Source organism: Marmota flaviventris, chromosome 1 (genome assembly GCF_047511675.1).
Source record: "Marmota flaviventris isolate mMarFla1 chromosome 1, mMarFla1.hap1, whole genome shotgun sequence".
In the NCBI taxonomy this organism is placed as follows: domain Eukaryota; kingdom Metazoa; phylum Chordata; class Mammalia; order Rodentia; family Sciuridae; genus Marmota; species Marmota flaviventris.
The window spans coordinates 195,333,852-195,405,940 of record NC_092498.1 but is presented as its reverse complement, the minus strand read 5'-3'; the positions used below and the strand labels follow the sequence as shown (position 1 = coordinate 195,405,940).

At 42.0% G+C, this 72,089-nt stretch overlaps 1 protein-coding gene across 1 annotated transcript; it reads left to right on the top strand.

Moving 5' to 3' along the window:
• Positions 1 to 27,410: 27,410 nt before the first annotated feature.
• Positions 27,411 to 69,086, top strand: Dclk3 (doublecortin like kinase 3). Its single transcript, XM_027932598.2, has 5 exons — positions 27,411 to 27,767; positions 48,545 to 50,412; positions 62,604 to 62,736; positions 65,689 to 65,856; positions 68,226 to 69,086. Exons 1-5 carry the CDS (start codon positions 27,686 to 27,688, stop codon positions 68,417 to 68,419), a joined length of 2,445 nt encoding a protein of 814 aa, XP_027788399.2. The 5' UTR covers positions 27,411 to 27,685; the 3' UTR covers positions 68,420 to 69,086.
• Positions 69,087 to 72,089: the final 3,003 nt, after the last annotated feature.

The window sequence follows — 72,089 nt, the reverse complement described above, 5'->3', positions numbered from 1 at the left end:
TCCATTCAAACATCTGCCTTATACCATTACTCCAATTCATCTCAAAAGCAACCTTGCAATGAAGATCTTGTCATCTCCATTTGATGAGGAGACGGAGACCTGACAATAATGCCCCCACCTGACTCAGTTTGATGTGGGCTGCTCCAAGGTGTGACCTCAGTGAAGGAGCTTCACGCAGTGAAGTCTGCCCCATAGGAGCTGACAGCCGGAACCTCCTGATGGTGGGCTCCGGGTGTCGTAGACAAGAAGATCCATGACTCCTCCTTGATGTTTCTTTGTTCCTTTCCTAGTGAGAAACAGCACCAGTTCTAGGATAGGGCAGTAAGCAGAGGGTGGAGATATGATGGGAACTACTTCTCTTCTGTAAAGGTTATCACCTGGAAGAGGGGCCCTGGTGGACTTCGTGGAACATGCTGGAGGGGGAGTAGAAGTAGCATTCAAAGATGGAGCAGGGACAGGACCAAGCGATGCTCAGTTTGGAAGTGGGGCAGAGGGAGGAGGCTTTAGCAGTTGGCTTGCTAAACACACAAAGGTAGGGACCAATTTTATAGAGCAATGTTTAAGGTGACATGTGAAGACTAAGTCAAGGGTGGCTAGGTAAGGAATTGGAAAAGCACATCCAAGGTAGAGGGTATGGCTTAGGCAAAGACCCTGAGGTGTATACCAGTTGAACTAGTTCTTAGAATGAGTCCCGAGTGATTCGATCAGAGTAAACAAGTGTGGGAAAGAAGGCCAGAGAAGTACACAGTAGGTATGTAGGGGTTTTGGATCATGAGGAATTTTGTGTTTTGCACTAGGAACAAGGGAATCCATTTGAGAACGGAAGCAGGAAGGAGCTTGAGAGAAAGGTCCAGGAGTAAAGGACTCATGAACCTAGACTTCCCACAAAGGACCAAAAAGGTTTTGTTGATTTTTTTTCCCCTCTGAATTCTGAAAAGTGAGTAGGAGTTAGACAGATGGAGCTAGAGGAGGCATGTAAAAATGTTCTAGGCCAGGGGTTGGCAAAGTTTTTCTATAAAGGGCCAGTTAGTAAATATTTTCAAATTTGTGGGCCATACAGTCTCTGTTGCTGTTATCGCACAAAAGCAACCACTGGCAATGTTTAAATGAGCAGGCTTGTCTGTATTCCAATAAAACTTTATTTACAAAAACAGGCAGCAGGCAGGATTGGCATGTGAGTCTTTTATGTCACTGTGACCAAAATACCTGACAAGAACATGTTAGAAGAGGAAAAGTTTATTTGGGGCTCATGGTTTTAGAGATCTCAGTCCATAGACAGCCAACTCCTTTGCTCTGGGTTCAAGGTGAGGCAGCACATCATGGGGGAAGACCCTGAAAGAAGAATACTGCTCAGCTCATGGAGGGATCAGGAAGGAGAGAGAGAAAGAAAGAGATGAGAGAAGGAGGGAAGGAGAGAGGGAGGAATGGGTTGCAGGGCAAGTGCACCCTTCCAGGGAATACCCCAGCTACCCCACAGTTAGCATCCAGTCACGAGTCCATTCAAACCAGAGTAGACTGATTAGGTTACTGCTCTCATAATCCATTCATTTACCTCTGAATGTTACTGCACTAATGGGACCTTGGAGGGACACATCCTATTTAAACCATAACCAAGCCATCGTTTGTCAACCAGTATTCTAGGCTAAGGGAGCATCAGGAGCACCGGAGCTGGAGTTAGTAAGTAAGCAAAGGGGCTGGAGGCCCAAAGAAGGATGGAATTATGGGCAGGTCCTCATATGACATATGGTCTCATAGCCCATGTTAGGTGTTTAGGATTTTACCTTCAGCAGAAGATATTGAGTAGGTGCAACAATTTTTAGATTAAACTTAAAACATTCACAAGAAAGTGCACACAAGGTAACTGCACAGCCTGCTGAATTTTTACAAACAATATTCATCTAATTCACACCCAGATCAAGAAAACAGACCATTATCAGAAACCAAGGACTCCTCTTGCACTCCCTGCAGTCCACACTTCTCCTTCTGAGAAGAAGCACTTTTTTGGCTTCTGGGACACATGTATGTGTGCCTGTTTTTGTATGCTGTCTAAATGCAATTGTACAATAGATGCTCTGATATCTGACATCTTTCACTGTAATGTCCTTGAGGTCCATCTATGTTATTGTGATTGTAGGTTGTTCATTCTCACTGCATAAATATATATTCTCCCTCCATTCTAATGTGGGTGAGCATCTGGGAAGTTTCTAGTTTGAACTGTTACAAATTGTGCTGCTGTGAATAGTGGATCTATATTTCATAGTCGAATTACAGAATCACAGGATGGTTGTGTGTCCAGCTTTAATAGATTGTGTAAACTCAGTTTCCAAAGTGATCATACTATTTTACATTCTCACCAGCAAGGTGTGAGAGTTCTTATACTCACCTAGACTTGATGTTTTGTGTTTTTTTAAAAAATGTTAGCTATTCTGGATATTTTGTCAAGGCACCTCACTGTGGCTGGAGTTTTGTTTTCCTAATGGATTAACAGGGGACCATCTTTTGAAATCTTTATTTGCCATTGAAGACTTTTACGAAAGAGTGGCGTGGTCATGTTTGCATTCTAAGACAGGCTCTCTGGCTTCCAGTGTAGAATAGATGGGTGGAGGGCCAGAATCCAAGCAAGGATTTGAATGAGGAGATTATGGCAGTGGTTGGTGATGGTGGCTTAGACTAGCAGTAATGGTACTTGAGGTGAAAAGATGCAGAAGGATTTGGAAGCCATTTTGGAGGTAAAATTGGCAGGACTTGGGGATGGTAGATGCAGGGGCTAAGGGAGGGGGAGCTACAAAGATGGTGGCTATAGGATTTCCAGTTAACCCATCACTTCTTTCTATTCTATTTTAGGTTTGCTATCATGACATATATTTTCTGTAAGAATCCAAGATTTTTTTTTTCTGATCTTTAAAAAGGTTGCATAAGAAAATTAAATTGGGAAAAAAAGAGAAATGTACCTAATATGTTAAATTGATATGAAATTTTATCTTTTGTCTTTTCTTGAGTACTGGGTATTGAACAGGGACACATCACTGAGCTATATCCCCTGCCCTTTTAAAAATTTTAAAATTTTCATTTTATATCAGAGAATCATAATTATACATAGTATTTGGGTTCATTTTGATAAAATCATACATGTAAAGAATTTGATTGAAATCTCCATTCCCGCCTCCTCCTTTTCTCCCCTCCTTCATCTCCCTATTTTCCCTTCTCTATTCTACTTATCTTCTTTCCTTTATTTGTTTATTTTTGATTGGTACTTTCTACATATACATAAAGGTAAAATTCCCTCTGGTACCTTTATATAGGTTTCTAAAATGATTTGGTTAAATTCATTCCACATTTCTTCCCCTTTCCTTCCTCTCTCCCTCTCATTCTCCTTCTTCTACTCCACTGATCTTCCCTCTGTCTTTATGATATCTGATCCTCTCTTCCACCACCATCTTTCCCTATTCTTCTCCATCTTCCATGTATGAGAGAAAACATTCAGCCCTCAATTTTCTGAGCCTGACTTATTTCAGTTAGCATGATTTTTTTCATTTCCATCCATTTTATGGTATATGTCATTGTTTAATTCAATTACACATTAACATGTAATTATTTCATTCTTCTTTATGGCTGAGTAGAACTCCATTGTGTATCTATACCACATTTTCTTCATCCATTTATTGACGGTTGTCTGGGTTGACTCTTTAATTTGGCTATTGTGAATTATGCTGCTATAAACATTGAAATGATTGTATCACTATGATATGCTGATTTTAGATCTTTTAGATAAGAATCAAGGAGTGGGATAGCTAGGTCGTATGGTGGTTCCATTCCTAGCTTTTTGAGGAATCTCCACACTGCTTTCAAGAGTGATTGTACTAATCCACTGTTCCCCCAATAATATATTAGTGTACCTTCCCCCCCACATCCTTGCCTGAATTTATTATTATTCATGTTCTTGATAATTGCCATTTTGACTGGAGTGAGATTAAGTCTTAGTGCAATTTTGATTTGTATTTCCCTAATTGCTAGAGATGCTCAAGATTTTTTTCCCATATATTTTTTGATCATTTCTGCTACTGTTTTTGAGAAATTTCTTTTTAGTTCTTTTGCTCAATTATTGAGCGGGTTATTTTTTATTTTTATTTTTTTTGGCATTGAGTTTTTTGAGTTCTTTATATATTCTGATATTAATCCCCTGTTGGAGGAGTAGCTAGTGAAGATTTTCTTCCACTCCATAAACTCTCTCTTTACTTTATCATTTCCTTTACAGTGCAAAAGCTTTTAAATTTGATGGCATCCCACTTATTGATTCTTAGTTTTATTTCTTGAGCTTTAGAGGTCTTGTTGAGGAATTTGGTGTCTGCACTTATATGATAAGAGTGTTAACCCTATATTTTCTTCTAGCAGTTGCATAGTTCTGGTCTAATTCTTAAGTCTTTGATCCATTTGATTTGACTTTTGTATGAGGTGAAATATGGGGATCTAATTTCATTCTTCTACATATGGATAGCCAGTTTCCCCAGAACCATTTGTTAAAAAGGCTATCTTTTCTCTAACATGTAATTTTGGCTGCTTTGTCAAGTATCAGATGCCCAGCCCTTTTTATTTTGAGATAGAGGCTTGCCAAATTAGCTTTGAACTTGCAACTCTCCAGTCTGAGCCTCCAAATGGATGGGATTACAGGCATGTGCCACCACCCTTGGCTTTGTCATTCATTTTTTATGTGATATTTCTTTTTTATTCTGTGAGTTTTTTAAGTTCTGAAGTTTCAGGTGACTCAGAAATGAAGCAGTTGCAAGGGTCTAGATAAATATTATATGGATGATGGGAGAATTCTCTGAAGTACAGGGCCCTTTAGAGACTGCTGATCTGGCTGGTGGCTTAAAGAGTTGCAAGATAGTTTTTATGACCTGCTCTTTTGTAGCTTCTGTCTATGTAGAATGAAAATCGTGGGAATCCAAAAAAATCATTGAGGATCTTAACTACACCCACACTCAGAAAGCCCCACTTCAAGCTGGCTGGGATGGCTCCTCTGAATGTGCTTCTGAGGCCAGAGGAGAAGCAAGGACCCATGTGGTAAGTAAGCCAGGGGGAGGAGGACAACAGCCTGCTTTCTGGCCAGAGCTCAGAGGTCATGGCCATGAGTGGAAATTACTTTTGTTCACATTTTCTAACCTTTTAGATGATCCAAAAATTATTTTTTCTTTCAAAGGCATAAAGCCTGATCTTACCCAGGGCTACCTGTCCCTGGTTTCCAACAGGAAAAGTATGTATCTGTGTCTGACTTATTTCACTTAGCATACTTTTTTTCCCATTTCTATCCATTTACTGGTAAATGTCATTGTTTAATTCAATTACACATTAACAGGGCAGACCTCAACTCCCTCATGATACTCTTGCCAGAATCCATAAGGAATGGAGAATGAGGCAGAGCAGCCCCATTTATAAGTTCTTTACCTGTGTCCTTTTTTGGAATGAGGTCACTATTTCCCTGTCTTCACTACCCAGAGCAAGCCACCCTGGTGGGCCTCATCAGGCTCATGCTGGCTGAGCAGAAAGCAGCTGCCTTGGGAGTCTTCTTAGCTGTTCCTTGGAATGTCCCTGGGTCATCTTGAATGTTCCATGATGTAGTTCTCATAGGAATTGTTGGAGTCTATTAACAGAACTGCATCAATTTTATGTCTCTGGGACACATTGTTTTCCATCAAACTGATTTCTTGTGGGCAATTCCCATGAGGCACTGACATCTGTCTCCAATGTCCTTAATGTTGGAATTTTTCATTGAGAACTGGAAAGTTTCTAATGAGCTCCCAGAGTTGCACTCTTGGGTTTTTTCTCAGAATTTCCTGTCTGATCCAGATGTTTTCCTCTAGCAATATCCCACATGTAAGGAGAGCCAAATTCCATCTGATGACATTTGCTTGGAATATAATCAGTATCCTCCTGCTGAGGGCTGAAGATGTGTCTCTTAGAGCCTCAAATTCCCACTCAACCTTTCATAGCCATGATTGTAGACAGGAGGGAAGGAATGATAAAGACAGGACACCAAGAAGCATGAGGAATGATGGTCCTTCCGAGTACAAGTTCTTGACAATCTGGAAATTATGGATGTGGAATATAGGCTTTAGAATTAGATAAAGCAGGGCCAGAATATCTAGCCATATGATATTAGGTAATTTACTTAGACACTGTGTAAAATGAAATTAATAGTATCTATTTCATATCTAATGTATGGTTTTTCAAGGTCAGAAGTGCCTTATGTAATATCTAATGGTAAACACTCAGTAAACGTTAATTTCTTTCCTCCTTCTATATCTAAGAATATTTCCCTGGGACAGAGTCTTGAAAGAAAATTATTGAGGAAAAAGCATGGAAATATTTTACAGAATCTTAGAGCTAATTACTTTTTAAAACTTGTGCCTCATCAAGCAATGCTTAAGAGAGTCTATATCATCACGTTGGCCAGTACTGAGTACTACAGGCAAAAGAGGTTCTCATCACTATTATTTTTTTTTTCATTTTCTATTCCTCTGACAGCAACCACAGTTGAAAATTTTCCTATATTTTTTAAGCACCTGATAGAGTTCTGAGTTCTCTTGCCTTCTGAATTCTGTGGCTTACCCAATACTTTACCTGCCATAAACTCTTATGTGAAAAATTTGTGTTATCCAAAGTCACATTGTATGCATTTGTTTTTAACATTCATATGTTGTAAAAGGATTATTTACCAAGAAAAAGTCTGCTATTGTTGGTCTTGTACATAAAGTTTTCACATAAAATTTTGGTTCAAAAAACATGTCACTGCTTCAAAAAACAAAAACAAAACCCCCAAAACTAGTTTAGAGATCTCTATCATATGAAGAGGCTCCTGTCCTACCTCTTTCTCCTGACCTGCCCCGGAGTCTCCCCTTTGACAGCTGTAGGAAGGTCTGTTGCTGCTCACTGGTCCAGGCAGGGCCTCTGGAGCTATAGCTTGCACAGATGCTTTGCCTTTTTTGCCTGATGATTTAAACAGGGCAGTGGGAGGCCTTGTTCCCCAGGTGAGGTCTGCAGAACTTCAGCTGGGCATCACCTAGGGGTTAGAAATGCCAGAATGTTCAGACCCATCTCTAATCCCATGAATCAGAACCCACATGTTAAAGAGTTTGGGAATCACTGGAGTAGGGGCAGAAACAGTCTTTGTAGCCAAAAAATCTCCACCACTGATCTAGCTGAATAATCATGGGTAAGATCTTATCCTCTTGGAGGGTTTGATTTTTTTTTTTGACATGTAAAATTAGAATGATAACATCTCTCCTTTACAGACTGGTTTTGAGGATGAAATGAGCTAAGACCTGGGAGTATGTCCTGTGAAGTACTCCTCAAATGAGAATCATGACTGAAGCTGGCCTTTCCTTCAGGTCATTACCAATTGAACTTTTCTTTTTTTTTTTTTAGTTCTTGTTGGACACAATAATTTTATTTTATTTATTTATTTTTACGTGGTGCTGAGGATAGAACCTAGCACCTCGCACATGCTAGGTGAGAGCTCTACTGCTGAGCCACACCCCCAGCCCCCACTGGATTTAGTTATTTCGTGAATTAACTGAAAACTTTTCAGCCTCAAATGAAATTTCTTCTTTTCTTTGTGTGTGTGTGTGTATGTGTGTGTGGTTTTTTAAAATGCTTTTATTAGTGCATTATAGTTATACATAATACTGGAATTCATTTTGACATAATCATTCAAGCAAATATAATTTGCTCTTGCTCCCATAGTTTTCATTCCAATACTAGTTCTATTTACCTGAATCATTTTTTAAGGTTCTGGGCATTGCATTTAGACATTTATTTGTCAACAGATCCCTTTAAATCAGCAAGCTGATTATAAACTTTAACTCAATTCAATTATTTTTTTCTGCATTTAGGTTGGAAACTCTTCGGTTGCTTGATAAGAAATAGGTTCACAAGTGGAGAGCATGTGGTTTCCTGGGAACAGTTTCCTCAAGTGTATGTTCACAGTGAGAAAGAAACAGGTTAGTAATATCTACAACAGGAAAATGGGAAATATACTCTGGTTAAAAAATGAGCATTACATACTCATAGGCTTAAAGTTGATTTATATATATATACACACACACAAATATTTATTTAAAATGTATATTATACAAATATTTTTGTATTTTTAAAATTTTGTGTCTGTATGTCTGTCTATCTATCTATCTATCTATCTATCTATCTATCCATCTATCTTTCTATCTATATGAAGTAGGACCCAAAGATGTATTTCCATATCCATGTAAATCTACTATTGAGAGAGAGCAAGTATATATGCAGTTTATAACATTTTCATTCTCTTAGGCAGTTATTGTTTAAAATCTACGTGTCAGATGGCTATTTAGCTTTGGCTTTGTATATGAAGGGTTTAGGTGTTCTCATTACAACTCTTTTTTCTTTTCTTGTTTCTGAATCTATCACCATGTAGCTTCTCCAAGAAAGACTACATTCCTTGAGATCTTACATGTTTAAAAATGTTCATTGCCTAATACTTGAATTGCATTTAGATTGAACATGTGTTCTTTCCCCAAAGAGTTTGGAAGTTTTGCTTCACTTTCTCCAGCTTTAAGCATTGCAGTGGTAAAGTCCTAGACCTGTCTGATTTGTCGCCTTTATTATAAGCTAATCAATGTCTGCCCCCCACATTTAACCATTATTTCTTTACATTTGAAGTCTGGTAGTTTTATTCAGATATGGCTCAGTGTAGGTCATTCTGAGCTTTTGAACCCAAATATAAATTTTAAATAGAAAAGTTATTTTCTATTATATCTCTAGGTATTGTTTACTTGCTTCATTTGCTCAGTTTACTTCAGATATGTGATTTTATGATATATATCCTATGCATGACTTTTATTATTAATAGTTTTTCTAATATGCTTTGAACTTATTTTGTTCAGCTTTCTCCAAGTCTATCAGAATTCCACATGCTTAACTATGTTTCCATTAATGTCTGTTCTTATATTTGCCTTTCTAATATGGCTCTTAGTTTTATAAAACATTTAATTACACTTATTTTCTGAGATCACACATTCTGTTTCCACCTTTTCTATTACATCATCAGGCCTTCTCTGAGTCTTTGCTTTAAAAATATCATAGATTCGTCAATTTGGTTGATAAGATGAACAAACATCTATTCAAAATTTCCCTCTAATTCATGGTGAACTTCTGATGTGTATTCTTCATGTGCCCTTTCTTCTTTCCTTCCTATATTACCTAGGATAGAAGCTAAATTAGTTAGTTTTTCATTATGGCTCACCTATGAATATAGACTCTATTAGGCAGGTTTCTGTTGCTATGAAAAAAAATAACTGGGAGAATTTATTTGAAGGACGAAAGATTTATTTTTGGATCATTGTTTCAGAGATTTCAGTCCCTGGTCATTTTTCTCCCTTGTTTCTAGGTCTATGGTCAGACTGAACATCATGGTGGGGAGGGTGTGGTGGAGCAGATCTGGTTACCTCATGGCAGTTAGGACAGGGAGGGAGGAAGGAAGAGAGAGAGGAGGAGGAGGAGGAGGAGTGGGGAAGGAGATGAAAGAGAGAGGAAAGGAAGGAGAAGAAGAAGAAGGAGAAGATAAGGAGGAGGAAGAAGAGGAGGAGAAGAAAGAGGGAGAAAGAAAGGAGAGAGAGAGAAGGAGGGGGGATATGCTAGGGACATATACTCTTCAGAGGCATGCCCCCAGTGATAAATTTTCTCTAGCTAGGTCCCACCTCCTAAGGTCCCCCCTGCCCTGCAATAGTCCACTAAGCTATAAATTCATGAATGGATTAATCCACCGAGGAGGCCAAAGCTCTCGTAATCCAATCACTTCGTAAAGGCCCCACCTCTGAACACTTTTCTATTGGGGGACCAAGCCTTTAACACAAGAGCTTTTGGGGAACATTTCTGATCTAAACTCTGACACCATTCTTTTCTGCCATCCTCCCTGCTGAAGAAGAGCAAGGTGAAAAGATTGGGGAAGTGAACCAAAGCTGCAGGCACCTTAGATTGAGGATGTTGACTTACAACATTTTCTCACAAACTCCCCCAAGCCCTAAGAAAATAATTATGCCAGGACTGAGCAGTGCTCCTGCTTGGCTCATGTAGAAACTCACACACTGTGATTTAGCATTTGCCTTTCATTTTAGCTGGTGAATATCGGTACCCTGCAGAGCTGATTTTTACCTTGTCATACTGACTCCAAACATTCTGTAAAGATGATGATCTAGGCAGTTTCTTGCTCAGCTCCTCTCCTCCCCAAACATTCCATGAAGAGCTGAGCTCAGGGATGCTCCCAGCCCCCTGTTCAAAGCAAGGATAGAAGGGTTTAGTCCCTGAGGTCATATCATTTTCCATGGTCTCTGCCTTGGGTCTGCAAAGATGCAAGTCCTCTTCCAGTATCCCTCTCCTACTTGGTTCAAATTTCACTGTACTTTGCAGCTGATTTTTCTAGATTGGGGATTTGGGTATTTGTTGTTTCCTAGTATACCCAGAGTGACTTGCTTTCTTTTTATTTGGAGGACAGGGTGGTATAGAAAACCCTTTGTTTTGCAAAATTTAACTGAAAGTAATGTGTGTGTGTACACACACACACACACACACACTTTTTTTCTTTTATTCTTCTAAAGAGACCCAGTGTTACACACCAATTCTCTGTGACAAGAGAATAGTAAAGTGACATCCTTCTACTCACAGGGCTGCTATGGACCCTGTGAGTACCGATAAATGCTTCTGGCTTACTTCAGCAATGTGAAACTCTAGTGTGATTCCACAAAGATGCCCCTTCTGGAAATATGAATTAAAAAAGGCACAAGGGAGGTACAGCTCAAGTGCTCATGATAGGCCGATCTTACTCTACTTATGTATGAGGGATATGGCTCTGCCTCAGGGCTTATGGCTTGGCAAGGGGTGTGTTAGCTGGATGTTGGTTTTCTTTCATTTCTTTAGGAATCCCAAGGAATATCAAGAAGGATAATTAAAAGGAAATTCTCATCTAGACACATCATAGTAAAGCTATGCAATCACCCTAAACTACAGTTAAAAAGATCTTTGGACCTGATAAAAATCTAAAAATTCATATCTCATATATTTATAATAAATTCACTTAAAACATAATGAGATAGAAAGATTGAAAGTCAAGGATAGGAAAAAAATATTGACCAAAAGAAAGGTGCAACAATTACATTAATGTCAGCTAAAAACATACTTTAAAAGCACTATTACAGATAAAGGGAATCACTATATGATGATAAAAGGTTTAATTCACTAGGAAGACATAATTGTTTAAAACTTGTATGCAGCTAATAACATGACCCTGGGATGTGCAAAGTAAAAATTGACAGATCAGTAAGAAGAACTAGGCAAATCTATGATCAAGGCAAGACATTTAAAAAAAAATACAGCTCAGCTCAATAATTAATAGATCAAACAGTAAAAAGTTCATTAAGGAATAGAATTTTTAATATCTTTATATTTATTTATTTATTTTTAAGTGGTGCTGAGGATCAAACCCAGGGCCTCACGTATTCGAGGCAAGTGCTCTACCACTGAGCTACAACCCAACTCTAGGGAATAGAAATTTTGAAAGCACAATTAGGATAAATCTGAGGACATGTGTAGATCATTGCAATTCAGGATCCAATTCTTTTCAAAGACATACAAAATATGGAATAAAAATAACTATATGCTAGGCTATAAAATAGCATCAACAATTTTCAAAAGAGTTATGTCTATGTATAATTAAGTCATAAGTTAATAACAAAAATAATACTAGAAAAACATTTTTTTAAAATATTTTTCTTTAGTTATAGATGCACACAATGGCTTTATTTTGTTTATTTATTTTTATGTGGTGTTGAGGATTGAACCCAGTGTCTCACACGTACTAGGTGTGCACTCTACCACTGAGCCACAACCCCAACCCAACATCATATATTTTGAAAAATTCTTACTCACGTTCTAAAATGACCCCTGGGTTAAAAGCTGAAATCATCATGGAAATAAGAAAATATTTAAAATGGAACAGAACTTGTGAATATTACTTAGAAGAAAACGTATGACCTTAAAATACTAATCTTAGAAAGGAAGCCTCCAAATTAATGAACTAAATATCTAACTTTAAAAGACAGGCAAGTAAAAACAGAATAATTCCAAGGAAAATAGAAGGAGTAAAGAAAAAAAAGTAAGAACATAACAAAAAGTAAAACAAGCATACAATAGATATTAGTCAAACCAAAAGTTATCTTTTTTAAAAAAAATTTATTTATTTATTGGTATGTGGTGCTGAGGATCGGACCCAGTGTCTCCCACGTGCCAGGTGAGTGCTCTGCCACTGAGCCATGACCTCAGCCCAAAGTTATCTTTTTAATTAAAAAGTTATGCATAAAAAGAGAGAAGGTCTACATATATCATATTCAATGAAAAGAAGAATATAATGCATTTCAGAGATTAAACAGAAACTAAGAAGATATTATGAATTACTTTATATCATAAATTTCAAAATTTAGATTTATGGGGAAATTTTTAGAGAAGCACAAGTTATAAAAACCAACTATAGAGAAAACAAAGAATCTGAATGACTTATAGTCATATAATAAATTGAATTAAATGTTCAAAGTCTTTCTACAAATAGAATGCTAGACCTAAATGGCCTTACAGGCAGGTTTTATGAAACATAAAAACAACAGCAAACTTCAATTCCAAATTTACTACTCCAGGCAATATTTAAAAAATGGAATATTCTATTCATTTTAGACATGTTAGCTTAGCTTAACCTTGATATAAAGATCTTACAGAGGGAGGATGAATAAGATAAATTATAGGCCACTGTTACTCAAAAGAGGAGCAGGTACCCTAAAGGAAATATAACCAATCCAAAATTAACAAGGTATTAAAAATGCAATACATAATGGTCCAGTTAGGCTATCCAAGAATATAAGATTGTCTTAATTTAAGGAAACCAATTATATAAATTAACACTTGGTAAATTATTAATATCACAAAGGATGAAAACCATATGATTGTTCCAGTAGATACAGAAAAAAATTTACTAAAATTCAGCATACATTTCTTATGCAAAGCTCTTAGCAAACTAAGCACAAATAGAAATTTCTTCAGCCTGAATAAATTTTGTTAACGTAATGCCATCGACTACAGCTATAGTGAACATCATGCTTTGTAAAGTAAATTTTTTATTTGGAGGAGGGGGTGGGATAGAAAGCCCTTTGTTTTGCAAAATTTAACTGAAAGTAGTGTGTGTGTGTGTGTGTGTGTGTGTGTCTCTAAAGAGACCCAGTGTTACACACCAATTCTCTGTGGCAAGAGAATGGTAAAGTGACATTCTTCTACTCACAGGGCTGCTATGGACCCTGTAAGTACCAATGAATGCTGCTGGCTTACTTTTAAAGCATTCTTTTTAAAGTCAAGAATAAGTCAGGTAACTTTATAACCTATCCAAATCAGGATACCTAACTTAAATAAAACTACAAACTTTAGATTAAACTGGTCTCTCTTCCAATGTCCTTCTGTTTCACGATTCAATTCAGAACCCTATGTTGAGCCAGGCATGGATCCTCCCAATCCCAGTGACTTGGGAGGCTGAGGCAGGCAGACTGCAGCTGAGGCCAGCCTCAGCAAATTAGGCAGGTCCTAAATGATTTAGTGAGATGCCTTTACAAATTAAAAATTAAAAAGGGCTGGGGATGCAGCTCAGTGGTAAAGCACCCCTGGGTTCAATTCCTAGTATCAAACCAAACCAAACTAGAAAACAAAAACCCTATGAATTTGGTTGTCATGTCTCCTTTTTTTCCCCTTCAATCTTCAATCGTTCTTCATTCTCCACCTTTCATGATGTTGAAAAGAATCTCAGTTTGGTTTTCCTGGAGATGGCTAGAGAGAGGCCATGGGCTTGGGAAACGAAGTCCTAAGGGTGATGTGCAATATGGTTTGCAGCTCTTTTCTTCTTGAGCATAAGTCTGTATCTTCCCCTTTGGATCTGGGCTGGACTTGAGACCTGCTGTGGGCAACAGAATGTGATGGAAAGGGTGTTATGTTAATTTGGAGCCTACATCTCACAAGGTTTTACACCCAACCACTTGTTCTCTTGGGACACTGCCCAAATACCATGAGTACAAGCATGCACTAACCTGTTAAATGATTAGAGACTACTTGGTCCAGGGACAAGCCTGTCTGACAAAACCATCCTAGACCAGACAGCACCTAGCCAATCTATCAGATTACTGCAGGTACCTAAAGGAGCCCAGCCAAGACAGAAGGAAATGCCCTGAGTCCAGCCTAAATCATGAACTCACCAAATCATTAGCTAAATAAGAGGTTATGATTCTTAAGCCAGTACGTTTTGGAATTGTTTGTTACACAGCAAAAACTAACCAATAAACCTGCCTCCCAGCTGGCAAGAGTGTGGTATAGTAAACACAGACTTTGATGTCAGACAGACCTAGATTCAAGTACTACCCTGGTTGCTTATTACTGTGTGGTCTTCATCCGATTATTTCCTCTGATACATTTTTAAAATGGCCATAACAATTATGTTGGAGTAAATAAGAAACACATACATTGGAGTAAATAAACAATTCATTTAAAGGTAGCAACACAGACTAGCACATAATAGATACTCTATAATTGAGTTTCTGTCTAACAACCAAGGTTCACCTTCTTAAAGTTCAAGGTGTAGGAGGTGCCATTATTCTGGGAACCAAGTCTTCTTCACTGATTGTGTGTCATTTGCTTTAATTTGTCAGATAAAACATTCTTTAAACCATATCTTGACTATTTTTATTACCAACAATTTCCATTTGCACTCTTCAACTTCTATTTTCCTAAAGACTAAATAGTGCCTATCCCTGCAGGACATTGATTGATGATAACCTTGTTGTTTTGCACTAGAATTCTCTAGAGATCTGAGGCACAAAGTTCTGTAGACACAAAGGCACAAAACGAATCCCACCCATTCCTTTAAACAAAAGTTATTGCGCTGCCAAATGCTGCGGAATTATATAATTATCAGTTTTGCTTGTTAGATAATTGTGCTTTTTTAAATGCTTTCCTGAAAATAGCCCCTTTTATAAAAAAATCTGTATTTGCTACCTTTTCTGACTTACAGATAATTTAAGTGGATTTTTGTCTGATTTTTCTTGTTGCTAAAATGCTGCAAGAAGAGAAAAAATTCACTTTTAAATTATTAAAAGTGAACCAGAACAAAGTTTGACATTTTTTTTCCATCTTTATTCTCTTCTCTAACACAGAAGAGACTGTTTCATTTCCCTGGGTCTCATGTTCTCCACCCACACTGAGTATAAGTGGGATGGTCTAAAGATTCATGGAACAGTTGCAAAATTCTTGAAATTCCAAGCCAATAAGTTCTATGCACATATAAACCACAAGACAAGGACTCGTACAAGGCAATGGATATCAAGACCCAGCCATGACTTCACTGCCCTACGTGGCAAAAAGAACTGGGCCGACTTTTTTGGTCTATAATCTGTTTATTCAGGAATTCATTTTGTTTTTTAAATCAGGTCATTTATGAAGGTTGGGGATTTGAATTGTTAAAGATGAAAGAAAAAAAAAAAAACTAGGAGTCATTGTTACTGTCTAAGGGTCTTGGGTTTGTTGTTTCCGGTTTAGCAAAGAATTGAAAAACAGGACACAGAGATGGAAAGCAAGCAGCAGGTTTATTGCAAAAGTGACAATAACAGACTTCTCCAAAGAGAAGGGAGGCCCCAGAGCCGGGAGTTTGGTGGGGAAGTTTGGCTTGTTCTTTTATGGTTCCTGGAATTTCCTCCTTTTTTTTTTTTTTAATCTCCTCCTCTCTCCACTTTCTCCTCACCATTGATCACTGATGTCCCCGCATCTATTATAGTTTTTCTATTGGATCCTCTGCTTAGGAACATGATTATAGAATTGTCTATCTAATTGGGTCCCCAGCTTGTGTTCACGAGCACTTCTAACAGCAAAGTTGACCTCACTGGAAGACCCTCTCTGTGCTTCTTTGGTCTTGGCCTGCCCCTGACTCCCTCATTCTTGTCCTGGCTGCCTAACCCTAACCCTTCTATATCTCCCTTGACATGACAACTAAACATAGGGTTTTTTTTGTTTATTTTTGTTTTTGTTTTCTTGGTATTGGGGCACTTTACCACTGAGGTACATTCCCAGCCCTTTTTTATTTTTATTTTTGAGAGAGGGTCTTACTAACTTTCTCAGGGCCCCACTAATTTGTAATTTGCTGACTTTAGGTTTTTAAAATATCATGGTTTAAAAATAGTACAATGCTTGGGCTGGGGCTGTAGCTCAGTGTCAGAGTGATTGCCAAGCATGCGTGAGGCACTGGGTTCGATCCTCAGCACCACATAAAGATAAACGAATAAAATAAAGGCATTCTGTCCATCTACTACTACAAAAAAAATTTTAAAAAATAAAAATATTACAATGCTTGATATTAAAAAATCAGAACGAATAGCAGCCATAGTTTCAGATCAGGGAGTAGAAGAGTAGTTCTGTTTTTGTGGTTCAGGGTCTGTATCTGGCATCTGGAGCAGCAGGCCAGTCTCTCTCTTTGGCTGTGTTCTTTTCTTACTCCTTACTTCTGCAACATCACAATTTCTGACACTCAGTTTGCCAGCAGGTGTTTGATAGCTCTGTTAGTTGGTTTGGATACTGGATCTGCATTACCAAATAGAAACTGGGGAGCAATTTCTCACTCAGACTCTGTTAGGTGAACAGTCACATGGCACTCAGCCCAGAAGGTGGATGACTGAGCTGGGAAGGAAATGCCACTTGCATTCCTATTCTGCCCTTGGTTGATTTCGTCCTGGCAAAGAATTTCTTCACGGTCCAATGCAGTGTTTGAATGTGGTTTTTAAACATGCTTGGAAATATGTTCACTTCCCTCTGTAATGGATCAACAACATGAAGGGCTGGGAAAGACTCAGAGATGGAGTCATTTGTACCACAGTCCGATCAACTTATGAAATTTTGATATCTTTGATATTTTCAGTTGTGATATTTGAGCCTTGATGTTAGAAGCTTAACTCCTTCAAGACCCTGAGTATATCATGGATACTTGCCACTTGGAATCATAAAAGAGATCTTTTGTTGTTGTTGTTGTTATGTTGTCTGTGACACACATAAAACATTTTACAACCTCATCTTTATGTCCATAATTTGTGTGAGCACACTTCTTGACTGTGATCACACTTGAGTGTGGGAAAAATCAGAGTTGTTCTTGTTGGCCATTTCCCTTGCAGCTTGCTGAGAAGGCTGATATTGAGTTACTGTCTTTGACCGTGTTCAAGACTTTCACTAGCTCTTTTGACATGGTGTGATGACCACAGCATATGCTGTTGACTGCTGACTGTTCTCTGTCAATCATGCTGTGGATGGATTAGCTGCCAGGCAGGAGGAGGCCCTTAACCATATGGAAATTTTCCTTTTTGGTACCCGTGTGGCTGATGTTCCATTTGCCCTGTCCCCCACATGTCTTTCCAGTTTACAATACTGCTCCCCAAAGCAATCTCTTCTCCTGGAGCATGAAAGTCATTGAGTGCTTCTCCCTCATGCTTGGGTGGACAGCTGGATTATATTTTCTGGTGCTTTGTCATAATCTAAGCTGGAGTTAATTTCTGTCACACATGCACAGTACAGATTGCTCTTTCCTTTTGTATCCACTGATTTCATGTGACTTTCCAAACTGCTGTTTGATAAGTGTTATGGTTTGGATGTGAGGTGTCACCCAAAAGCTCACTTGTGAGCCAGTGCAAGAAGGTTTGGAGGAGAAATGATTGGGGTATAGCCTTAACCTATTCAGCAAATCAATCCCTGATGGGATTAACTGAGTGGTGACTAGTGGTAGGTGGGCGTGGCTAGAGGAGGTGGGCACTGCGGTCATGACTTTGGGGTATATATTTTGTATCTGGAGAGTGGACTCTCTTTCTCTCTCTGCTTCCTGATCATCATGTGAGTTGTTTCCCTCTGCCACACTCTTTCGCCATGATGTTTTGCCTCACCTTGAGCCCTGAGAAATGGAGCCAGCCTTCTATGGACTGAGACTTCTGAAACCATGAGCCCTCTAATAAACTTTTCCTCCTCTATAATTGTTCTGGTTAGGTCTTTTAGTCACAGCAATGAAAAAGCTGACTCAAACAATAAGACTCTTTTTTTTTTTTTGTACTGGGGATTGAACTCTGGGCAATTAACACTGAGCCACATCCCCATAACTGTTTTGTATTTTATTAGAGACAGGGTCTCACCGAGTTGTTTAATGCCTTCCTAAATTGCTGAGGTTGGCTTTGAACTCAAAATCCTTCTGCCTCAGCCTCCTGAGCCACTAGGATTATAGGCATGCACCACCTTGCCTGGTGATAAGACTATTTCATTAGTAGACTTTTCTACTCTCTGGCCAGGCATGACTTTGTCATGATTTTGTGACTGTGTTTTCAAGATACTTAATTTTTTTTAATGTGTTTAGAGTACAACTTGGATTTATGTATCTTCAGTTTTAGTCATTTGTTTTGGCTATAAATTTTTCTGAACATCCAATATATTTTATTCTTTTTAATTTTCATTCAATACATTTCAGTGATCAATTGCACTATTTTCCTATCACTTCATGGATTGACTCCCACCTTTCCATCGTGGTTTTTTTTTTTTTTAATTATTTATGTTGCCCAAGCTGGTCTTGAACTTCTGGGTTCCAGTGATGCTCTTGCCTCAGCTTCCCAAGCTTTTATAGCTGGGACTATAGGAGTGGCCATGGTGCCCATCAGCCATTAATAATGAATTTATCAGTTTCATATTGGAAGGCCTGATTTATTCTAGGGCAGCGAGACAATTAGTTTACCTGTAACAGTGGCTCTGTCACTGTACTTAATTTGAAAATGATGAAAAGTATAGATGAATTCTGCCATTTTGGGACAGAGTTTTAAGACAGTTCTTGAGGTTAGGATTTAGTAGATTGATGATCCAGTGATGGTCAGATTTTATATCTTCTCTATTGAACCATCTGTTTACTTAAAAAAATAAGAACATAGGCAAATAAAGAAAGCTTTTATGACTGTGTAAAACCATATGGTAGTTTTGAGCCTCATGCATTTGTCTTGGCATAGATAGATCTATATTTGTGAATTATATCGGAGTTTTTTTCATGATTTACACTTGAAATGTTAGAATGACCAAAGCAATCCATTTTCTTCATCCTTTTTAGGTTTTTTTAATGAAAGCATTCAGATTACTTTAAAAATTAAGTGGAGTGAAATAATAAAATCATCCCTTAAATTATCAGAGCTGCTGTTGAAATTTTTAGATGCTCTTTCAAGATCTGAGACTGAACTTCCAATTTTTAAAATGTTGAACAAAAACATCTGCCCAAGATTATACTAAAAAAGAATGACCCCCAAGTTAGACTGTGGCATGGTCATTGAGCATGACCAGTCACAGTCTAGAGTGGGCTCCATGTCAACATTTGGCAGCATAGTTAATAGAAATTCAATCATAATCTAGGTAAAAACAAAAACAAAAACAAACTGAATTGGTTTGAGAAATTACCTCATATTTTCCCAGACACTCAACTTTTATGACATTATATCAACATTCACACATCACACATATACTTTAGGGTTACAGTCTAATTAATTCATGCTATGTCTTAAAAAAAACCAGAATCGTGGTACTTCCTTTCATAAGGATATGATTACTTTAAATTTTTTGTTAGACTGTGGATTTAGGGATTTCTGAGGTTAGGGGGTCACATTTATCTTGTTTAAAATATATGTTGCCCTGATATCATTTGTTCTTCATTGTTTGAGGATCTTTATGTCTTAGGTGCCTGGCATAGTGTCTGGAACATAGAAGACATCCCCAAAGGGCTAAACAAATATTTATCCAGTGAATAAATTGACCAGGCAGCAAGGTTTGGTGGCAGGAGCATTGCTTTACAACAGACATACCTGGATTCTAGTTTTGCTTCTGCGACCGATTAGGCTGTTTGTTCTTGAGTGAGTGTCTTAGGCTCCCTGCTTTCATGTTCCAAAACAGGAGACAGTCCCAGGAAAATGGCAAAAATGACTCTATCTCAGAGTTTAAAACAAGTGACCCTCTACTGATGCTCCTGAGAGTTCAGAATTGTTTTCTCTCCTCCCATATTTGATTTCTTCATTTGGTAAGGATTTTGAGAATGTTCAGAGGAGGTGGGTAAATCATTGGGTCAAAGATGGAAAGGGTTAGGTTAAACCAGGGTGACCATCTTGAACTCGAATGAGGAACTTTTATTTTGTTCCACAAAGGTTGAGTGGGGGACAAGACTCAATGTTGAAGAGCTTTGAAGATCATAACAGAAGGTTTAAATTTGAACTTTTAAGAAACATAGAACCATCATTATTAGACATATAAATAAGTGAATTTTGGTGGTTAGCTCTTCTTCATTCCATGCAGGACAGAGCACAGATATGTGTGGACACTAAGGAGGGGGTGGGTAAGCTTTTTCTGTAAAAGACTTTGTGGACCAGACAGTCTCTGTCTCATCTACTCAAAAGCAACACAGACATTATGTATATGAATAGTCATGGTTTTATTCCAATAAAGCTCTATTAGTAGACAGGGGATTAGTTTGCCTGCAAGGTCCATCCAGGCTGCAAAGCAGTCAGCCCTTCAGTACATGTAAGGATCTGTTCCCTTTCTCTCTGTTTATCCTTGAGGACAAGGTCACCCATATATCAGGTGACCCTCTATCCTGAGACATTAAGATGAGTAGGAAGAATTTATAAGGGCCAAATAAATCTTGGATAAACTTATTTAAACATTTTATGTAATAGATTTTGATCTCGTTATTTAAGAATGCCTTTATAATTTCAGTTCCAGAATGTTTCACAGGTAAGTCTGAACAAAAATGCATGTGTATATGCTTGTTTCTAACTTTGTATTGTTGGAAAAAGTATAAACGGCAGCCATACCCCAGAGAAAAAAACCCCAACATGGCGCCTAAGCACCTCTTCTTCCTACCTTCTTCTTTTCTGCAGTGGCACGAAAAGTTCCCGCCCGTGTGAACTCTCCTGCCGGCGCCAATTTCAAATCTCGCTGGCGGGGAACCTTAGCCCCAATGAGAACTAATTCCTGGGCTCCGGAGCTGATATCTGAAAGAACTTGCCAATAAACGGGTTGCCTGCCATTTATCTAAACCCTACCATCTCCCCCTTAGTTCTATATAAGCACACTGCTTTTTGCAATAAAATTGGAATTCTCCCGGCGAAGTGTCTTTGCGTGGGGAATTCTTTCATGTATGACATCTTATTCTGGGATCTTAGGATTGCTTTATTTATTATCTCTTCTTTTTTGAGGGCAGGTTTGGTAATTCAGTGAAATTACACATAATATTGTACCATGGTCTAGCTTTTTTAGATGTAGCCTAATTTCATTTCTTTTAAACTATTATGTTTAATTACAGGCAGTGTTTTGAGAAACATTAAATTTTTAAAAGTATCATAGTATTTTATAATACTTGAAATCTTGCCTTGAATCTACTACTGGACTGAGAATCTTTTGGACTTTCCTTTTCTCACCATTCCACATTTCAAAATTGATTAGTAGTTTTAAAAATAATTCTGTATTCTTGCTGTACTACAGAACAAATATCTGCATCTTGCTTTCACAGCGCCGAGTGGCATATTTGTGGACATCAGGAGGATCCAGATGGTAACTTTACTAGACATTGGGAATAAAATGATTTGTTTAAAAGCAGGAGCTTGTATCCAGGAAAAGTGCTAACGTATTTTAGATATATTCCTTAAATCATGTCCACACAGAGCTGATACAGTTTTCTCAAATATGCATTTACAACAGTCACAGGAAATCCCATATTATTTTATCTTAGGCAGCAGTTTTGACTTCATCTTTGAAACCTCTCAGTAGAACAAACTCAGGTCAAATAGGACCAGACTCTGACATTTTAGCTGAGTTCAAGGTAGATAAGAATCACTGGCTGGATGGGATGTACCCCTGACTGGGTCAGTTGTCAGCCTTGGGGAGTGATCAGATTGGCCATCATGTAGTCATTTCAAACACATTGGCCCACCTGACTTTCCCATCCTTCTGTTGGTGATTCGTTTTGGGGGAAGGAACAGAATAGTTAACTGATGAAAAACATGGGCTTGAATCATAGCTTGGCAGAGGAGGTGATGTTCGAGTAAAGACTGCATGTGGGCAGATGGAGCAGCAGCGTATGAAAAGAGGTGGAGGCCAAGGCCAAACAAGGGATTTGCACTAGCTGGAGCCCAGGGTAACCAGGGCGAGTGGTGGCTGATGAAGGTTGAGTGGGGGACAAGACTCAATGTTGAAGAGCTTTGAAGATCATAACAGAAGGTCTAAATTTGAACTTTTAAGAAACATAGAACCACTGGAGGATTTTAAGTGGAGAAATTATGCAATCGTGTAGATCTATATAGAGAAAGATTTTCTTACCTCTGGTAAGGCTGATGATCTGGGAGTAAGGCTGGAAGGGATGAAGCAATGTGAGGGAGGAAGTGGTTGGGATGGTCTAGATGCTTGAACCAGGCAATGGCAGGACAGGAGGAAAGAAGAGGGAGCAGAGGATTTGGTGACTGTGGAGCTGACATTCATTTATGCATGTATGGCTTGAAGAGCTAAAAATAAGACCAAGAATCCAGTAGGAGGGACAGATTTGGGGGGAGAAGATGAGCAGGTCTTGGGAGATGCATTCTAAGAGATATCTATGAGATGTCTTTGAGGAGTTGTCTAGTAGAGACATCTTGGAAGAGAGGAGATGAGATCAGTCTGAAATTGAAACCAAGGGCTTAGATAAGATCGTGCATGGAGAACTACCAAAGATACGAATGAAAAAAAACAAAAAACAAAAAACACAACAACCCTGAGGAATACCTATGTATAACTGAATAGAGGAAGAGAGACCCACAAATCAGGGTGAACTGGAAGGAGTCAGGGTAAGACAGAGTTTCAAGAAGCTGAGAGCATCAGGATGGTCATAGCTGCAGTGAGATGAAACAAAACAGTCTGAATTTTGTTTACTGTGGCAATGCAGCAAGATAAGTCAGATCTCAGCAGGCCTGAGGAGCTCTGCAGAAGGGCGTGAGCACAGATGGAGAACATGAAGTAATCTCTTATGAATTTTACCTGGGGAGGGAAGGAGAGAAGGCGACATCTGGGGTGTGAAGGCATATAACAATGTCCTAGGAGTATGATGAGAAGATTGAGAAATGCACACTGTGAAGTCGTTAGAACAGTGAGCTTTGCTATAGGAGGTCCTGGATATCTCCCCTTTCTTAGAATCTCCATCTGGAATAATCCTGGTGATTCAGAGAATAGGGAGCTTTCTCCTGGAGGCTGCATGATCTCTTCATCAGTTTCTTCTCCAAGTCACTCCTGAATGCATAGTGGTATCCTGGTTAGATTTCACCTCTGGAAGTGGTTCCAGCTCTTTCCTCAACTCGAGCTGACCTGATGTCCTGGATATATTAGTCAATTTGTCTGCTTTATGCAAATCCTCCTGTTTCCAGGTTTAAAATGCCCTATGCACTTCAGAAGAACCATTATTCTATTCTTATTCCTCTATCTTATTTCTTATTGTGCCATGGCTGTTTGGACCAGAGCTGGACTTCTACCTGATAGCCACAAATCCAGTATCTGGCCAGTGGTGTAAGTGTCCTGATTAGAATAAATAAGCTGGACTAAGCATATTCTTTCCCTGAAGAAACTGGATTTTGAGATGTAGCAATTGTGGGGGATGTTCAAGAGAAAAGTGGTGAAGTGGTTGCCAAACTGCTTTGGGTTGTCCTTGAGATATTCTTAAAATGCCTTGTGCTCCCCTGCCACCTAACCTGAGCTCTTTGAGTAAAAATTTTGCTTATTTGTAACCAAAATAGCCCTGGCACCTTTTCTAGACTGTCACCGCTATTGTTCTTTCTCGTCAGCGATGCCAATGAGTTCCTACTTAAGTGGCCCACTAAAAGCATGATGTTCCTTTTCTGTCTTCTATTTTACATTTAAATGAGTGCAAATGTGTGTGTTTAATGTTTCTCATAGTGTGAAAATAAAATGGTCTCCTTTTTTTGAGGGATGGATACAAATTATCTTCTTCCAGAGAACACTGTATATTCTGTTTTAGTGTCTTAAACATAACAAGGATTTATTCTTTCTTAAAAGAGAAATACAAAGTTAATAGGTCAGGGTTGGTGGGATATTTTCATGATGTCATACGGGTAGGGTCTCAGACTTCTATTTTTATGCTCTTCAATCCTTAGGACTTGGCTTCTACTTTCAAGATCAGTGACCCAAGAAGGATGATAGAGCTCCAGTATCATCAACCATTATATTTGCTTTTGTTGCAATAATCCTGATAAGCTAGCCTCGAACTCAGTGGCTTACAACAATGAGTATTCTTCTGTATCATTCCAAGGTCTGTTAAGGTAGCCCCACTTCAGGCTGCAGGTCAGCTGGATTTAGTTGCAGGTTGAAGTTTAGGCCTGTGGCATCCTTATGAACATGCTCCTTGGATCACTAGCTACTTAGACTTTTGGCAGGAGCTTAACCAGAGGGTATATTCCTAGCTTCTGTTTACATTACATCCAGTAACAACATCCCATAACTAAGATTTCCAAAACTAAAATCAATGCAGGGAAATGCAATGGTTTGTAAGTATAAAAGTGATGCTGTGGTTTGGAAATGTCCCCTGAAGGCCAAGGCTTGGTCACTGGCCTGTGGCACTATTGGGATATGGTGGAATCTCTAGGAGGTGATTCGAGTTAGGTCATTAGATGATGACTTTGAAGAGGATATTGGGACCCAGGCCCCTTCCTATCTTTTCCTTTGCTTCCTAGTCATCAGGAGGGGAATAGCCTCCTCTGTCATATGCTCCTGCTATGAGGTACTGTGCTACTACAGATCTAAAACAAGAGGGCCAAGTCATCATGGGTTGAAACCTCTGAAACCATGAGCCAAAACAAACCTTTCCTGCTTTAAGTTGATTATCTCAGGTATTTTGTCACAGTAATGGAAAGCTGAGTAACGTAGGAGGGTTGTTTGTTCTATTAAGAGATGGAGGGAAGAATTGAAACCACAATACCACATACCACAGACATCATGACTGAATGCCAAGACCAAGGAAAGGGGTTGAGATGAACAATCAAATGTATCTATCAGTGGCAGCAGTCTCTTGAAGGAGTCAATTTGCAAGTCCCACTTAAAACTCTCAGTTAAATTCAGTGGCCAGAAACTTTCCATATGGCCATTCCTGACTTCAAGGGAGGCTGGTAAATTCTCTATTGCAGGGTTGCAGTGTGCTCAGCTGAAAGCTAGCCTGATAAGCTAGCCTCGAACTAGGTCAGAAGGAGAAAATTGGTAATGAGTAGGCAACTAGCAATTTCTTCCACAGTGTTCAGTAAGATGCATTGTGTCTGTTTTTTTTTTTTTCTGCTGTGACGAAAAGACCTGACAAAAACAATTTTAGAGGAGGAAGAGTTTATTTGGGGGCTCATAGCTTCAGAAGTGTCAGCCCATAGAAGATTGGTTCCATTTCTCAGGGTTCTAGGTGAGGCAGAGCATCATGGCAAAAGAGGCTCAGGACATGATGATCAGGAAGGAGGGAGGGGGGGAGGGGGAGAGAGAGAGAGAGAGAGAGAGAGAGAGAGAGAGAGAGAGAGAGAGAGAGAGAGAGAAAACCCTAACAGTCCCCTAATTCCCACCTCCTCCAGCCACACCCTACCTGCTTCCAGTTACCACTCAGTTAATCTCTATCAGGAGATTAATTCACTGATTGGGTTAAGATTCTCGTAAATCCATCAATTTACCTTGAAACCTTCTTGCGTTGTCTCACACATGAACTTTTGGGGGACACCTCACATCTGAACCATAACACTACCCCCCACTCTTATGAAGTAATATTGAGTTAAGATGTTCACTGTGACTGCTTAATAGACACCTTTTAATAAATAAAGGATGACTACTATCTAACCAGAATTAAACATTGCTGGACTGCTGCTTTTGTAAGGAGAAAATAAAAAACAAACAAACAAAAAAATCCCCAAGTCATTTGATTTCTCCTTGACAACTCAGGAGATTTCTCCTTCTGAAACTCAGTTTATTGAACTTTAATTTACTCCTAAAATATAAATGATAGGGCTAGGTAGAGTGGCTGTTAAAGACTTCTAAAAAGAAAGTGAGTATCCCAAGGACATTTACCTCCAGGGGAGTTTCCCAGATAAACTATTCCTACAGATTTTGCTAACTCTCAACTTAAAAATTACACTTTCATTTTCCTTTCTTCCTTTTTCTCTGTACTATTTATCACCATACTTGATTATTTTATGATCTATCTCTTATCAATAGGAGGAGGCAGGGCATTTGTGATTTTGTTCACTGTTGGGGAAGTGGATTGCTGAAAATGGTCCTTGATGATGATTTGGAGTTGTCTGGCCAACAAACCAGAAAGAATTAGGAGTTCCAGTTCTCAGAGTGGTTTCCTGGGGTTGTTGCAGCTCTTTTATAACTTTAAAGCAGTCATAAAAGACAGCTTAAAGCTTGGAAAGATATTAGGTCCTACCCACCAGCAGCTGAACAAACACGTGCCAGTCTTCTAGACTTCTTGTTAGGTGTGATAAAGAGAAAGAGGCTCCTGAAATCTGGGAGTCATTCTGATGCTATCATCTCTGCCTTGATGTTCTGTGGAGCATAAACACTTTCTCAGAACAACAACATCAGACAAGGCTGCTCTCACCTGATTGAACAAAGCAAAACTAATCTATAATCATGACTCCTGTCAGTCCGAGGCCTGTTGAGAGGTGGGTACAGTTTCTGTGCACTCAACATCCCTCCTAGACAGGGCCTGGGACTGTGCAACTCCTGGGACAATTGCAACTCTCTGAATTAGGTATGCAGTGCTGAGAAGGGACCATTTCACAACAATCACAACAACCCAAGGAGTCAATGAGCAGCCTCAGGTGGTACCAAGAAGCCACGAAGCTGGAGGAACATTCTGCAACTTGTTTCTGACAGCAGGGAGAATACTGGTGCCAAGAAGGATGGTGCAGTTGGGCTGTCTTGGAGTCTAGCGATATGTGCGGTAGCTAGACAGAACCGGTTGGGGGGGAATGTTGCGGAAAGTCTGACACCCTCATGGCGGGGAGGGGCAAGGATTACAGGGGTCCCAGGACGACTTTTGAACTGCAGCCCATAGAAAATGAGGGTAGTGTGTATGATCAAAACCTGGTCCTGCCAGGTCCAGCTGGAACTGCGACCGGAAGGAGAGAGGGCTGCACCCCGCGGGGCGGGGCGGGGCGGAGCCTCTGAGGGGTCCCCTGGGGCGGCCTTTGGGAGCTCACAGGCTCAACCAGGGATGTGAGCTCAAGTTCAAAGCCCGGCTCCGCCCGGCCTCCTGGGCCAGGCGCTGCGCTCACAGCCCAGCCAGCGCTGGGAGGGCGGCTGCGGCTGTGCGCGGTTGCTAAGCCCCGCGCCCCCGGAGACGTTCCCGGTGGCTGTCGCCGGGCGCGACGCTGGGCGGGCGGCGGGAGCGAGAGAGGGAGCGCCAGCGCCGGCTCGTTGCTGCTGCACCTCGCTGCTTCCTGCCTTCCCGCGTCCGCTCGGCCGTCGAGCCTCGTCCCGCGTGGCCACCTCTGAGCCAGGCTCGCCCGGAGTCCGCCGCTGCCGCGCCATGCCGGCTGCCACGCCCGCCCCGCGCCCGCCGCCGCCCCCGGCCCGGCCGGCCCCCGGCTGCCCAGTGAGGCCTGCCCCTGGTAAGTGCCTCCGGGTCTGGGCGCCGCCTTGGCGGGGATGGGAAGACTTAAATCACCTTACCTCTGGACCAAGCTGGGTGCGGGATGGGGCAGCAGAGCCAGACCCCGCAAGGTTGCCCAAAGCGTGTGTGTGTGTGTCTGTGTATGCGCTTGCGTGTGTCTACACCGCCTGGAACTCGCTTGCTAGAGGGGTAACGCTGTCCGAAGCTGGTTTCCACTCCTCTGGCAGCCAGATGGCCCTTCATGGGAAACGGTCTGGGCATCCTGCGGGGTGTCACAGGGTTGCAGAAAGAGAGAAGGCGCCAGGGTGGGGACTGACATTTATTGAGCATCTCAATGTGCAGGCACTTTACCTAAAGTTTGCCTCATTTCATCCTTTCCACACACCTGTAAAGAAGGGGGCATTAACTTCATTTCTTGGATGGGAAAACGGAGGCTCCCAGAACTACTTTGCCTGAGATTGTGTCACTTGATAGTGGTAGAACTGGAACTTGAATCTGGTTTCCAAAACTCTGACCCATCTAAAGGAAAGGAAACTCTCGGTAGAACAGAGGAAGAGACACAACAGAAATGAAAGGCGATTAGGAAAAAGACTACAGGCAGAGCATTTGGAAAATAACAGAAAAAAAAAAAAACTAGGCTCGTGAAATATCTCTTTAATTAATTTCAAATATAGGTCCACATTTACGCTTTCTTCCACGTCTGGCTCTGGGGGCGAAGTGTGGTGAGGAAGGGAGAAGACTAGTAAGTGCTGGGCAGAGGCGTTTGGGGACACCTTTTCAGAGTATCCGCCTGCTTGGGTGTTGGGGGGGGAGGTGAGGAGAAGTTGTGGAGGGAACTAGGTTATTATTCATTCCTGACAGTTAGTCATCTCTCCACCTTACCCCCTCCCAGTTGATCCCGTTTCCTTTCCTTTTCTTGATGCATATCTGAGAAGACAGTTGTCAAATTGGAGCTGGGTCCCATCTTCATCTCTGGCTCTCATGAAATATCTTGGCACTAGGTGGCCCTGCACTTTGGGGATTATGTCAGGAGCCATGAAATTGGTCTGTGCTACTGCTTACAGAGGTGATCTGCTGGGTTAATGCTGAGCTAGTGATCACACTGAATGAGGCATCTAGAATAGCAGACAAACATTAGGGCTTACCCTTAGGCAAGGTAGCAAAAAACAGGGGCCCCAGAGAGACAGAAAAGAATATTGGGTTTGGCTGATAGCCCAACTTGAGAAAAGCATTTCAGTTTAATATTTGGATAGCTTTGAGTGGTGCCAGGAAACGCTTCCCTGGAGAAGAAAATAGAGAAAAGCAGAAAGCCATTTCTGAAAAAATGCACTGTAACTTTTTCCTTGATATTTGAAAGTTCTTTGAGGCTTATTTCCCCTCCCCCTTATACCAGGGTTTGAACCCAGGAGCATGCTACCATTGAGCTACATCCCTACCAACCCCCTCCTTTTTTTTCCTTTTCTTTAAATTTTGAGACCCCCTCACTGGCTAACTTGCCAAGGGTGTCCTTCAACTTGTGATCCTACTGCCTCAACCTCTTAAGTAGCTGGGATTACAGGCATGTGCCCACCATACCTGGTAATCCATGTCCTTTCATGGAGAGCTTTGCAATCTTTGTGCACTTGGATGCCCTGAGTACTTTTACTCTCGATTTTCAGGACTCTCCATTTCTTTGTTGGAGGATGACCTGGGCTGCAGGAACTTGCTTTGTTTGTGGGAACTGAGATCAGAGAGTGCCTGGAAATTTATAACTCCTCTGGGGGCAATCCCTACCAATGACTGATAGGTGATGAGTATTCATAGTTCAGCTTCGAGGTCCTTCCCTGGGACACTCTGAGGTGTGATAGCTCCTGTTTTCAGAGATTTTTTTGTGGAGTCACATCAAATTGACTTCCACGAGTCTTTGAGTCTTTGCCTGGTATACTTCTCTTTCTTCAACTCACTTCTTCATTCCCCTACCCTTTTTGCCTAGGAATACCTCTTAGTATACTTTCAGAGGAAGTCTTACTCAGGATCTAATTCTAAGGAACCCAAACAGAAACATGGACCCTTCTCACTCTTCTCACTCAAGTAACTGGTGACCTGGGCTTGTCTGTAGGTTGCCTTTGCCTGAATTCACAAGAGGTGTTCCCCTCTGGGTGGATGGACCCCTGTGTCCAGGCACCGAGTTGGCAAATAGGGGCTCAGTACCAGGAGCCCTTATCAGTGTGCCTCTGACTGTGCACATAGTACTTAGCATTCTGGGAGGCACTTTGAATGTTCAGAAAAACAAAGCCAAATGGAGAGTAGTTCAACAGTCCCAAGATCTCAATTCTAGGTTTTTTTATCCTCCTTTTCCCCAGTTCAAGGGAAATTTCCTTTCCATGTGTTCCTGGATATTTGAATATTTCAGGCAGATGTTGTTCTTTTCTCTGGACCAGCTGGAAAAATGCCTTTGCATCTTTCTAAAGCCAATGAAGAGAAGGAAAAGGGCTGTCTTAGCCAGTGAAGCCACAGTAGCACAGGCTGCTGTGGGGTGGTGGTGTCTTGTCGGGGAGGGTGGGCACATCTCTACCAGCCTGGCTTCCAGGGCTCCCAGGGACACCCTGTCTTGACGGTGGGGTCACTGAAGCTTAGGTGGCAGCTTTAGTTGGAGGTTTTTGCTTGATGGAGTTTCTTTTCTTTGGGTCCAGGGGCCCATTGTCTCTGATAATCCTGAGTTTCCCCACCTTTTCCTGTGGTGGTTGCCTGTTAATGTCTAAATTTGGCCCATCTGGTGGTAGAGCAGAGCCCCCTTTAAAGATGCATATGTGGGGGAGTTCTTTGAAAAGGATGCTTTTGTTAACTGCCTGGTAATATATATAGGTCAGAAAAGGGAAATCCAGGGAAAGTGGGAAAATGGGAAGACATCTGTACTAGTAGTCAGGGAGGGGTGTTGGGTTCCATTCCCAGAGATCTGAGGCCTCTGAGTGACTTGGGGCAAGTCCTTGAACTTCTCTGGGAACCTCTGTGTCTTCACCTTTCTTTATTTAATAACAGTTGTCCAGCTGTGTGTTATTTGATGTTCAAAGAGGAAATATTTTCATTGACTCATCAAACAGTTATTGAGCAAGCTTATAAAATCCTTACCTGGGGACAACTGGCAGTCTCTTGGGGACAGTGGTATCTGCAGAGGCATTAAGATGTGGGTAGTAAGTGAGAGAATTGAGATAAACACCAGGTCAGTGCCTGCGTGAGGGGCCCATGAATGTCTCTAGAGTTGCCTGGACTGGTCAGGAAGTCTAAGTGTCACAGAAATTTGCAAACATCAGGATGCTTTATAATGTGTGGTTATCCATTTAGGGCTCTTGACTCCATCAGAAACGGCCCTCAGATCCTGGGTCTGACATTGGAAAGCCATGTAATCCAACCACTAAGTTTTCTTTTTGGTAAAGTGGGCTTGTTTAAGATTTTGCAATATGAAGCACTTATCTGATATTACAAAGGAGGAAAGTGTTATAATTAAAGTAAACTTTTAGGCTGAAGAGATTCCATTCAGCTACCTTGGGCCTGTACTCTTCAAATACTTAGGGGCCTTTGAATCATCTGGGGATCCTGTTAAAATGCAATTCTATTTAGAAGGCCTGGGAGCCTGAGATCCTGCTTTTCTCAGTGGCTCCTAAATCTTGTAGTTTTTGCTCATTTGGGGACCACATTTTGAGCACAGGGCCTTAGGCCAGTCTTTCCTTCCCAGGTAATCTGAATCCCTTGAACAACCCTGTATCTGGGGAGAGATAGAAAGTTCAGGCCTCCTGGGCAGGTCTGTCTAGAGCTGGGTTGGAGACAGCTGAGAATTTCTGTCCTTGAGTAAGTTGTTGTCCCTGGCAGGTAACAGATCTAATTCAACTTCCTTCAGATGCCTGAAGGACCAGGAAGAATTCAATTTTTTTCTATGTCCTGGTACGAAGTTCTTTCTGGCCAAATGGTGTCCACTTTTGCATGCTGAGCCTGAGGAGGTACAGGTGAATAAACCACTGGGCCTATCACAGTGTGGTGGGGTGGAGTGGGGTCAGGCATTGAAAGGTGTAATTATGACATGATGAGATAAGCATTCTGTAGAATTCATGGATAATGGAGAGACTGGTTTTAAGTGATGGAAAAGGGAGGAAAATTTCCTGGTGGTAATTATATCTGAACTGGGTTTTAAAAGATGAATTACAATGACTGGAGAAGGAGGGCAGATGTATCTGGGGAATTTCATTCGAGGGTTAAGGAACAGCATGTGCAAAGTAGGGTGCTGTGGAACAGCTTGATGTGTTCATGTCATTGAACTAAGAGTCCTGGGATATGAGGTGTTGTGGGAAGGGCTTAGTTCCTGAAGCTGGGTTGGTCAGGATAGGCTAAGCTCTGCTGCAGTAACAAATTGACTTCATCATCTTAGTAGCTTAACCCAGGAAAGATTACTTCTCACTCACAGTATGTGTCTCTCACAGGTGAGTAGAAAGCCCCAGTTTGACATCTCACAACCTGGAATATAAGGCCTGTGTAGTCACCAGTGCCACAAAAGAGTGGGACAGTTGCTGTCTTCTATCTGCCTCCTCTGGAATGAATGCATTGTTGTTTATATCCACACTTCATTGGCCAGAACTAAAATTGTGAGGGGCCTTGGAATTGGTGATGGGTGGAGAGGAGATAGATGAAAAGTTCAGAGAACATCATTCCTTTCCACATTTGCCTGAAGCCAGTTTCTCAAATGGGAGTAATCTTTGGATTTATTGAAAGAGAGAGAGAGAGAGAGAGAGAGAGAGAGAGAGAGAGAGAGAGAGAGAGAGAGAAGGAGCTTGTAGATGCCTAGAATTAGCTGAAATTATTTTTATTATAAAGTAATTCAAATACATAGTAGCATTAAATACTTCTAAACTTGTGATGCTTAGAGCTCTCCTATGATCATAAAACCAAAACACATATATAGATAAAATACCAATACAGTCACAAACTGCATTTGTACGGATCAATGTGCTGAATTTAATGTGATAAAATTTCATTTTTGCCAAAACTGTCACTCAGGTTCTTATGAGTTTGGTGTGCTGTGTGCTATGCTACATAGCTTGTAGGATGGATCAGTTCTTTCATCAGTTTCTTCTCTGTATATTAAATCTGATTTGTGATTTTTCTCTTTAGCCTGTGATAATTAAAGTTGCATTTTATAGTGCCGACTACATTGATAATTTAAAAATATTTGATAATGCAAAATTTGATTATAATATGAGATCATTTAGATGGTCCAGGTTAATTAAAAAATTGTCATGAAATAAAAAAAAAGAAACCAAAAAAAATTGTCATGAAAGTAAAAACACAAAGTTAAACAAAAAATAAAATTTAGAGAACTTTTGGACCTTCTTGAATGTCTGAGGATCCCCCAGAATTTGAGGAACAGGTGGAAAATAGAGAACCATTGGAGTGCCTCTCAAAGGGGAGAGAGACAGAGAGAGATCAGCTTAGTGAGTTGGAGTCAGCACCTAGGCCAGGGTGTGCGGGGGTAGGTGAGGAGCAGGTAGGAAAGCCAGAGACAGCAAGCTGTGGAGATGTCAGGTAGAGGTAACATGTGATGAGGGTGGGTACCAAGGCGGTAGTTTGAGGAATGGGTAAGTAGGGGCACTAGATTTGAGAGGCCTGTCTTGATCAATTCCAGAGCTGCAAAAGCTCCAGCATTCTGTTTACTGATCCCAAAGAAAGAATTTGAAGGACTCAACAGAGAGGGAGAAGGTTTGGGCCTTTGATTACTCATGTGTTCCTTGGGGGCTGCCGGCAGAGACAACGTGGAGGGCCAGGCTGCTTCTTCAAGCAGCGGGAATATAGAGCATAGGTTGTGTGCCCACTGTGAAGATGGATTTCTTCAGATGTTTTATGAGTGCATTCCTTTACTTTACAATCAAGGTCGCTCTGCTTTGATTCCCCACTGTTTCAGTCAGCTTTGTGTCACTAAGACCAAAAGACCTGACAAGAACAACGTAGAGGAGGAAAAGGTTATTTTGGTTTATGGTTTCAGAAGTGTCAGTCTATAGACAGCCGACTCTGTAGCTCTGGATCTAAGGTGAGGCAGAACATGATGGTAGAAGGGCCCAATGTTCTGCAGGAAAGCGGCTCAGGACACTGCAACCAGGAAGGAGAGAGAGAGAGAGAGAGAGAGAGAGAGGCACGCACAGGAGAGCGAGCTCTGTTCACTAGGGACAAAATTTGTACCCCCAAAGCACACCTCCAGTGACCTCCTTCCTCCAGCCACACCCTACCTGTCTGCAGTTACCATCCAGTTAATCCACATCAGTGGATTAATCCAATGATTAGGTTACAATTCTCGTGATCTAATCGTTTCACCTCTCAATGTTCTTGTGTTGTTTCAAACAAGAGCTTTTGGGGGATACCACATATCCAAATCACAAGACCTACCTAAAGATTGGAGACAAGGGAAGTGGCCAGTTTTCCTTCCCTTTGACCATGTTATCACATTCTTTGAAGTCCTTCTTATGTCGCCACCAGGAACAAATCTGTCTATGCACTGGCTGGTTATCCCAACAGAACCTGAGGAACCCATGGGTCTTGGAGGTAGGCTGCATATGGAAGATGATGGAAGGGAAGAGGAGTCAGGGTGACTCTTTGTCATGGGGGTCTAGGGTGATACGCCAGTGATTAGGATGAAGACTACAGGTGTGCCCAGCAAGGACAAAACAGAGCAAGACCACAACCCTCTGAGGCCATTTCCATCATCCTGTCTTTAACTGACATGCGCTTTCCTGAACCAGTTTTGGAGAAACTGTCGCACCGTGTGGTGTCTATAGTTCCTCTAAGGAACACTGAATTAGTGATCATTAGGATGATTTGAGCAGCTTTATTAGCTTCTCTCTTGTGCCTGTTTCTTCTGATCTGCTGGAGTAGGTTCTGGACACATTTTGCCCAATTAAGCACTATTTTTTTTTTGGTCTTTTACTTGTTTCAGGAAAGTGAAAAAAAATAATTATAAGAATTGCAGATGCTTGTGAGATATAAGCTGCCATGCTTATAAAGTAAGATGAGTTATCTGCCCTCAGTGTTCAAGAGCTCACTTTCCACCCTGTTCTTTTAGACAGAGATGCTTAAAATTCTCCAAGGAGTGACACAGCACAGGTTCATTGATCTCTAGATAATTACATAACGGGGACAATGGAAACTTCACACTTTGGGGAAGTGGAAGGCAGAGAACACGAAGCCACACACACACACACACACACACACAAAATTTGCAAACAAGATAAATTCATGTAATTTTCTAGAGTGAAATCTTGTGTTCATTACATTTTCAGTATTAAATAGTTAAAAATCTAACAGTGTTTCCTCTCTATAAATGATTAACCTAATGCACTTACTGATGGAAGTGACAAGGCACAAGCTGCCCGAGTGGCTTTTACTCTCCTGTTCCCACTTGTGATGAACTTCTACGCTCTCTTGGTATTGGCACAGGGGTCATCTTTCATAGGCCACTGAGGCCTCTGGGGAGACATATGTAATTTTTTTTTTTTTTAGTTTTTCCTCGTGACTTCTCAAATCTCTTTGGAACTTGTGATTAAAGTTTTGTGATCAAGTGAATGTCTGTCACCCCCAGAGACCACATGCTCCTTGAGGATAGCACTATGTCTTCTATCCCCAACTAGGGGAGCATTTTTCCTTAACAGCAGTTTCCACACCTTGAAGCTGCTGCAGGGCACCCTATAAGAGGCGTGTTTGGATCTCAGAGTTGGTTGGAAGAACAGATCTCCTAGCAGTAACAGCTGTGATTTTAGGAGTTTCTCTTCCAGGGATGGGTTCAATGAGGCTAGTTGTACAGTTTCTTTCAGATGTTGTTTGGTTTCAGATGGCTGCAGCCAGAGTTGTCTGGAGCTTGCGTCTCTACATTGATGGCAAAGACTGTTGATCTTGCCAGATACCCATTGCTTACCTTCTTTAGCAGATGTTATCAGTCCCTGTCCATGGTTCCTGACCACTCTCACCTTTCTTGTTCTGATGTTTCCCGCTGCAAGCCACTGCAACCCCATTGAGGGCCTTCTCTGGTTGCAGAGGTGGGATTGGCCCATTTTTGGTGCAGGCAGGGAGTGCTGGGCAGTTAATACACCTTGGAGCCATCCTCAAGTGCTACTAGAAGGGACAAGTAGATAAATATCAGTTTCCTTGCTCCTCTGGTAGGACTTCAAGGCACACTGAGGCATGTGCTACCCAGCCTCCCTGGAGATTCCCAGCAGAACTGAGCCCAGGTTGCCCACAGCAGTGGGCTGCTGGCTCACATCACTGTTGTGACTCCTTCAGTGCTTCTGGGGTTCAATCCCCCAGGTGGACTCAAATCTTTGTCTCAGGCTCAGCTTTGGGGAGAATCCAACCTAAGGTGCTTCTGGGTTGGTTGAGGTCATGTGACCATCTCCAGCCAGCAGATGGTGGGTGGAAGTGCTGCATATCATTTCTCACGCAAGGCAGGTAAGATCCAGAGCACTCTCCCTGTCTGGTCAGTGGCTGTGGCAAACCAGGAGCCGCATATTTTGGATGGGGGATTGAGGCTGCATGTTTCATAGGGAGAATCTGACACGGGAGGGCTGCTCAGTGCACACTGAATTCATAAGCAAGAAATTTGGCCCTTGAGTTTTTTGGCATTTTTTTCAGTTGAGGTACCAACCTACCTGACACATAGCCTCAGGACTGCCCTTTTGGGGTGCCACCATTTATGTCAGCTCAACCTACATCCTGGACTGATCCGTAAGAGCTTTGGGAGGTCCTACCTGTGATCTCTGTTAATGCTACCCATTTCCAAACTCCTTCCTTCTTCTGTTGTTTGATAAATATTATAAAAGTAAAATTTATGCTCTTAGTTCATCCGGCAGTTATTTTGGTATTATTAGTGAGATGAAAGTCCACATTCATTTCATTTCTAATTTATTAACTAATTGTTTCAATATTGAATAAAAATTATTCTGACCTTCCTGCTTGGTTTGTGATCATCTTTTATTATACATTAAATTGTTATGTGATGTTGTATCTATTTTGGGGCTACAGTTTTTCTTTTTCCTTGAGTTCTTGTGCAAGGACTGAGACACTGTAATTGTAGTTCTTTAATATATTTTACGACCTTCATTACTCATTACTCATCTCCTTGTTCTCCTTCAAAAATTGCATTAGTACTGAAATTGCATGGAACCCACAAATTACAATAGGGAGGAACTGTATATTGTTAAACAAGTGGTTTTAACATGTCAGGACTTCACATTCTAGAATGGACAGTCATTTCCATGGCTTTTCGTTTCTCTCACAGTTTAGTTGCCTTCCTTATGTTGATCATGCATATTTCTTGTAAAAGTTATTCCTAGGAATTTTCTATAGGTTGACCTTGTAATTTTTTCTTAGTTTTTCCTGTGACATTTCAACTTATTGCAGTTACATAGAAAAGCTTGTGTGTGTATATGTGTGTGTGGTGTGTGTGTGTAAGTCTTCCAAAATCTATAGAAAATTAATATTTAAGTAATATAAATGTATATAATTAAATTTTTTTTTGCCTTGTAACTGACCACTTTCTAACTCCATTTTGAAGTAAAAACACTTGAAACAATGTCCTGATATTCTATGAGCTCTAATTGCCTTTCCAGGTAGCTTAGAATATATAAAAGGTATGTCCTGGAATTGGAATAAATTCATGGAGGGAGGGAGCAATACAAAGAAAAGGCACACAAAGGAGTCGGGCATTTGGTAGGAATCACTGGATCTTGTCCCCACTGACCAAATACAGGATTATAGGAACCATGAAAACAAACAGCTTGTGTTCATAATCTCCCACACATTTAAAACCTCCTGTAAATGTCTCAGGTCAGAGACTTCACTAGCCTGAACATCAAAGTCTTCTCCTTAGACAGTTGGCACTTGTCAGTAATAACATCTTTATCTTTGGAGTCTGGATAATAAGAGACGATGTCAGAGGCAGCCGCCTTCTCATTGATGTTGACAGGTTGAGCCTGGCAGGTCTGACTGGTTAACATAAAAGTAAATGAAAGGACACCACATCCCAGATCAGGGTCTTACCTGTGTGCCATGTAAAACCCAAATCATTGGACTTATTCATTTAAAAAGAAAAACGAATAAGAAGTCAAGTGTGCTAGATTAGAGCTCCTTTCTCTCTTTGGAATTTGGGGTCAATTGATGTGCAAGTGTTGCAGAACTTCCCAGTAATTGGATTTATGGGGAAGTTCCTGGGTTCCGTGGTGTAAGCATATAATGCTTTGGGGTGCCACCACTTATGTCAGCTTTGGGAAATGAAGGCTTTTCAAGCTTTTTCTCTAATGTCATTATATTAACTTAGAGTTCCAATGAATTGATCATTTTCTACAAGGACAGTATAACCAACCATGTTTTACAGATTTCAAAGTTGGTATTTTCCAAAGATGTTCTGTAGTGTGAAAGGAAAACATTTACCCTAAACAACAAAGGGGAACAAAGAATATGAGAACCAGTTGACAGACCCTAGGGTTCCCAGGGTCTAGGAACATTTCTTAGTTATTTACTTTTCCCTCCCAAATGCTTTGTCAACATTATAAAGATGGTAGTGGCTGCCTAGTTCTCTTTATGTTTAGTTACCTGCACTTTCTTCATCAGGGTACAAGGTAGGTGCCCAGGTGAAGCTGTGTTCTTAGAGAGGAAAATGGAGTGTTAGTGTTGAGGGAAGGAGAATTGAACCAGGGGTGCTTAACCACTGAGCCACATCCCCAGCACTTTTTTGTATTTTATTTAGAGACAGAGTCTCACCAAGTAGCTTAGTGCCTTGTCATTGCTGAGGCTGGCTTTGAGCTCTTGGTCCTCCTGCCTCAGCCTCCCAAGCTGCTAGGATTACAGGTGTGCACTACAATGCCTGGCTCATTTTTTAATTTTGAGACAGAGTCCCACGAAGTTGCTTAGGGCTTTGCTGAGTCGCTGAGGCTGGCCTTGAATTTATGATTCTCACGCCTCAGCCTCTTAAATCACTGGGATTACAGGCATGTGCCACCATGCCCAGCTAAAACTGGTATCTCTTTATCTTGCCCCCAGAATGTTCACAGTGCCACTAACAATATATGTGCTTTTTTAAGTAAGCATGTTAGGAACCAAAGAAAAACATACATGACAGAGGGTTTTTTTTTTTTTTTTTAATTGAGAGGAGGGAGTTGGGCTTCAAATATCTGCTTGTTTTGGGGAAATAAATAAAGTTTTCTATTTTCCAAGCTGCTTTGAGTAACTTAGAAACTCTGAGAAGCTCCTGGCTAGCTGGCTGTCTATGTCTGGAGTTTGTCACTGTGCTTTTTTAACCTACAATTAGCTAGGATCTGCTAAAAGTGCAGCCAGTAATTGTCATATCCTTTTATAGCATAAGAAATCCTTTTTCCTTAAATGTTCTTATGATTCTTTTCCTACCCTTGACAGTATCAGTTTTTAGTGTAAAAGCTACAAAAATTAGATACTGGGGAAATCACTGATAATTACCATGAACTAGCTAGGCACTTCTGCACATGTTTTTAATGAGCGCCTACTGCATGCCACTGTGGTAGGCATAGTCATTTTAATTAAAGGTATTAGTACTGAACTGGGGGACTGGGGAGACAGAGGTTAAACATCATGCAAATGCTTGAGTGATTTGAGATCCCTGGCCAATCTGAAGGAAAGCAGTAAGGATGTGTGTGAGGGAAATGGTTTGGGTAATTCTACCTTTTTTTTTTTTTAAATGAAGTGGAAGAGAAGGAATACCTTCTATTCTGGAATTCTAAAAATGCCACAAAATAGCCAATGCTTATTCTTATTTTAAAATTTAAAGGATTTTCATAATTTGGGGTCATGGTGTGGGTCTAGAATCAGAACCTAAGATGTGGATGATTTTGCAGGTGACATTTGGGGAAGACCTCTCAGAAGAAGAGAGCTTGAGGGCAAGGTGGTCAGAGGGTGGAGCCCAGCAAGGATGTGGGGCCTCCGCTGGGGACACCTGGCCTGGATCTGGGTGGGCACCATCAGCATCCATGACAGTCTGCTGGGCCTGCAAAAAGTTGATATCTCAGTAGCTTTAGATAAATTTGGGGTCAGAGAGAGATGCGAAACCCTGGCTCCAGGGCTGCTTGGCTCAGCCAGCCCATTCTGGTAGTTCTGGACTCCACTAGCGGGCTGTTTGCATCCACCCTACTATGCGTTCGTTGGGTTCTTCCGTGTGACACCTGTTCATTGCCAGCCTGCCACATGCCTGGCACTAGGTCTTTGTGTTTGGAATCTTGCCAAGCAAGACCCGTTTAGTAGAGTCAATTCTTGCAAATTATAGATTTTTGCCCAAAGCCAAGTGATGGCATTGTAAAGGCTCCTGAAGAAGCTCGACCACAGCCCCCTGGAGAAGCCAGAAGCTGCCAAGTTTTCCTTCTACCAAGAGTCTGAGAGTCTCTGTTAAAGCCCTTGGCCATGATGCTCTCTAAAGGTGTCAATGCAGAGTTGGGCTGTTTGAAGGAACCTGTTCATTTCTCCTCAGTGGGGCTGGCTTCTCAGCAGAGGAGCAGGCTGGCCCCGGTGACACTGTTGTCAATCGGATTTCACCAGGGTGGAGAGTGCTGACCCTGTGTAGGAGATGGGATGCCTGTCACCTTGGTGGTATTTACAGCCATTTGGGAGGCTGGGCTGGCGGGGCCGGGCAGGCTCCCCGGCACTGAGGGCGGCAGAGTACTCTTCCAGCAGTGATGTGGGCGAGGGCCCCTTGCCCCTCAGGAGGGTGTTGGGACTGCTGCTGGCACCTTGAGATGCCTGATGGATGCCTGCTGCCGTCAGGGTGTTGGCACCATGCCTTTCTTATTCTAAACTAGAAGAACACAAGCCCAGGCTGAAGTCCCAGCTGGAGGAAGAGTTTGCATCTTAATCTACTTTATGCCAACATCATTCTCCTTTGTTTGGAATCTTAATAGACTTTGGGGACTTGCCTTTTTAGATGATCCTGTCTGCAGGGATATCAGGAAAAAACCCACCTGTTTCTTGCCAGTTGTAGGAATATTTCGTGACTGTATTTTGCATAATTGGGATGCTGGCTGGCTTAACAACTAGGGCAGAGCTAAACGAAGCTGCTTTGCTTAGATGTTGATGGCTGAGGATGAGTGTGAGCCCCACTCCATTTCCTTGGGAAGATACCATGAGTTTGCTTTATTCCAGGGTTACAAGGGACACTCTGAACTTGTCAGAGTCATCGTTCAAAAAGATTCAGGATCTGTGGAAGATTGTTTTAGTTCTTACTAAGTAGCTGTGTGACCTTTGGATAATTGCTTTCTTTCTCTGGTCTATAGTTGTTCTCTGTTAGTTGGGAGTGATGGGAGATGTGTTTTCAGTTCCAGTGTGCAAAGATTTGCACCCACACAGTCTTTGCATCCAACTCACGTGTCTTAGATTGGATTCATGATACTACTTTTGTTTACAAAGGATTTGTATTTCAACATAAGCTGCTTGTGAGACTTTTTACCAGCAAGTGGATTTGATTGTGTAAACAATCATTTACTGAATATTTATGGCAAGTTCTCCTCTGTGGGGGGGTACCTAAATTGACAGCACAGTGGAACTATTTAAGTTATTCATTTTTTCTTGAGTGCACTTTGGTAATATGGGTCTTTCATGGAATTCGTTTCATTTGTCTTATTGGCATGAAATTATTCATGATATTTCCTTATTATTATTTTATGTAAACCACCCCAGTGTTTGAATGAAAGCTGTATGTTTTTTGGAAACATTTCTTCTTAGAATTATTTGGCTTGCTTGTTATTTAATTATATGTTGTCCATGAAGGCTGTCTCATCAAGGAATCAAAATTCTTTAGGAATAACTTTTTTTAGCTGGGCGCAGTGGCACATACCTATAATCCCAGTGGCTCTGGAGGCTGAGGCAGGAAGATCACGAGTTCAAAGCCAGCCTCAGCAAAAAGCAAGGTGCTAAGCAACTCACTGAGACCCTATCTTTAAATAAAATACAAGATAAAGCTAGGATTGTGGCTCAGTGGTCAAGTGCCCAAGTTTAATCCCCAGTACCCCCCACCATCCAAAATAGAATAATTTTTTAAAAGAATCTGTAAGCGGTTTGCCTCCTCTGTCCTGAGCAACAGTGGGTAGGGAAGTCTCCACCTGCTCTTCAGATACACCTCTGGTCACAGTAGGGGACAGTGTTCAGGTATGGGCTCTGACAGATGGTTCAGGTATTCCAGGTGTCCTGACGTCCATTTAAAATCCCTCCAAACCAAAGCACGAAGATGTGGAAATGAGACAGACTCCTTGCTTCATCTCTCTTGAGAAGAAGTTGAGGGAGCTTGCGTTTCTAATGATTTCTGCAGCCTCGTTTGCATGCAGGGAATGCGACAGAGCTCTGTTGGGCCCCTGGTGTTTGAAAGTGCTGTTGACACAGACCAGTGGAGATGAGTGGGCTGCTGGAGGCCCTTGAGGTCCATTACCGGCAGAACAAGGAAACTGGGAAGCCTTAGAATCATCTGGGGAGCTTCAGGGAAAGTGGTCCCGAGGTGGGGTGTACTTTATGGCGTTCTTCCACTTGAACACACTCAAAGAGCCTCCGTGAACAACATCTGGAAAAACAAAACGCAGCCCAAACCCAAGGTGACTTGTGAATCTCGCTGCAACAGACAACAGAGATTAAATATCCAGGTCACAGGAATCAGCAGCCTGCCAGGGATCCCTGCCCTCCCGGAATTGCACTGGGTGCGTGGTGCAGCCCTGGGAATGCTGGAGTGCTGGGAGGAAACATTAAACCCAGGGGTGAAAAGGAAAGATCAGCTGTCCCTGGGGAGAGCTCTGGTCTAAGCAAACCAGCATCCGGTGTCCCTGAGGAGGACAATGTGAGGGATAGGGCGGGAGCATTGGAGAGGCTCCCAGACATTGGCATGAAGAGGCTGCTGGTGAAGAGGCCTCTGATAGGAAAGGAGAGCCCACAGGCTGTGAAGAAAGGATGGAAAGCAGAAGAAGAGTCCATCCGCAGGAAACTGGCCAGCTGGAGGGAAAGTGGAGATGAGGTTATCATTAGGGTGGCTGGCGTGTCTGAGGTGTCCCCAGCCCTGGGAGCATATGAGGCCATGTTAATATTAATGCCCAACTTGGCAAATCTCACTGGACTCTTCTGCTCACACAGGTCCTCTGCCAGTGTCCTCAGAGTCCCCAGAGTAGGATGTCACCTGTGCTCAGGTGCAGCATGGCTTGCATCTCCTGTTCTTCCTCTAGTTGTCCTGTCACTCCTGTTACTCCCCCTGTCCCTCAGGGCTGCCCTTCTGCTGTCACTGTCTTCCCCAGGCTGCTCATGACCTTCTGCTGATTCTCCTGAGGCTGCCAAGCCCCGGAGTCTCACAGAGGCTTTGGAAACAGCTCTTTCCACATCCATCCTTCTCCCTGTGCTCCAGAGGTGCTAACACCAGCTGTTCCGGGATCCAGGAGTGCAGGGGCAGATGCCATGCTGGTGCCTCTTCTCATGGTCTGCTGTGCCTGTTATACCCTCCCAGGGGTCTGAAGTTTCCTATGCACAAACCTCTCCTTGTCTTTCCAACTACCCCCTTGTCTGCCCGTTTGCAGCACACCCACCATGGGCCGAAGCCAACCTTGGGTCCTTGTTTGGATTTCATGGGGTCTTGCTGCCACACTTAAAAGGCTACCCAAGTCAATATGCACTAGTCCAAGGGCTTTATGATCCCTCCTGTTGGGGACTGCATCTTTTGTTTCTGTTAACCATTTTGGCAAAGCAAGAAATATTCTATAGCACTGCAGCTTGAACTCCTGTGTATCATAACCATGCTGCTGGGGTTGGGGGCAGGGTCTTGTTAAAACCCAGAATCTGATTCTGTCATGTCTGGTGTGGGGCCTGAAATTCTGCATTTCCACAGAACTCCCAGGTGACACAGGTGTGGCTTTGGGTAGTAAAGGGGTTCAAAACATGCCACCCCTAAATAGGCCACTTTGCCACATCATTATTTCAAGTTGAAGGTAAATCACGGAATAGCAGAGGCAGTAAAAGCTCCTTCCCTTCTCTTTTTGCCTAAAAGCAAGGCATAAATTTCTTTTTTGTTAAATTGTCCCTCTGGCTTCTCTTGTAGCAGGAAGGGTAAACACTTAACTATCACACAAGACCCTAGACTCTTATCAGCACCCACACGGCACCGAGAGGAATCTCCATAGCAAGTCTTACTTAATTCTTAGCTTCCATTAGTCTCCCCTGTATGTTTAACTTTCATTGCCCCTAGAAGCCCCAAACCCTTTGCCTTTGTCTGTTACTTCTCTACAAATGTCTCACTCTCCTAAACATGAAGATTAGGAGAGTAGTAATCATATAAAGGAAGAAAGTAATAATAGGTGGTTAGACAGGAAAGTGGATTAATGTGACTTGCAGTCACTTTTTCCAGCTCCGTTAGGTGTGACGGGGAATTGAGTCTAGTTATGCGAATTCATCTGACCTGTGGCAGGTAGGAAACTTGATTTCTGGGACCCAGCCCCACTAGGCCTTGCTGGTTCACTTGGAGTTTGTTGGCTCCCACCTCAGTCAGGGCAGCCTCAGATCAGTGAGCAGGAAGCTGCTCTCTCTCTCTAAGCTATGTGCTTAGTTTTGCTGGAGTGTTTCTTATTGTCCTGTTCCTATTGGCTTTCTATTTCAATTCCCCCATGAACAGCAAATCCATCTGTCTGAGTCACATTCGGCATCACATTCTGTCTGACCTTGAGATGTACATGGATTTTGGGAAAAACCCAAGGGTATGAGTCCTATTTTCTTTTAGAGTGTGTGGATGAGGAATAAGCATGGTGGAGTGCCCATCTAGGCCAAGCTGACCATCTAGGTCAGCATGAGTGAGATATTAATTCTGTTTGGCAGGTGGGGAAACTGAGGTTTGGAAAGATTATATAATGTTCCTAGAGGCATCCAGATAATAAGAGCCTGGTAGGGCCGTGGAGTCTGACTCCGTGTTCAGTGTTCTTTGTACCACTCTAAAATGAAGCTTTATCAAACTGAAGAAATGTTTTTCTCTTCCCTGCCTGTATGAGTTTTCTTAATAAGTGCTACCTTGGCAGATTTCCTTGTGGAAATTCATTCCTCCCTCCCTCTCTCTCTTCCTTTCTTCCTCCCTCCCTCCCTCTCTCTCTAGCTTCCTGGGAAGCTGCTGGCTTGGTGGCTGAGGGCTAGCGATTGGGATGTTTAATTTTTGCTCTTTCTACCTTTTGTAGCTTTGTAAAGAATTTATTATCAATGCAGGGACAGAGTATGGATTCTCTTAGATTAGCTGGAGCCTTTTGAAATTTCTGATCTGTGTAGGTCAAACTTGATAGACCTACTGGCAATTTCATATGACTCCGTTTCATTGATTTTGCAAGTAGATTGTTGGAGATGAATAGATGCTGGTTGGCCTTTGGTTTTCTAGTCAGGTTGATTAGGGTAGGTACCAGAATAATGCTGCTGTGGTGAGCCTGAAGTCCTCGGTGCACAGTGTCCTTGGGGATGAGAACGTTTCTGGAGCCTGAGCCCAGGGCTATGCCCCAGCTCACATTGTTTGCTCTTGCTACCGATGCACCAGGCATTTAGAGTCTCCTTATTTTTTTTTTCCCCTCTTACTTGTAAAGAAAAACACTTTGCTCTGGACTAAGAACTTTAAAGGAGGAAGGTGAGTCTGTGGAAGAGAGGATTGAAATGGGTTTTGTTTTCCTGCTGCTCCCCAGGAGCTGGATGCAGACAGAACCAGAAGTACCATTGCTATAGATTCCAGATATGCTGGAAAGGTGTGGGGCTGAGTTCTCATTCTTGCCTCAGACCGTACAGCTTCTGAGTGAGCTTGTGAATGCCTGGGCTGTAGACTGATGGTGCCTGATGCTGGCGTGGCAGAGGCTGAGCTTCTCTGTCTGTGCATTATGTTTGTGCCCTTGGATGACGGTTGCTCTTGTGGAGCCTTGTCCTGGTTCAGGGATGGGAAATGTCAGGCTGTCCTCCCGACCACAACAGGTCAAGGCAAGTTTTGAGGGAGAGGCTGCTGAATGTGTCTTAGTTTTCCCAAGAGCACATCCCCTCTCTCTCCTATCCCAACTGTGGGTACCAGACCATCCATCACTGTACCCTGACTCTTCAGTGGCAATGTTTAGGATCACCATGGCTTGCGTCTTTGTCATTTTAAGTCACCATGCAATCTGTATGGCCCATCAATGCTCATCCTGTTCTATGAGTACTACTTCATGTCTCTGAAATCCCAACCAAGACCTTTCTCTGGGGACTTCCTGAACCCCTTTCTATGCTAAAAGCTCCAGCATCCCTAATATATTCACTGGATGCTTCTTGAATCTCCTCGATCCTCCCTGAGGATCCCACCCATTTTTCTTCCCTAGAATAGAGAATTCTTTTTTTCTAGGGACTGCAGAGTTTGAAGTCAGGGCTCAGAAATTGGCATTTCAGGCTGTTTGAGGGCTATTACTTTTCTTCTCTCCTGTAACATGCTTCCACGCTTCCTCGGTTGAGAGTTCTAGTGTACCCCCTTGCGTTGGCACTGCCTTATAGTGCCTGCTTGGGACTTTCTCCACCTAACTAGAGTTTCACCTTCATTTGTCATAACCTGAATGTCCACATGGTCAACCTGACCAGTCCTGTACCATGGTTCCTCAGCCCTTCTGCTGGGGTCCTCCACTCATCTAGTGTTAAAGGCCCAACTTAATGTTGGCATCTATGCCTAGGTCTGGGTTTATGTATCTGTGTCTATGTCTGTGTCTATATCCTGGCCTTCAAGTGCTCTTGGTTGCTCATTTTCCTGGAACTTCCACTTGATCTGCCTCTTGATGTCTCCAAGTTTTTCTGGTGTGTCCTCCTTCCTCTGACCTCATCTAGTGGTCTATCCCTAGGGCTTCCTGATCCTCTCCCCTCCTTTGCTGGGAAAACCCCAGTCTGAGATATTGGCTAAAATACTTTCCTCTTTCACTGTCTTCTCAGAGAAAATAATTAGGACCTCATTTGCTTAATTTAACATATATGTGTTCAGGGTCCTGCTCCTTGTGAAACACCATAAGCAAGATGAATGAGAACCCCAGCCCTGTGCTTACAAGTATTTGAAGGTCACCTTCTTTCAGTTCCTCAATGCAGGCAGAGCCATTAGAAGGATTGTGAGAAGAAAAAAGATAACAGATGTCCATAAATAAATCCTTTAACTGTAAATATGATTGTTAAGCTCATAAATTTGTGGCATGTGGGAAGATCAGTACCAGCCGCTATCTTGTCATCTGATCTGACACCTGTGTCTAGATGGAAATCATCTCCGAACAGATTGTATGTTATAATTAAAAAAACAAAAAACATTCTGTGTGAATATGCTGGGCCAAACTGCCCATCTTGGCACAACTGGAGTTTCTGCTATAGTTGACTCAAATATACTTACAAATAATTACTTTTTAACTTATTTTCAAAGGAAACCTACGTGGCAGATTCCTACACGCAAAGTATGAAATATGGATCCTTTGGGATGACTTTAACAATTCTCAGCCAACCCTCAGGGTTTAATTAAATTACAGATTCTGTTTTCTGATTTCTTTTTCTGAACCTGGATAGAAATTGGGGAAATTGAACCAATTTTGCCTCTGCTAGTTAATTCTGACTGGGTGCAATTGGTCAGGAAATCTGAAATCTTATTTTATCCATGTAAATTTTCATTATTTAAGCTCTGAACATTAATAAGTCCTTGGTTCCTTTCCCTCCCCCTCCCCCTCTTTCCAGTACTGGAGATCAAACCCAGGGTCTTGCACATGCTAAAGCATGTGTTCTACCATTGAACTACACACCCAACTCCTTTTCTCATTTTAATAAGTGGAGGAAAAAACATCTGGAGAAGGAAGTTTCTATACTTAGATTGAAAAACCTCCTTTAATTTTATTTTGCCAATGTCTAATGCAAGATCATCCCAATTAAGAGTAAGAAATACCCACCACATCAGGTCTGGCATTTCTCATGATGCTAGGCAAGGCTGTGCACTACAGACTTTTACTTTTTCAGTAATGTCACTGGTTAAATGAAATTATAATACACAATAGATATTAAGATTATAAGGAACGTCTTGATAACTGGCAATTACTGTGTCCTCATTGTGTGTCAAGCACTGTGTTAAGGGAACTATAATCATTTTCTTACGTACTCTTCACAAAATCCTGGGAGGAAGATGTTATTGTTCCTGCTTTATGGGTGAAACCACTGAAATAAAAGTGATTTGCCCAGGTTCACATAGTAGTCAGTGGCCACTTCAGGATTAAAATCTGGGTCTGGCTCAAATCTTGTGACCAAAACCACTTCCCCTGTTGCCTTAGCTGAGTGAATTGAAAATCTAGCTGGGAAAACTGCAAAGAGGCAGGTGTATCTGCCATAATGAACATCCATAATTTTCCAGGATGTTCCTGTTGCTTGGGTCTAGTGTCTTAGTCATAGGTCCCTGAAGCCCACTCATTTTGGGGAAGCTGGGGTTGTATGCATAGAGCCAACCCCCGCCTCTAGAAGGCCCTCATTGTGTGGCTACTCTGGGGAGTGGGTCACTAAGAGGCTTTAGGAGTCTCCGCAGCCCAGTGCTAACTCTATTCTGCATTGCTGGTCTCTCATAGAGAAGACTGGGGATGAGACATAAGGTATATAAGGACTCCATCATTTCAAGTGGGACCCCCAGAGACCACACTTATAAGCTATCATAGTAGAATAAGAATCTTTAGTAAGGCTGGTGGAGTCTGAGCGCTCTTTGAACCCACCTCGAGTGATGTGCTATTGTCTTTTTTTCTGTTGCAGGTCATCGAGGCCTATGTGACCATTCTCTGAAATATTTAAGCTCGAAAATCACAGAGCGAAGGCTGCAGGGCACCTGGCTGCCTCCTGGCCGAGGAAACCCAGAGAAACCATTCCCGGGAGCTCGAGGTTCTGTCATGCCCATGTTCAGCCCCCAGAATGGTCTTCATTCAGTCCAGGCTGAGAACAGCCCACTGAAGCCCAGGGTGGTGACCGTGGTGAAGCTGGGCGGGCAGCCCCTCCGCAAGGTCACCCTGCTCCTCAACAGGCGGTCGGTGCAGACGTTCGAGCAGCTCCTAGCAGACATCTCAGAAGCCTTGGGCTTTCCCAGGTGGAAGAATGATCGTGTGAGAAAACTGTTTAACCTGAAGGGCAGGGAAATCAGGAGTGTCTCTGATTTCTTCAGGGAAGGGGATGCTTTCATAGCCATGGGCAAAGAACCCTTGACATTGAAGAGCATTCAGGTGGCTATAGAAGAGCTGTATCCTAACAAAAACCGGACCCTGACATTGACCCAGCACAGCCGGGTCCCTTCTCCAAGGCTAAGAAGCAGACTTTATGGCAAGACTCTGAAAGGGGGTCACCACTGTGGGGAGACCGGGAGCAGCAGTGAGGCTGCCCGGAGCAAGACAGCCATTGGGCACCAGGGGAAGTGCCCCCAGGAGCTGGTGCTGGAGGACAAGGTGAGGGCCCAGAAGAAGTGGGCGAGGGGAAAACAAGAGTCTGAAGCGGGTGGCAAGCCACCCAGGGAAACTACTCTGGAAGACAGGAATGGCAGTGGGGAGAAGCACCTGGGGGTGGAGATCGAGAAGACCTCTGGGGAGATCATCAGGTGTGAGAAGTGCAAGCGAGAGAGGGAGCTCCAGCAGAGCCTGGAGAGGGAGAGGCTGTCCCTGGGGACCAGCGAGCTGGACATGGGCAAGTGCCCAAAGTACCATGTGGACAAGCTGGTGAGGACGAGAAGCTGCAGGAGGTCTCCCGAGGCAAACCCTGTGGGTGGGGAGGAAGGGTGGAGAGGTGACAGCCACAGGAACAGCCCCAGGAATCCCACTCAAGAGCTGAGGAGACCCGGCAAGAACCCAGACAAGAAAGCAGACAGAGACCCAGAGGATCAGGAAAGCCACCATCAGGGGGCAACCAAGGCCAAGAAGGACGTTGTGGAGAGTGCACCAGCCACAGAGGAGGGGCAGAGGGATGTGAAGAAAGATGCCAAGCACGTTTGCAAGAACAAGCAGGGTAGCTGGCTCCTGAGAGAGCCCCAGGCCGACCCTGAGAAGGTCCCCAGGACCCGAGAGGAAGAGAAGGAGGCAGAGAGGGAGAAGAAGCCAGGTGCATCAGGAGGGAGAAAGGTGGCTCTCAGAGATGAGACCCCTGGTAGGGTAGAGAAGGAGCCCAAGACAAGGCCAGAAGAGAACAAGCCAGAACGGCCCAGTGGCCGGAAGCTTCGACCTGCGGGCATCATCGCAGCACACGTGGAGAAGCACTACGAGACGGGCAGGGTCATCGGGGATGGGAATTTCGCCGTGGTGAAGGAGTGCAGGCACCGGGAGACCAGGCAGGCCTATGCCATGAAGATTATTGACAAGTCCAAACTGAAGGGTAAGGAAGACATAGTTGACAGCGAGATCTTAATCATCCAGAGCCTCTCTCACCCCAACATAGTGAAATTGCATGAAGTCTATGAAACGGAAACCGAAATCTACCTGATCATGGAGTATGTGCAGGGAGGGGACCTTTTTGATGCCATCATAGAAAGTGTGAAGTTTCCGGAGCCTGATGCTGCCCTCATGATCATGGACTTATGTAAAGCCCTGGTCCACCTGCATGACAAGAACATTGTCCACCGGGACCTCAAGCCGGAAAACCTCCTGGTAAGCCTCATTTTTTGCTGCTGTGGGATAGTTTTTTTTAAATGGGATAAAATAAATATTAATTGTTTCATATCCTGTTACCTTTACATACTTGACTTTTATGTTATTTTAGCATACTTTTTCCAATATTTAAAACTTTAGTTAGAGTTCCTAGGTGGCTGAGATAAATTGGTTTTGATGAAATTACTGAAAAATAAACATTGCAATTTAAATAAATGAAAACTCTTTTTTTCATCCCTGAGAGAAAAAAGTTTGCTTTGATGATGACCCTGCAGACTTAATTTCCTGACCTTTTGCACATCCTCTCGTCCATGGTGGCAGCTTCCACCCAGGCTTGGTGCCTACCATTGACTGACTTCCCACTGAGACCCTCCCTATGACCCTTTTGAGGATAATACTTTGCCAAGGAAAGGGATAATATTTTTCAGGTGTCTATGTGTGGAGTGGTAAGGGGCTGACCCTGGAGTTAGATACTCTGGGTTTGAATCTTGGCTTTCTTAGTTACTCAATTCGGGATAAGCCCCTTACCTCTCTGAGCCTCTGAGCCCAGTTTACTCTTTTTTTTTGGTATTGGGGATTGAACTCAGGGGCACTCAATCACTGAGCCACATCCCCAGCCCTATTTTGCATTTTATTGAGAGACAGGGTCTCACTGAGTTTCTTAACACCTTGCTTTTGCTGAGGCTGGCTTTGAACTCACGATTACAGGCGTGTACCACTGCTCCCAGCTCTGCTAATATCAGAGGCTGCCTTGCCTCCTTCCTCCCACCTCAAATGGGAATTGTTAAGGTACCCCACCCTAGAATGATTCCTACCTCCTGACACTATCCAGAGCAAACACCTGCTTTCTTAAACTCTCCCCCAAATCATGTAACACAGCCCAAATCTCATGATAGGTCCTTTGAACACCCTCTTGCTTAGATGCCAGGCGCCCGCCAATGGTGCATTCTCCCCTTTGCAGTGAGTTGATAAGCTCCGCAGGTTTGACCAAAAGTGCTTCCCTGGAAGTCTTTGTCAGGGCAGCAGCATCACACGGTCACCATGTGGCATCTGCAGTCTACTTTTTAAAAAATTTTTTTTTTATTTCTTCTATTTTAATTTTTATTGGTATATTTTAACTCTACATAAGAGTGGTATTCATTATGTCACATTCCTACATGCACATAATTTGATCACTCTCATTCCCCAGTAACTTCCCTTTCTTTCCTCTCCTCCTTCCCCTGATCCCCTTGCTCAACTCCACTGACCTCCCTGTTTCCCTGCTGTCTTCCTCGTAGCCTTGACCACCACCTGAAACATTCTTTACTTTTCTGTTTTCTTTCTCTTACTGGGAAGAAAGTTCCAGGACCACAGAGGCTCTGTTTTATTCAGACTATACCCTGAAACCTGATCAGTTTTGTCACATGGTAGACATTTAATAAATAAACATGGGTTGGATGGATGAATAACAACCATAGCACACCACCTGGGAGATAGCCAGCGGTTCACTAGTGACAGCTGCTGCCATTATCATCACATTGAAAACAACTCTGATATCAAGGTAGCTATTACAGGAAGCACCGAAAGCCATATTGCTGCAGTCAAAGCAATAGCAAATGGAGAAAAAATGATTTCAGTGAGCCTTCTTTGGGGGCAGGGAGGAAGCAGGGGTGTAGCTGGTTTCCTTGAATTTTCAGCGGTAGACCAGGCCTGCAAATATAACTCCATCACATGAACCAGTCTTAAACTGTTTCCGCAAGCAGACTAAAACACAGAGTGAATCAAGCTAATTACTTGGCAAAATGAGGTCTATGTTGACCACAGAGTCAAGCAATCTTGTTTTTGCTCAATTTTCAAAATTGCCGAAGTGATTTGGCTAGGTGCCTGAGTGGTCTGAATTACCCTCAAATAATACTCTCATATGAAATTTTTTTTTGCATTAACTAGATGTCCTTCCTTAACTCATTTTTTAAAATTATCTCTCTATTTTTTTTCTGTGCCTGAGCTCAAGTTTTTTTTTTTTTAATGTGCTATGAACTTTTTATTGTGATCTTTGGAATTGCAACAGAGATGCATATGTGTGAATGTGTGTTTTAAATAAATGACTGCTGTTTCCACCAAATTGTTAAAGCAGGAAAGACTGATTAGAAGCATGAGTAGGTCCCATGAGCTGAACATTTTGGCTATGTGCCTCCTAAAGCATTATCACAGTTACACAAGTTCTCAAATATGTGGAACAAGATCCTTTGCCCTAGAAGACTGTTTTCTTTTGGGGACAATTAGCTAAGCTTGTATTTTCTAACAAGCTCCTGAAACCCATTGCTGGGCCCATCTCTTGGGCAATCCAGGCTCTTACTTGTGGGAAGGGACTTTGCCAACAATTTTAAATGGATGGGTGTAGATGGCACGAAGGAGTTTGCTGCAAGAAGTAGGAGCACTGTAAGGAATGCTTAATATGGATGAGCTGATTGCTTCTTAAAAGATTTTTGGCAATTCTTCATGGACTTAAATATCAGTACATATATGCTTTTAGTGGTTTGGGGCAATGGTGTGTGTGTGTGTGTGTGTGTGTGTGTGTGAGAGAGAGAGAGAGAGAGAGAGAGAGAGAGAGAGAGAGAGGAAGGGGATTTGCCAACTGCTATTCTGCAGTTTGCAAATCTCCTTATTATTTTTCAGTCCAACATGAGATATTGATTAGTATTGATCTTAATTGATATTTAGACCTTTTTCTCTTTTCTGATTTTGAAGAAAATTTCAAACAATTTTTTGTATGTATGATGGTATGTCTTCTGCAGAGACTGCAGAAAGCTACAGATTTAAGCCACTTATTATTATTATTATTATTATTATTATTATTATTATTATTATTTTGGTATTAGGGATTGAACTCAGGGGCACTCAACTCAACTACCGAGCGACATCCCCAGCCCTTTTTAAAAATGTATTTTATTTAGAGACAGGGACTCACTGGGTTGCTTATGGTCTTGCTAAGTTGCTGAGGCTGACTTTGAACTCAAGATCCTCCTGCCTCAGCCTCCCAAGCTGCTGGGATTACAGGCATGCACCACTGTGCCCAGCTTTGAGCCATGTTTTGAAGGAAGGGTTAATATATTTGGTCTCCTGTGGGTAGTGTGTCAGGTTTTATTTATCAAAATAAAACATGTTTGTCCTTTTTCTGGACGAAAAGTTCAACATATTGTGATCAGGAATATAAATGTTTTCTGATGTTGTGCTTTCTGATTTTCTTTTAGACAGATGAAGATAATGTTGGATTTGACAATTGGCAGATGTCTGTGTTTAGAAAGCTGTCCTCTCTAAGCTTGCAGATATGATAATGATATTGCAAAATTTTTTTCCAAGATGATATATTAATATATATTACCGTGGTAATTACTGTGTATCAGTTCGTGTTCTTCAGTTGCTTTGATTTGTATTCAATGAATCCTTTAATTTTTTTTCTCTTTTCACATTTTTTAATTGGTGCATTATAGTTGTACATATGGTGGGATTTGTTGTTACATATTTGTACATGCACATAATATAAGAATATAATTTGACCAGTATCACTCCCTAGCACTCTCCCTCTCCACATCCCACCTCTTGGTCCTTGTCCTCTAGTGATCTCCCTTTGATTTTTATGAAATCCCCCAAACCCCAACCTTTCTTTTCCTTTTTTCTCTCTGGTTTCCACATATGAGAGAAAACACATGACTGTTGACCTTCTGAGTTTGGCTTATTTCGCTTAACATAATGTTCTCAGGTTTCAACCATTTTCCTGCAAATGCCATACTTTCATTTTTTTATGGCTGAGTAAAACTCTATTCTGTATATATCCCACATTTTCTTTATGCATTCATCTCACCAAACCCTTTCTTCCTTTAATATGTGGCTGCTGTCTCTATTGAGACCTGTCTTTTGCTTGGGAAAGTGATTATGTGAGAACTAACTTTTGATTATATGGTCAATTGTAGCTGTTGCTGCTTTTAGAAGTTTTCTGAATGTGCTAAGAGATCTTAACAAATATAGCAAGCATATCACACTGTTTTAATCAACAGAAATATCTCCGTCTGATAATTAAGCCCGAGAGTAAAATTTCAGGCCTATATTACCAAGTTCATCTGTTTCTACCGATCACATTTCTGATAAGATGCTAGTGTTCCTCTTCCCTTAGGGTTATTTGGACTCCTGAGATCTCACAAAAGAAGTTTTAATTATGAGATTTTTCCAGCTTGCAGAAACATCCATGTTAATTGCTTCTTCTGCCAGTGTGTTCCCTGGAGAGGTTAGAATCTGCTTGGTAGTGTTGGCTGGGCCCTGGGGAAGAAGGGGAGGAGGCAAACAGAAGCTTAAGTGATGCTGCTCAGACCAGTTCACTCAGGACAGGAAGTGGACAGGCCAGGTTATTTATAGCCCGTGGCTGAGAAATCATATCCAGCAAAGAGAGCTGGGTGAGCCGATGGGGGAAGGGATCAAAGGGATATCAGACGTGTGAGCAACAGTCATTTAAGAAAATCCCTCCCTCCTAGAACAAGGGCAAGAGAGGGTAGGCTCTTATTCTGGAAACGGGACTGAAAGTTATGAGAAGGGTGGGCAGGCTGCTGCCCCTTAACTGACCTGCAGAGGGTTCATTTCCTTAACTCATATTCCTGCCCCCAGCCCAGCTGCTATAGCTCTGGAGTGCTAGAAGACCATCCAAATCCAGGAGAAATGGTGGCAGGGTGAGGTCACGGCTTGGTTGAGGACAAGGTGATACCCTCTTGCTGGCCTCTTATTGATTTCAGGAAGGACAGACTTGTCCAGACGTTTAGCTGCTGAGTACAGATAGGATAGGGCACTGACTGCTGTCCCCAAGGGCAAGGAAAACCTAGTAGGATAGACAACAGCCAGATACAGTCCTTGTCCCTCCAAAGCAGACGTGCTGAATCGATGTGCTGATCTCAACTCCCTGAGTCCTTTTTCTTCTTCTACTTTGATATGCAAGAAGGACTCAGGGACCCTTGCTGCTATTGGTTCAGTCATACACATTTCTCCCTCATCAGCAAAGCTTCTACCAGCTCCAGTTTCAATCTCCTTTCCCCTGAGCTTCTGAGACAGAGGTGACCTTGTCTTCTCATTAATAGCCTAAAATCATGGGTATTTTTATATACCAATCACATTAATTAAAAATTGATAATAACCATAAAGTATATATTGTTAGGCTATACTTAATAAAATCAGGAAACACGGATCTCAGCAATAACATGAGGTCACTAAAGAAAAACACAATGAGACAGGCCTTTAGTTCAGGTTATTTAGTTAAGATTAATAACACCAATTCCTTATTGCTCTCTTTTATAAAAATATATATTTGTTTTAATTAGTTATACATGACAGTAGAATGCATTTATGTGCTTTGATATATCATCCATAGATGGGGTATAATTTCTCATTTTTTCTGGTTGTACATGTTGTAGAATCACATTGGTTGTGCAGTCATATATGTATATAAAGTAATAAGGTCTGTTTCATTCTACTAGCCTTCCTATCCCCATATTCCTTCTCCTCCCCTCCCTTCACTCCCCTCTACCTAATCTAAGGTAACTCTATTCTTCCCTAGTGCCTCCTCACCCTTATTGTGAATTAGCATCCACATATTAGAGAAAACGTTCAGCCTTTGGTTCTTTGGGATCGGCTTATGTCGCTTAGCATGATATTCTCCAACTCCATCCATTTACTGTCAAATGCCAGAATTTCATTCTTCTTTAAAGCTGAGTAATATTCCATTGAGTGTATATACCCTATTTTCTTTATCCATTCATTTATTGAAGGACACCTAGGTTAGTTCCATAGTTTAGCTATTTTGAATTGAGCTGCTATAAACATTGACGTGGCTGCATTGACTGTAGTATGCTGATTTTAAGTCCTTTGGATAGAAATCAAGGAGTGGGATAGCTGGGTCAAATGGTGGTTCCATTCTGAGCTTTCTGAGGAATCTCCATACTGCTTTTCATAGTGTTTGCACCCATTTGCAGTCCCACCAGCATTATTGCTCTCTTAATGCCTGTGTTTGTGTGAAGTTTCATCTAAGAGCGTACTTTTGTGAGCCATCTGAGGATCCAAGATTAAGTTTCTCAAAAATGCCCTTATTCTGAGGGAGCAGCTCAGTAAATCTTTTCTACAAGCCTCTGAGATCTGAGATCGACCTGTTTGATTGCATCAACACGCATCCCCTAGTTCTGTTTTGTCTCCTTCCAGAAGTCCCATGTGTTCAAGGTTATGTGAGGGTCAGGGGTGAGGAGCCCTCTGCCAGAGCTGGGGTGGGCTCCTTGCTGGGCTCCAGCAGGAGGTGGTGGCAGCTTGGTCTTGGGGCACAGAGGTGAGCAGAGAGAAATGGTCATCTGAAGGGACAGAATGGAATGTGGAAAACTGTAGGTTGCATCTTGTTGCAAGGGTGTGTGTGTGTGTGTGTGTGTACATGTAAAGGAGATTATAGAAATGGTCCAGTAGCTGAGGGAGAGGTAGAGAAAATGTGGGTTGTGTCTTTTTAAGTTGAGGTGTGATATCTTTTCATATCTTTATGTGATGATGGAGCCATTCTCAGGTTAGGGAATTCTGGGAGAGGAGCAGGGTCAGAGTGATGTTTTCAGCATCTTGAGTTTGAGATTCTCATCCAATCAGACAACTTGGTGGTGATGTAAAATGTGCTGTGGAATATGAGATTAGCAGATTTGACCCAGGAAGCACCTACAGTTCAGTGTCCGTGTGTTCTGCAGGACTGGCCACCTCTGAACTAGATAATGAGTTAGGAAGAGTACATCATGGTGACTGATATGCTTGCAGCTGCCACTGGATTCCTGCCACAGGGAATGAGTCAAGTTCATTTCCATGACCTAGAAGGTCCTGCATAATGTGGCCCTGGTCTTCCTTTTGAAGCTCGTCTCTGACCTCTCATCCCCTCATTTGCTCTGCTCCACCCCACTTGCTGTTCCTGGGCCTTTGCACTTGCTATTTCCTCTACCTGAAAACTCACCCTAACTTCTTTCACTTCCTTAAACCACCCTGTTTAAAATTTCAGTCCCTATTACTGCCTGTTCCTACATGGTCCAGCAGAACTTTCTGTGATGATGGAGATGTCCTGTATCTTTTTCATGTTATTGCCGAAATCCAATGTCTGGTAGCACATGAACATTTGAAATATGCCTTGTGTGTCTAAGGCACTAGACTTTAAATTTTATTTAAACATAAATAGCCACATGTGCTTAGTGGATACTGTACTAGACAACATAAGTTTTATCCCACTTTTTCTTAATACTCATCACTGCCTGACATCACCTGTTTAGTTAAATATTGTTTATAAGTAGAAAGGAGGCATTCTAAGAGCAAGAACATTATCTGTTTTATTCACTGCTCTATTTTTTTGGTGGGGGGGGTGCAGGAGATTGCACTCAGGGATGCTCAACCACTGAGCCGCATCCGCAGCCCTTTTTTTATATTTTTATTTAAAGACAGGGTCTCACTGAGTTGCTTAGCACCTCACCATTGCTGAGGTTGGCTTTGAACTTGCAATCGTCCTCCTGGGATTACAAGTGTGCACCACTGTGCCCAGTTATTCTCAATATCTACAGCAGTACCTGGCACATGCTTGGCATCTAATTAATGTTTGCCGAATGAATATGAGATGTTAATTCATAAAAAAAGCTGATGTGATATGTAGGTCCCCAGGTCACATCATAGGCTATTCATATGACAGGTCCCTGGGAAGATGTTGCTCCTACTGATTTTTTTCAGCCATCTTTTGATTACACTGTCTTTTACTGCTAGAATATGAATTGATTTCAGGCATTGGCATTTTAATGTGATTTGGTTTCCAAGATATTTTGGTTCTTGTGTCTAGTTGAAAATGAACTGTGAAAGGAAAGGGTTAAAAGAACCATGAAGGATCAAGTAAGAAGTTAGCAAAGATAATCAGCTTTAGCAGGGGCCTCCTATGGCAACGTGTGATGTTTGGTATATACTCTGCTGCCATCTTCTGTTCAGAAGTGAAAAAAAAATTGCAAGATCATATTTAAATTGATGTGCCATGGAAGGACAGAGTGGAAGCTAATCATTCAGAACAATGAAGATTCCCCTTGAGGCTTTAAATTTTATTTAGACATGGGTTATCTGCATGCTTATGTCAGTAGTACAGATCACTTGGATTCTGAGCAGGACACTTTGGTGTGACTGGAAACAGACAGGCAACAGTCATGACGCAGTGTGAAGCAATCCCTACACCCTGGCAGTTAAAGGGAGCCTCCAACAGCCCCAGCAGAAACATGACCCAGAACAGCGAATTTAGCTAAATCAGAAGATAGAGGCAGGAGTGTGTCAGGTGAGGGCAAGGTAAGATGTGTGGTAGGGGGCTCCAAGCAGGACCACCACCATGCCCAGGAAAGTCCAGGAAGGCTTTCTGAAGTGGAGACATTGGAGTGGGACATTTATTGAGGTCTTTGGATGCCCCAGTGGCCACCCATGGATTGGTCAGCTGAGATGTCTGAGGCTCACCACCCTGATCAAATCTCATCTGGTGTGTGGCATTCAATTCTGGGCATTTGTGGCCAAAAGAGGCACGTTGGCATGAGGATATCCCAGAACATGACTGTGCATGTGAATCCCTTTGGGATCTTGCAGAGATGCTGATTTTGTGTGAGTGGATCTGGGTGACTGAGATTTCTAATAAGCTCCCAAGTGATGCCTTGAGAGAGGGGATGATGGTCAGAGAAGTCGATCCTCCAAAGATTATCTAGAGGATCCTGGGATGCTAACTCAGAGAAGCCAAAAAAAAAAAGGTGAGATGGTGGGGTCATGGTACTTGATTTCCATCTTTGGAAAGGACCTGTCCTTATTCACCGTTGCCCCGGAGGGCAGATTTAGAAAACAGGGGTGGTGGTGGAGAATTCTGAATCAACATGGGATGCACCTCCTTTGTGGAGGGGGACTCTCATAGAGTCTGGGAGGAAAATTATTCCAGGAGGACATCACTCATTTAATTTCAAGGAATAAGATAGGAAGTGTTCTGAAGCCAGGAATGTAAAATGTCTGTGGAAAAACGAAAACCAAACCAAGAAATTCACAATCAGCACACGACCTTAAATGTAATTAGGCGGCTTACAGAGGTGAAGTAAGCAATCACTCCTGATGGTAGAAGTTGGAGAAGAATGGAAAACACTTGGGGAAGAGACAAACATTCATCTTAAACCTCTAGGTCCTCCACATGCCCTGGTGGATGCTATGGGGTGATCTTGAGATCTAAAGGGAAGAGACAGAGGAGGCATAATATATTTTCAGCTAAGCCTATTCAGTATCTTAAAAACAGATTTGACATTTTGAAAATGTATTCATCGGCATCTGGACATTTAACATAATACATTTTCAAAGTAAAAGTCTGGGTTTCCAAAACATCTAATCTCTTACTGGTACTGGCTCAGCGGAATTGGGGGCTTCCATGAGGAAGGGAATATTTCAGTTATTTTGCAATAGGAACACACACCTTATTTTGGTAGGATCAATGCTGATCATTTGGTTGGGAATATTTACAAATATTTTTGAGGGACATTGCTGCACCCCTCTCATCTCTCTCTGAGTTGTGACTATTAATTCAGAAGATACCGGATGAGGGGCAATGGGGAACGAAGAAAAGACAGACAGACACACATAGAGAGAAAAAAATGGGGCCAGATGGGACATTGCTCTCTGATGGAGAAACAGTGACCCAGAGCTAGCTCAGCATGTTTATGATCTAGATTTCATGAATAGGTTATTTGCGGGAAAGTTCTGGCAAAACAGGCAATCTGAAGGATGTAGGACTGGTGAGACATTAAGGTCATTTTGCTTTGCTCAGAATTCTCTATCCTGGGAGTCAGTGTCTGAACTCAAGTCCTTGACTGATAAAACTCTGAACCTTTGCACAGTTTCCTCAGGCCATTGTTGTCATAGCAACCAGGCCATCTTGACCTACTCGAGAGAGTCAGGGGCCATGATTCAAATCATCGCTCTCCATAGGATGGATGGGTAACAGTAGTTACCCGGCAAATGTCATTAACGTCAATGATCCATCTGGCAATTTTAGGCATTACACTGTTTTGTTTTTCTTCCCTTCCAAACTAGATTTTCTAGACTAAATGATTCTGTTGTCTCCTATTGGGCTCTGTCTGTCTCTGTATGCAGAGTTGTGTTTTATTTCTAAATCTATGACTTTCCATTTGGTCTGGTCAATTATGGAGACATTGATTAGATGGTGCAGTGATGACTCAAGCTCAGTAATTAAGACACATGCTGCTTATAGAGATGTCAGCTCACTGACAGGAACCAGAGCAAATGCAGAGAACTGATTCTGGCCAGGAGAAACCAGGGGATGGCCGTTTCACCCTGCATTGCCGGGTGTTGCCCATGGCTCACGAGGCACAGGGAAAACCAGAGTGCCATTGTCCTCCTGCCACAAATGCTGCTAGGGCCCTAGGGAGCCTTTGCTTCAGTTCCAAAAGGGATGTGAGGATGTGTGCCTGCAGACAAGTTGGTAATTTCTCTTATATGTCTGGTGGCACCAGTAAGTCTCTTACTTGTGTGATAGTAGGAGCAAATGTGACTCCATTTTGTTTTATGACTTCATCCTGTAAAACAACCATGCCAAGTCGAAGAGTCATGACTGGGGCAAGATGTTCTTTTCCTTTTGCTATAGAAACCTTTAAGAACACAGAACTACCCAATGGGGCACTGTTTCTGTAACTATGGTAACAGGGCTCTGATTCTGTAACTGGGTGACTGGGCTAACTGTGATTGGTTAGGCTTCCCTCCGCTTGACTGCACTGTCCCGCTTCTGTAACCTGGCTTGCTTGCATTGGCTAGACCCCCCGAACATCCCTTTTGTGGTTTTCAGGCTTATAAGGAGTGCCCTTGCAATTGTTCGGGGCTGATCAGGGGAACAGCTTTATGTTCTGGTCAGCCGCCACCGGTGTGCTTCAATTAAAGGCTTGATTCGATTATACGTGAGTGGTCTGGAAGTCAGTTTATGAAACCCTGGGACGAAGCTTTAACTATAACACTTGGATAAAATTTCCCAGGTTTATCACAGAATATTTTCACATAAGGATCTGTGTGTTGAGTTCATCATTGGTCCAAAGCAATCAGATTCTATGATGAGATATAGGCAGATCTTTGATCTGATTGTGTTGGTACCAGTTAGTATGGAAGGAGGCTGGAGTTTTGATTTGCATCAATTATTTAACTTTTCTCTCCAGTGGAAACTACTTCCATAGAACATCCTGAACATGCAGCAAGATTTGCTGGGTTGCCTTTCCATTGTTTGTTTCTTTTCTTTTTTTTTTAGAATGTAAAATATATATATTTTTAGTTTTATTATTTCTTGCATAGTGACCTAAATGCTTGTTAGGCTTACCTCTTCAGATTCTTTTAAGTTAAGACCCAATATTTATTGGTCATCTTAGGGCAAACACTTTTCTAGATGGATCAGAGACATTGAGTGGAATTCCTGACATGATCGTATTTGCTGGAAATTATGTTCTGCTCCTTCCTTTTAATGAATGAAACAGAGGGTCAGATGAGTAAAGAGATTTGTCCAAAACTATTAGCTGCCAATCTTGGACTTGGAATTATTCAAAGACTCCTGGTGTGTTTGATTCTTAAGACTCCCTGTCTCTCAATTAGGACATGTGTTTTATATACCTTTCCTACTATTTGCTTACTTCTTCATTCTGATACCCAGTTCTCCCCTACTTCTGTCCATCCTTTGTGTACCCACAGGCTTTTTCTAATTTCTACAAAAGCTAGTCTATGCTCAAAGTATCATTGATCTTTGTTCCAATGCTGCCCAATAGAACTGTCTGTAATGATGGAAATGTTGTGTATATCTGCACTATCCAATATGGTAGCCACAAGCCACAGTGCACTATTGGGGAACTGCAATGTTCCCAGTGTAGCAGAAAGACTGAATTTAATTAAAAAATTTAAATAACTGCATTTGTCTACCATGTTGTAGATGGAACAGTAAATCTTATTTGGTTTTTTAGTTGAAAATGTGAGCACGTGTCAAGTTGGATGATTTATCAGAGTTGGGCTGAACTCGAGCTTGTGTAGGTTTATTGTTTGCCTGCCTTGAACTTGCACACTTGTTGTCTCATTAGTATTCCTTAGTTCTCATCACAGTTTAATGGTTTGGAGATTTTGGTTCCTTACAGGTTCAGCGAAATGAGGACAAATCTACCACCTTGAAACTGGCTGATTTTGGCCTTGCAAAGCATGTGGTGAGACCTATATTTACTGTGTGTGGGACTCCGACTTACGTAGCTCCTGAAATTCTTTCTGAGAAAGGTAAGTGTTACACATTGCTCTGTGGGACTCCAGCTCTCCTACTAACAAATGTCTTATTTTTAGTATTTAGTATTTTTTTAATATGGAGCAGTTAAAATCTCAGAGAATTGGAACTGAGGCTTGGACTCAGACTTTAATGGAAATATTTGGAACAGGCTTCCTTGACTAGGCAGAACTTTTTCCTCATCAGAGCTGCCCTTGTTACAGAGGACAGGTGTGTATGTGCGCGCGCGCACGCGTGCGTGCGTGCGTATGTGTGTGTGTGTCTAGGCAGGACAGTAAGATGCAAGATGGTAGAGAATGCGAATCAAGCAAGGCCATTTTTCAGCTGACCCAAGGCTACCTCTAATGGGACAGAACTGGAAGAAATCTATAGTATTTGGTTTAAAAATTCCTTCATCAACCCTTACATTTAAAGGAAAAAGGGATCCCAGTTCAAACTCCATGAATATTTGTTACCTCTTTGCATATTGTGTGAGGGTGTAATGAACTGTTTTAGCAATATGCTCTGCAAAATATATAAAAGGGCTCTTCATATATGGATGACTGTTGAACTAGTGTGGCACTCTAGAAGAAGGGTTTGCCTCCTAGGTAAGATGGAAAGGTATGGTGGTAGGGAGAAGGGAGGGGTGGTTTCCTAGCAACAGAGGCACCAGGGAAACTTGGATGATACTATAACATGTACAAGGTTGGGTAGTAGAGTTATTGAGAAGATACCTCAGTAGACTTGAGAGAGGTACATTTGGTTGGGTAGACCAAATGAGTCTAGGTCACCGCAAACTGGAAGGTGTTTAAACTTGGAAAGTCCAGCAGAGTAGCCACTGGAATGTGCCTCTTATGGTAATTGGTTTAAAATTGGTTTTAAATGTGATTCATATAGTAACTGATTTAAATTGGACAGGAAAATACTAAGGGACATAGATATTTGAATGGAAACATTGAAGAACTGGATAAAAGCAAACAGGCAACATGAACTTGTGGGGAAACCAAATATTGGTGGTGACATCAACTAAAACAGGTGTCGGAAGGAAAAGCTCTTTTGGGAAATTGAGGGATGAGCTGAGTTAAATTTTGAATACACTAACATTGTAGTGTGTTCAGTGACATTGTAGTGTGCTCAGCGTTGTATTGGGATGGATACATGGAACTATCCACTTGTCAAGGAGGGTGGGGCATGAGATGGGCATGTGGTTTTGAGACTCATGAAAATGGTGGCTGAACTGGGGAGACAGTGAGCCCCTCAGTGATGCCAGAGGACAGCAAAGCATGGATTCTTGAGGAAGGTCAAGCATTCTGGCATGAGAGAAAGAAGGAGGGGTTGGCAGAGGACTGGGCTGCCTGGAGGCAGGCAGAGGATCAGGAAAAGGCAGTGTTATAGAAACCAAGGGCAGACTGCAAGATGACGGGGAGGCCCAGCAGACCAGTCTCCACCAAGAGTAAAAGATGGTTGAGAACTGAACAGATGCCATCAAAACTGGCAAAAGTTATCATTAATGATTTAGGCGCTTAATATATTCTTATTTTTGGAGGAGGTACTGGGGATTGAACTCAGGGGCACTCAACCACTGAGCCACATCTGGAGCCCTATTTTGTATGTTATTTAGAGACAGGGTCTCACTTATTTGCTTAGTTCCTCGCTTTTGCTGAGGCTGGCTTTGAACTCTTCATCTTCCTGCCCAGCCTCCTGAGCCACTGGGATTACAGGCATGTGCCACCATGCCCAGTTCCTTAATATATCTTTTTTTTTTTTAAAAAATATTTTTTTAGTTGTAGATTGACACAAAAAAATTTATTTTTTAAATGTGGTGCTAAGGATTGAACCCAGTGTCTCAGACATGTGTGACAAGTGCTGTACATTGAGCCACAACCCCAGCCCCTTAATATATTCTTAATATATACTTGTGTCTTGACAGACTTTCTCCAGGGCTTAATAATGAATATCTAACTTCCACATTAAAGCTTCCAAGTATTGTCCTTTTCTAAAGGAAAAAAAGTATAGTGTATATATTCCTGCTACAACTTTTGGGAGTTGTATAAAATATTATTTTGTGCATTTCATTTCTAGAAAGTTATTTTAAGCATATAACCAGATGTGTGTAAATATTTAATATGTAAGGATGTTCATCAGAAAATTCCTTACACTTGTCAAAATATTGGAAAATAATAGATTATAATATGTGGACAGCACTTGTGAATCACGTTTATGAAGAGTATATTTTTATATTCTTCATAAGAAATTCTTACATAGGAAATGCCATGATATAATATTAGGTGAATGAGATATGGAATAACATATGATAAGTGCAATGCGATGTCTGATTTTATGTAAAAAAAAGCATATGTGTGTGCGCATGCTTGTATGCTTACTAATAATCATTAAAAAGGTCAATGTATTTTTTTTTTAATAAGGGAGAAAGTAATGAATAGGAAATAGATGGCTAGAAGTAATTCCCATACTATTCTTGGTGTAGCTTAGGTTTTTAAATTTCCAATACAATGTGGACTTATGAATGATCTTACTGTGTGTAGCTAGAATATAGCTTGTGCCACATGTGACTTACCATTTAAGTTTGACAACATCTTCATTGATCTATGTTCTGTTCACTGAGATGTGTCTGTGTATCATTTAGTTGAATGTTATGACCTTATCAAACTTCTGTAAGTTTCCACACATTTGCTTTCAATTTCTGTGCTTATTTTCTCAAAGACTAGTCATAAAGGTTCACAAAAGTGGCAGTGGTCCAAGGATCAGACTTTGAGGAACACTGGTGTGACTCCTTGTTTGAAGGGGTGGTTCCAAACCACGTGTTTGGAAGCAGCCCTTGCTTATTGAGAGCTGAGGACCTCTGTGACTTACAACTATTTAGAACTACAGTTCTCTGTCATTTGTTTCTTCACATTGGATCCCGTCTGGTCTAAGGTTGACTTGTGTGTCTGCCTTTGTTTGTGCAGGTTATGGGCTGGAGGTGGACATGTGGGCTGCTGGCGTGATCCTCTACATCCTCCTCTGTGGCTTCCCTCCCTTCCGCAGCCCGGAGAGGGACCAGGACGAGCTCTTTAACATCATCCAGCTGGGCCACTTCGAGTTCCTTGCTCCTTACTGGGACAATATCTCTGATGGTGAGATCAGGAGCTTCCATATACGGGAGAGGAGGGGATGTGGGGCTGGGATCTTCTCTAGGTTCTGACCTCAAAGGAGGTTTTCAGATAAATATGTGAGAAGACACACAGAAGGCCACCACAGTGCCTGGCATGGAGCTGGGCTGTCCACCTGTTGTGCCTTAATCTTTACTTGCTCAGTAGTTTCCTGAAGGTTTGTGAAGCACTCTGAAGACATGACTTGCTTTGTGAGTTAAAGAAAAAAAAATCTATTAGTTGTGGTCACCAACTGATTTTCCTTAAGGCCATTAAAGAACCTCAAAACTGAAAAATATCAGAAACATAACTCTCATTTGGAAAGAGAAAGGCCATCTTATATCCAGAAGTACCTCCAACAGAGGAATTGAAGGTGCTTGATGTACATGTGAATAATTAAGGGTCTTGCAGGTGCACCAGGAGTATGGGGACTCTGTAAGGTAAGGGGTGTAGGTCTCCACTGCCTTTTAGTGAGCTGGATAATGTGTGGGTTTTCTCCCTTTGGGTCTTTAATTCTGTCTGATTCCAAATGGAATCTCTCCCCTTGTTTCTACTGATTTGTCTCTACTAGTTACCACCTTTATAAAATTGAGAACTGGATACTTGTGGGTTTGTGCGTCTTTGAGTCTTGGGCTTAGAAAGGAGAATAGGAGTGATGGCTTTGTTTTTTCAACTTGCTCTCAACATGCCCTCCAAGATTAGTTAATTGAACTGCCTCCATCCCCAGCATCTAACTCCTCCTGAAAGCTTCACTTTCCCCTTTAAATAAGGTAAGGAGAGGTGTGGCTTGCTGGAGGTGGAGTGAGGGTTTCACGGGAGCAAGGCATGGCAACTTGGGAACTGGAGTCCTATATAGCATGGTCCTTAGATTTGGGCGTAGGTAGTTCCTGTCCTGGTCCCCATTCCTATGAGGGCTCTGCTTTGGTTATACCCTCTCCACAAAGTGAGGCGACTGTGCAGCCACGGGGATGTGCCCCCCAGAGCCCAGGTGCCTCTTCCCTGACCAATGGCCCAAGCCCACTTCAAGGTCTGAGAGGCTTCTTCTCTCAGCCTCTTCCTAATATGCCAAAGGGTGGCCCTGGAAGGCTGTTTGGAGGGTGTAGAGAGAGCTTGAGGTGGGGTGTCCAGTTGTCCACATACAATTGGACAAATGAGGTCACACTTTGTATGTCTACATACTTACGTAGATATGTATGCATCTCACTATCCTGATTTCAAATGCTCGGTTGTCATGAGTGGATAGAACAGTTCTAGAATGTCTCCATCTTCTGTTGGACCACAGTGTTCTTAGAATCCAAAAGCCTGCAAGCCAGCCCACGGTGCTAACATGAGAGTCTGAGAAGTCTCAATTTAAATTTGCCCTTTCAACCTCTGAGTCTCCTGAGGACTTTGAAGGAGTCATACTGGTCAGGGTGGGACTGGGGCACTTTGTGGGCAGAATTTGCAGAAGTTGAATTTAGTGGGTGGGATAGGAGACAACCGTGGCTCCTGTGCTCTAGAGGTGGCTGCACAGAGGGTTCAGAAAGACTGATTGGTGGCTGAACAGCTGATCTTGAGCAAGATCAAGATTTTAAACCTTTAAGAAAGATTTTAAAAAGTGTGTATTTTCTTCTCATGCTATTCCTCGAGTGGTTGGAAGAACAGGCTCCATGGGCCAGGCTGGGAGATCCAGCAGGCCAGAGAGAAATACTTTGTCCTCCCCCTCTGCCACCTGACCTATCAGGTGTCACCACATCCCTCAGAAATCAGCCATGGTTGTGGGCAGGAAATGAAATTGATTTTTAATCTGTACTATTTATTATTTCATTTCTTCATACCTTTTTTCCTCCCAGTTTTGTCAATATGAAGATATATTTGTCAACTGAGGAATAGAGAGACCATATTTTATTTAAAAATGTGTTGGTCTGATTTAAAACATTTTTTGTTTCTTTTTTTATTTTATTGATTTTTTTAAAAAAAGAAATAAATGATAGCGGAATGCATTACAATTCTTATTATGCATATACAGCACCATTTTTTGTATCTCTACATAGATATATATTTTGCAGCCTCTGTTCGTGTTCTTGTCCTGAGGGTACAGATGTTAGGGATGGGCCTGGCCCTGAGGCTGTAGAGAGCTAACAGACATCCCATGTTAAACATGTTGTTCAACACAGTAGCCCTTGTCCACCCGTGGATAAATATAAATGTGGATTGCTTGAAAGTAAGTGAAATGAAAATTCAGTTCCTCAGTCTCCCTAGCTGTCTCCAGACACTAACATTTATGTGGGGGTTCTTATTTTATTCCTGGGGAGGAAAAAATTCAGAATCAGCTGGATTTACTCTGTATCCCTCTCTTTCTCTCACTCCCATAGCTGCCAAAGATCTGGTGAGCCGGTTGCTGGTGGTAGATCCCAAAAAGCGTTACACAGCTCACCAGGTTCTTCAGCATCCCTGGATTGAAACAGTTGGAAAGACCAGCACAGTGAACCTGCAAAAGGAGGTGTCCCCGAGCAGGGAGGGCCACGTCCGGAGCCAGCACAAGAGGGCTGCAGAGCAGGCGTCATAGTCATGGCTATGGGCATCTGTTCAGCCTCCGTTCTGCTCAAGAAAGGAGAAGATGAAAGTCTGAGGGAGAAGCAATGAAAGGACTTCTTCACATAACTGGGGAACCAGAAGGAGAGACTCAGTTTATTACAAAGCATATTAAAAAAAACTAAATTGAATCTTAATGTTAAATGTTGTAACATATTTTTAGATTTGTATATTTAAAGTATTTAATACCTTTTTTTGGGGGGGGTAAGCATTATTGTCAGTGTGGGATTTTGGTAATTATGATGTGTTTGCTTCCTCCTTGTGATCAAGTTCATGGTGTACTACAAGAGTGGTGCTTACTAGTGTCTAAACTCCCCCGTGAAATTAATAAAGTGAATCATGGTCTTTCTGTGTCAATAAAATGTGCTCTGAATACCAGAAGTGGATCTGTATTCTAATTGCTTCTTAATGCTGGTGACGAGAGTCAGGGGATTATAGTCCAACTCCTGAAGCCAGTGTGACTACATATAAATGTGTTGGACACTTGATAAATAGACAGGAACTGTTTATACTTAAGATGTGTCAACCTAGTTCCCTAGCATGGTAGTGGGACCTGAAATCAGATCTGGTGCAGTCTGAAAAATAGAAAGAAGAAATCATTCAATCATTTTTGCTCCTACAATACCTACTTATACTGTTTTTCTGCCTAATTATCTCTGAGTCTATGTCACTGTTACCTGAAGTCAGGCACTCATGCTGTGACAATGTTTCAACTCACAAGGAAGCCATGTAGTTCATTAGTATGGCAGAAGTGCAGTGAATGGATTCCACAGAGGCTTGAAGGAGTCTGAGGTGGGGCACATTCCCACCTGCAGGGTGTTCATACAGAGGACACAGAGCACATGTTCAGACGACTCTGGGGGTGTGTGTGACCAAACATTCTAGTATTGGTCAAATTGACCTTTCCAGGTCATGTGTAACCTGGTCAGTAGGCCTCAGACTCAGAAGTGTGGGCTTCTCACTTCTCCCTACCTTTCCTGTGACTATTGGGGTCATCTGGGTAGAGGACTATTAGGAAAACAGCACTAGAGAGTTTAACTAGTTAAATTGCTTAAACAGGTGTTAGAAAATGGAGAACTCACAAAGGAAGCTCTGCAATAATTTAGAGAGAGTAGCTGCAGGAAGTAGTTTCCATTCCTAGGTAGAGGACCAAGGGAAGGGTTGGGGTGATTAGATCCTAGAAGCTCAGAGGAGAAACTCCTTGTAGGGGATGCTGGAGTGTGCCAACCAGGTCTTCCTTCAAAAGGAAGGGAATAGGCTGCTTGGGTGCTCCTTCTGACAGACCTCAGCTGTTAGACCTCTAAAGGAACTCTCTTAGCTAGGAAGAGTTAGCCCACGGACCGCACCTGGGGCAGGCCATATCCAATGACTAGTCCATGTAATGAAAGAAGGCTCAGCACCTTTGCTTGTTGGGGTCAATGCTGAAGGGCCATCCAGCTTCTGAGCTCCCTGTGGGGTTTGGCCTAGCCTTAGCTGAAACTGCATCACAGTCTAATTTCTCTCTTTCTTAGTCCTGCTTCTTTCCTCTTTCTCCCAGGGGTGATGATTCTGAGATGCCCTATAAATCTTTGCTATGTAAATCTGGACCAGAATTTTGGCTTCCCAAACTTGTGACACCTAGTAGAAACCTGAAATTGTCCCAACAGGAACCAGCTGGTGCTTTAACCTCAGGAGCTTGGAGAAGGGGCCCTGAGCAGGCTGTTCAATAGTACTCATTCTCAAAATTTGAAGGAGGCAGTGCTGGATTCCATTGCTACTGGAACATATTTTGATAAAGGTGTTAGTGACCTCCATATCATTAAATCCCAAACAATTTTCCAATCCTCATATTATTATCATTTGATCCTATTGACTGCTTTCTCTAAAGTCATTTCTCCTGTTGATGTCCGAATTGCCACATTTTCTTGATTTTCCTCCTATATCCTTGTCTGCTTCTTTGGTCCTCCTGTATAGATGCAGTCTTCTTCCAGTGACTAAAAGTTATAGTCCCATTCTTAGCCACTGGGGAAATGCATATTAAAATCACAGTGAAATATCACTTTATGCCCCTCAGAATGGCTAAAATTAAATGGCTAAAATGAAAAGATTGACTACAAAACTATTAATGAGAATGTGAAAGAACTGGAACTGTTGTCATTGCAGGTGGGAACATAAAATGGTACACCCGCTTTGGAAGACAGATTGGCAGTTCCCTTAAAGATTAAACATAAACCCACCATATAACTTAGCCATTTACTACTAGGTATTTACCTATGAGAAATAATAGATACATCCTACAAAGACTTCACAATATTCACAGATGCTTTTTTGTGGTAACCTGAAATTCAAAATAGCCAGAATGCCCATAAATTGGTGAATGGGTAGATTGTGGTATATTCATAGAATAAGTAACGTTTAGCCATAAAGAAAGTAACGAACTTTTGACACATGAATGACATGAATTGACCTCAAAATAATTAGGTTGAATAAAAGAAGTAAGATTAAAAAAAGTATATGGCATTTGGATTATTCCATTTAAATACTTACCACTCTGGATTATTGGACTGTATATGGATTATTATTGGATTATTCCACTTACACGCAAACTATAGTGACAGAAGGCAGATCATGGGTTACCTGGGGACAGAGATGGAGAGAAGAAGAAAAGAGAAATTGCAAAATAACAACAAGTAACTTTGGGGATGGTGGATATGTTCATTATCTTGAGTGTAAATAATGGATTCATGGGTGAATGTATGTCAAAACTTATCAAATTGTATACTTTTGATATGTGCAGTTTATTTTTGGTCTATTATACCTCAATAAAGGTCTATTATACCTTGCAGTTCCTCAAAGTCCATCCCAGACCCTCTTCTCCTTTTACCCTATAATCTCTCCCTTGGAAGCTTTGTCCATACTCACAATCTATTCACAGATGATCCTTGTCTTTCCTACCCTACTGATGTCTCCAATCAAGGCTACTCCTATAAGTTCTAGAGCCATTTGCCCAACTGCTTCCATGACATCCATGTGCAGGCATTAGTTCCTCTGAGGCAGAAGGCATAGTCATCAGCCCTCAGCCTATTCTCCATTGGTCCCTATCTCAGGGAATGGTGCTGCTGAGCAGGTTCAAAACACCAATATCACTCTTGAATCCAGCCCATTCCACTGATTTTTCTTTCTCAACATTTCTTGAGTATTTGTCAGATTTTTTTTTTTCTGCTGTGACCAAAAGACCTTACAAAAACAATTTTATAGGAGGAAAAGTTTATTTGGGGTTTACAAGTTTCAGAGGTCTCAGTCCATAGATGGCTGGCTGCACTGTTCTTGGAAAAAGGGTTGTGTTAGAACATCATGGCGGAAGGGCATGGAGGAGGAAAACAACTCAGGACCTGACAACCAGAAAATAAAGAGAGTAACTGAGCTCATCTCACTGGGGACAATATATATATACCTTGAAAGCACACTCCCAGGGACCCACCTCCTCCAACCACCCTCTACCTTCCTACAGTTACCACCAGCTAATCTATTAATGTACTAATTAGGTTAAGGCTTTCATAACCCCATCATTTCACCTCTAAACGTTCTTGCATTTTCTCTCACACGGACTTTTGAGGGACACCTCATATCTAAACCATAACACCACTTAACTTTCTTATTTTCTA

Excerpts from the sequence above, each read along its gene's own strand:
- Dclk3 (XM_027932598.2), top strand. The coding sequence starts at position 27,686 with ATGCCGGCTGCCACGCCCGCCCCGCGCCCGCCGCCGCCCCCGGCCCGG. Across the intron at positions 27,768-48,544 it reads CCCAGTGAGGCCTGCCCCTG|GTCATCGAGGCCTATGTGAC; the intron begins GTAAGTGCCTCC and ends TTTCTGTTGCAG. Across the intron at positions 62,737-65,688 it reads TGAAATTCTTTCTGAGAAAG|GTTATGGGCTGGAGGTGGAC; the intron begins GTAAGTGTTACA and ends TTGTTTGTGCAG.